The 60,948-nt window shown below is 36.6% G+C and overlaps 6 protein-coding genes and 1 non-coding gene across 10 annotated transcripts; 4 read left to right on the top strand and 3 right to left on the bottom strand.

The window, feature by feature from the left end:
- The first annotated feature begins 3,149 nt into the window (after positions 1–3,149).
- Positions 3,150–4,934, top strand: LOC140989345 (inositol-tetrakisphosphate 1-kinase 1). Of its 2 annotated transcripts, none has more exons than XM_073458545.1 (2): positions 3,150–3,307; positions 3,526–4,934. In XM_073458545.1, the coding sequence occupies exon 2, from the start codon at positions 3,580–3,582 to the stop codon at positions 4,549–4,551; it is 972 nt and encodes a 323-aa protein (XP_073314646.1). In that variant the 5' UTR covers positions 3,150–3,307; positions 3,526–3,579; the 3' UTR covers positions 4,552–4,934. The 2 variants fall into 2 exon arrangements, with proteins under 2 accessions (XP_073314646.1, XP_073314647.1); XM_073458546.1 differs by having other exon boundaries at positions 3,565–4,934.
- A 423-nt stretch (positions 4,935–5,357) lies between these two features.
- On the bottom strand, positions 5,358–11,628 carry LOC140989916 (protein TORMOZ EMBRYO DEFECTIVE). The gene is made up of 14 exons (XM_073459452.1): positions 11,253–11,628; positions 10,823–11,005; positions 10,570–10,719; positions 10,116–10,330; positions 9,533–9,818; positions 9,203–9,337; positions 8,939–9,057; positions 7,996–8,152; positions 7,610–7,856; positions 7,439–7,515; positions 6,750–6,869; positions 6,230–6,360; positions 5,967–6,141; positions 5,358–5,899 (listed from the first exon to the last, which is right to left on the bottom strand). The coding sequence occupies exons 1-14, from the start codon at positions 11,550–11,552 to the stop codon at positions 5,591–5,593; spliced, it is 2,604 nt and encodes an 867-aa protein (XP_073315553.1). The 5' UTR covers positions 11,553–11,628; the 3' UTR covers positions 5,358–5,590.
- Positions 11,629–33,771: 22,143 nt separating this feature from the next.
- Positions 33,772–37,550, bottom strand: LOC140990468 (uncharacterized). Its single transcript, XM_073460172.1, has 12 exons — positions 37,278–37,550; positions 37,049–37,150; positions 36,890–36,947; positions 36,616–36,696; positions 36,438–36,512; positions 36,101–36,348; positions 35,925–35,996; positions 34,994–35,107; positions 34,827–34,908; positions 34,685–34,731; positions 34,162–34,243; positions 33,772–34,050 (listed from the first exon to the last, which is right to left on the bottom strand). Exons 1-12 carry the CDS (start codon positions 37,466–37,468, stop codon positions 33,955–33,957), a joined length of 1,248 nt encoding a protein of 415 aa, XP_073316273.1. The 5' UTR covers positions 37,469–37,550; the 3' UTR covers positions 33,772–33,954.
- Positions 37,551–37,606: 56 nt separating this feature from the next.
- Positions 37,607–37,694, top strand: TRNAY-GUA (transfer RNA tyrosine (anticodon GUA)). Its single transcript is given in 2 exon segments — positions 37,607–37,643; positions 37,659–37,694. It is a non-coding gene; the product is annotated as a tRNA-Tyr (tRNA).
- Positions 37,695–45,792: 8,098 nt separating this feature from the next.
- On the bottom strand, positions 45,793–49,668 carry LOC140990362 (uncharacterized). 3 transcript variants are annotated; one of them, XM_073460033.1, is made up of 8 exons: positions 49,535–49,668; positions 49,110–49,361; positions 48,973–49,031; positions 48,060–48,119; positions 47,894–47,963; positions 47,032–47,101; positions 46,158–46,184; positions 45,793–45,980 (listed from the first exon to the last, which is right to left on the bottom strand). In XM_073460033.1, exons 2-8 carry the CDS (start codon positions 49,350–49,352, stop codon positions 45,931–45,933), a joined length of 579 nt encoding a protein of 192 aa, XP_073316134.1. In that variant the 5' UTR covers positions 49,353–49,361; positions 49,535–49,668; the 3' UTR covers positions 45,793–45,930. The 3 variants fall into 3 exon arrangements, 2 of the variants coding, with proteins under 2 accessions (XP_073316134.1, XP_073316133.1); XM_073460032.1 differs by lacking the exon at positions 49,535–49,668 and having other exon boundaries at positions 49,110–49,408; XR_012177638.1 differs by lacking the exons at positions 45,793–45,980; positions 49,535–49,668 and adding an exon at positions 47,211–47,346 and having other exon boundaries at positions 46,152–46,184; positions 49,110–49,417.
- A 5,169-nt stretch (positions 49,669–54,837) lies between these two features.
- On the top strand, positions 54,838–55,871 carry LOC140989391 (uncharacterized). The gene is made up of 3 exons (XM_073458596.1): positions 54,838–54,991; positions 55,171–55,340; positions 55,569–55,871. The coding sequence occupies exons 1-3, from the start codon at positions 54,838–54,840 to the stop codon at positions 55,869–55,871; spliced, it is 627 nt and encodes a 208-aa protein (XP_073314697.1).
- Positions 55,872–56,379: 508 nt separating this feature from the next.
- Positions 56,380–59,340, top strand: LOC140989374 (TOM1-like protein 1). Its single transcript, XM_073458583.1, has 4 exons — positions 56,380–56,600; positions 57,034–57,605; positions 58,208–58,453; positions 58,709–59,340. Exons 2-4 carry the CDS (start codon positions 57,087–57,089, stop codon positions 59,132–59,134), a joined length of 1,191 nt encoding a protein of 396 aa, XP_073314684.1. The 5' UTR covers positions 56,380–56,600; positions 57,034–57,086; the 3' UTR covers positions 59,135–59,340.
- The last annotated feature ends 1,608 nt before the right edge of the window (positions 59,341–60,948 follow it).

Below are 60,948 nucleotides of genomic sequence, written 5' to 3' on the forward strand. Positions count from 1 at the left end.
CAGAGGGTGAGGAGGTTGAAGTTTGATTTTCCCTCCTAAAGCCCGTCTTAGCAGAGGAGTTACGAGATGATGAGGTGAGAGTTTTATTTTTCTGGTAAGGCATCGTCTAGCAGAAGAGTCAGAGGGTGAGGAGGTTAAAGTTTGATTTTCCCTGCTAAAGCCCGGCTTAGCAGAGGAGTTACGAGATGATGAGGTGAGAGTTTTATTTTCCTGCTAAAACATCGCCTAGCAGATGAGTTAGATGGTAAGGAGGTTGAAATTTTATTTTTCCTGCTAAGAACTATTTTAGCAAAGAAGTCAAGGGCACGGGGAAGTGGAAATTATTTTCCTTCAAAAGCTTAGTAGATGACATTGAAGATGGGGGCGACGAGTGCATACCGTGTTAGAAAAATTTATTTGGTTTGTCGTTAACGAACGATGTTTGCCGCTGCGAGGCTTTGCAGGGAGAGGGCGCTGGTGCATGGGCGAGACGCTGTGGGCTAGAAAGTGACGAGTGTGCTGGGGCGAGGTGCTGCGGATGAAGTCGAGGCGAGGGCGCTGGTGCGAAGGTGGAGGCGTGTTGGGGGAGGGTGAAAAACTACGGGTGATTGCTTGGGCGAAGGCACGGTGAAGGCGAGGGTGGAGGCGTGCTGGGCGATGGTGATGGCTTGGGCGAGGGTGCTGGTGCGTGGGCGAGGCGTTGTGGGATATAATGTGGCGAGTGTGCTAGGGCGAGGTGCTGCGGATGAAGTCGATGGGAGGGCGCTGGTGCGTGGGCGAGAATGTGGCGAGTGTGCTGGGGCGAGGCGCTGTGGATGAAGTCGAGGCGAGGGGACTGGCAATTGCAAGGCATGCAGGCGAGAGACAAACAAGGCGAGGGGCTTGGGCGTGGCGTGTGGTTGGGCCAGAGGCGAGCAGAGTGGTGCGGGCGAGGGGCGAGGGGGGCAAGGGACGAGCGTGGATGGACAAGGCGCTGGACAGGTGCTGCGGCGAGCAATCACCCGTAGGCTTGCGTGCGAAGGTGATGATTTGCGAGGTAGGTGGCGTGGATGGAAGGGCGGAGGTGCGGCTGGCCAGAAGAGTGCAGCGGCGTGGCGAGCGCTGGACGGCTGGGCGTGGCTAGAATGCAAAGGGCGAGGCTGTCGAGGTGGCTAGGGCTGCAGGCGTGGCACGGGCGGCGGTTGGTGAAGGTGATGATTGGCGCGGGCGGTGATTAGCGGGGTGAAATTGTCCTGAGCCTGAAATCACAAATAAGACCGTTAGAAGGGGGCCAGAGGGTGTCCTGGCGTAGCTCCTCCGACGCTCAAGTCAGAGATTGAGGATATATGGGGGAAGCAGCTAAGGGCGGTGCTAAAAACAATATAGTGAATATCTTATCATATACTCAAATCTGGTATTTATCCATCCACGCTCAAACCAGCGCCTTGTCCATCCACGCTCAAACCAGCGCGCGCGCCTGACATGCCTCGCCCATGCGCGCTCTCGTCTGCTCGCACGCAAGCCTCCGCCCCGCATCTCAAGCTCGCTCCACCGTAGTTCTTCGCTCTCACTCGCCTGCACAGCATCGCGCGTCCACCATCGCCTGACATGCCTCGCCCACGCGCTCGCTCTCGCTCTCTCTCATCTGCTCGCCGCAGCACCTGTCCAGCGCCTTGTCCATCCACGCTCATCCCTTGCTCCCCTCGCCCCTCGCCCGCACCACTCTGCTCGCCTCTCGCCCAACCACACGCCACGCCCTAGCCCCTCGCCTTGTTCGCCTCTCGTCTGCACGCCTTGCACTTGCCAGTCCCCTCGCCTCGACTTCATCCACAGCGCCTTGCCCCAGCACACTCGCCACATTCTCGCCCACAGTGTCTCGCCCACGCACCAGCGCCCTCGCCTCAACTTCATCCGCAGCACCTCGCCCCAGCACACTCGCCACATTCTAGCCCACAACGTCTCGACCACGCACCAGCGCCCTCGCCCAAGCCATCACCCTCGCCCAGCACGCCTCCACCCTCGCCCTCACCGTGCCTTCGCCCAAGCAATCACCCGTAGTTTTTCACCCTCGCCCAGCACGCCTCCACCTTCGCACCAGCGCCCTCGCCTCGACTTCATCCGCAACACCTCGCCCCAGCACACTCGCCACTTTCTAGCCCACAGCGTCTCGCCCATGCACCAGCGCCCTCGCCCTGCAAAGCCTTGCCCTCCGTCCCTTGTGAATGATTGTGTGATTTCTGAAGAGCTTTTGGGGGCAACCTCCCGACCTGACCGGGCAGGTCGATCCTTGCGACCTGACCGGGCAGGTCGATCCCTGCGACCTGACCGATCAGGTTAATTCTCGTAATTTTCGCAGCGGCAAACATCGTTCGTTAACGACAAACGAAATAAATTTTTCTAATACGGTACGTCCTCATCGCCAATAAACAAGGACAACACAATTAATCGAACTTTGAACCTACGATTCAGTTCGACTCGGGAGGGGGAGACTGGTGATACCCCATAGATGTGTCCATCAAGATCCGGCCCATATCTAAGGCCCACAGGTGAAGGGCCCATGACAAGCCCAGACATCCCCTATAAATACCAGGTTTGAGCGTTCAGTTGAATTATTCACTATATTGTTTTTAGCAGCGCCCTTAGCTGCTCCCTCCATATATCCTCAGTCTCTGACTTGAGCGTCGGAGGGGCTACGCCAGGACACCCTCCTGGCCCCCTTCTAACGGTCTTATTTGTGATTTCAGGCTCATGATAATTTCAAAACCTGCGTCTGGATTAGTGACACTCGCCGGAATCAGACCCTAAATTTCTCGTGAGTATCACCTACTCTAATAATTTATACCGAAATGTGTTCTTTATCAAATAAATTTTGTATCGAGTTATTTTTCAAATACTTTATCCGTTATATATACTAGTCGAATGAAACATACATTGTGTATTATATACACAAATATTATGTATGATTTGAACGTAATCAATATATTTATATTTTTAAAATATTTTGATATAAATGATATTTGTAAAATGTATTTTCGTCTTGATCCGGTTTATAAAAAAATATTACTCAGATCTCGCTGTACTTGGTCAAATTTTTTTATAGAAATAATAATAATTTTTTAAATATAAAATGTAAAAAAAAAAACAAATAAAAAATCTGCACTAATATTTTAATATATAATAATTAAACCGCTTCATTCCCAGTGCATTCTTCTTCGGGCCTCTTGCCGCGAGCTTACGTCTGATGCTGCATGTTCATTGTTATCTCCGCCGTCTCCTCCTCCTGAATCGCATCACTTTTGTATCACCGTTACCGTGTTCCGTTGATCTCTGCGACGGAGATTGATCAGAGGTGCGGGATTCTGTGTCCTTTTTTTATTTTGATTTTTCATTCTTTTGATTTTTCTTGATAAAATTCTACTGGGTATCTGTATTCGATTGAAAAATGTGCTCTTTTATGACTCAAGATCTTTACGGAATGATTAGATTGTGGGATTTCTCAATTTGGTTTTTTATTTTCTTGTTCGTCGAAACTTCTGATATTGTTTACATGGATTGATCCTTATTCAGGATTCCGTTTGTGTTCGTTTTGTTATTCTTCTGCTTCAGATAGTTTGAGTTACCATGTCTTCCGAGAAAGATGTTAAAAGATACCGCGTAGGATATGCCCTCGCACCCAAGAAAGTGCAGAGCTTCATTCAACCCTCCCTTGTTCACACTGCTGAGCAAGTAGGAATTGACCTAGTTCACATCCACCTCGACAAATCTTTGATTGAACAGGGCCCATTTGATTGCCTCATCCACAAGTTATATGGCCCCGAATGGACCCATCAACTCCTAGAATTCCATTCGCAAAACCCCCAAGTCATCATCATTGATTCTCCTGATGCGATCGAGCGGGTTCACAGTCGGATTTCCATGCTTCAAGTCGTACAAGAGCTGAGTATAAGTCATAAAATCTCACTGGGGATTCCGAAGCAGGTGTTTGTGGAAAGTCATGAATCGGTATTTGATTGTGTTAAATCAGAAGGCATGAACTTCCCAGTGATAGCAAAGCCTTTTGTGGCAGATGGAAGCGCTGCCTCGCATCAAATGTGGCTAGTTTTTCGAGAAACGGGTTTGAAGGAGTTGAAGCTAAACACCTCATTTGTGTTACAGGAGTTTGTGAACCATGGAGGGGTGATTTTCAAAGTCTATGTGGCTGGCAAGCATGTGACTTGTGTGAAACGAGGTTCCTTGCCGGATATTGAGATAAATAAAGTGTGTAAGTCGGAAAATTTATTGCCATTTTCACAAATATCGAATTTGACAGCTCATGCTCCAAGTGATGAGAGTGTGACAAGGCTAATTGAAGCCACTGAAATGCCTCCATCTAGTTTTCTGAATGAAGTGGCTACTGGTTTGAGGCAAGCTCTGAGATTGAATCTTTTTAACTTTGATATGATAAGGGACAGTAGGACTGATGACCGTTATCTCGTAATCGATGTAAATTACTTTCCTGGATACGCAAAGATGCCAGATTATGAGAAAATTTTGACTGATTTTTTTCTTGACCTTGTGGAACCAAAGGTAAGTGATAGCTGCGAATCGTCCTAGTTTTGTCAAGTCATCTTGGAAGTTTTGTGACGCTGCGGGCCAAAAGTAGTGATGATTAAAAATACTGACATTTATTTTTGAACTTCCTGAGTTGACGTCTAACAAATTCATGTAGAAACAGGTATTTGGATGGTACGATGGATGCATTGAATCTTCAAACTTTTGTTTTGTTTTTATTTCAATGCATATGATTGTTTTCGTAGTCTTTGGAGTTGCTAATAAAAACGTCTCAACTTGTCATTACATTCTGGATGTCAAAGCTTGCACAGGGTTTTAAGTATTAGAATGGTGGGCATGCATGCGATACTTCCGCCACATTGTCATGTTTTCTTCCCTTGTCCACCATTTTCGATTTTATTGTTGCGACTTTTAAGGCTAATTGATTTACTGGCCGATATCCGTTTTCTGGGAAAGCAATGTGTCGGATATTGTTATTATGGGAAAACAATGTATTATTGCTTCTGATGATGCTCTTAACAAGTTTAGGTTAAAAACAACTGGCTGAACATAGCCTTAGCATTATATGAGAGCTATCGTCCCTCCCAGCGAGAGTGGCTTGGCTTATCGTCCTCTTATTCCTCTCATACCTTCTATTTATGTTGACTCTTAATACAAGCCCTTAAATGTCTTTATTGTCACGTTGTGTCCCCGGTCTTGGGGATGGCATGCCTTTGTTCTGAAATTAGTAATAAAAGATTTTAAAGAAGTTTGTTAGCTGGGCACGAAAATGTGGAATGTGGATACCACAATCATCCCATTATACACAATATTGAGAGAAATAAGATGATTTAATAACAAATTCAAAAATTAAATTTCACAGTTGGTCATCCCTCTAATACAACGTCAGACAAAATCGTCCTCCTAAGATGTGTGCACTGTGCCTCCCACATCCTCACTTGACAAAATTGCCAGGACTCTTTGATATACATAAAGCAGATGGTGGAATGGCTATATGAAGTTTTTCTTTAATAAGCACCATCTGTCCTTTAGATGGGTTCCTAAAATACATGAGTGAAGCACTTGCGTCCACGTGCAATCACTATATGGCAGTGGCAGCAACGCTTTTGTAAGCCACCTTCGATTTTTTCTGTTGCTCGTCTTGAGATTTCTGCGATTTCCGCTTCTTTCTTGATGAAACTGCAGCTGGTATAGGCTCTTCTTCCGTAATGTCAGAGTGATTCGTATCTTCATCTCTTGACTCTGTATCCATTCCTTCAGGTTCGAGAACTGACATTTCAGCTAGTGTATAGTCAAAGAGGAAAGTGTTGCTTTCCAACTTGTCTACTCTACTGAAATGCCTCTGAGAATAAGGAATAAGACCTTCAAGCAGTTCCCCGATGCCCTTTATCTGAAACCACATTAGTAGTTAAAGATCTGACAGCGAGGCTTTCATAAAAGTACCAGAAAATAACTACCTCAATAATTTCCGTAGGCGGGATGGCGCTAAATAAACGAGACAACACACAGTGCGCTACGTGACATAGTTTTGGCTTCGTGTTCCAATCTCTTATATACTCCAGAAGTTTGTGCAACTCTTCCTTGCTAAGAGGACCCAGAGCTTTTTCAATCTGAGATTTGCCATCCGTCTTCCTGTTAAGAAAAGGCAAGTTCTTGTAGACAATCTAGATACATGCATTGCCGAGCAGGAATATTGTAGCAATAAAAATCAACATTTCACCTGCAGAGCTCACTAAATAACTCGAACAGTTTGTGAGGTCTCCGAAGTTCAAATGCAAGCTGGATGGCTTTGATGTAGTCGGCATCAAAAACAGCATTCTCTAGTTCTTGCCCCCTCAAAACACCTTCCTCCTGCAACCGCAATATGATAATCCTCCACTCAGATCCCCGTGATTATAAATCCAACCCACTCACATGGAAGATTTATTTAACACGAGAAGTATATTTAAGAATCGCTGCGTTTCATAAATAGGATGCATTACACCAACTTGTTTAAAAATTTAAAATGGTTTTACGAGATTCAGCTCAGTCCAGCTCTAGCCAGAGGAAACCTTCGCAAGGCACAGCCACATTTTGTGCAAGTTCTTTTTTATGCGATATGTAACATTGAACACTCAAAAACTCCACCGAAAAGGCAGTAAAATATGAGATAATTTATTCCCACAAATAGCCATTCGCATTAAGCATAAATTATAGTCTCATGAATCAAGAAACTTTAATTTGAGAATGAACCGGCTCACTTCTTTGCGAAAGGCTTCCTCTTTATCTGCAGCCGTAGAGTCATGCCACAAATTAATAACTGCGTCACCACCACCTGTTGCAATTATTTCTGTCTTCTTACCTACAGCCAATGCCCAAATCTGCACACAAGAGTGATGAGAAGCGAAAGAGAAAAACACAACGAGACTAGGCAAAAAATGACACTGGGAAAACAATGATACATACACTTCACCTCCAATGCTAAAAAAATTGGATCGAAATAAAAAGACACGTACAGTTGAGAAACATAACATGAAATATCACATATTCTTCATTATCCAACAAGTTGAGATCAATCCGCAAAAATAATCCCTTTCTTTACCAGACATCTAATTCACCCTTTGTTTCTGTTTTGGCAGATGTTTCTGACAATTATCATTCGAACTTCAATGATACACAATTTTTCAGACAGGTTGGTTGCTGTTTAAAAAAGACTCGTTGACGATCAATAGAAGAAAGGACTTTGTCATAGCATTGGTGTCTTTTAAGAGGACCAGACTTTGAAATTGTGCTGCTTGAAATAGCAGCCAAACCAAGACAGGAGTGTGATACGATTTAACATGATCCACACATCTAGATACCATCACTCCAAATCTAGTGTTATTTGATAAAATCAAGAAATGGAAACGACAAAGAGGTCATTTGAGATTTAAAGAGTTCAACTCAGTACCTTGTCCTCATGTTGATCATAAGTAGCCACACATTCGTTTGTTTTAACAGTCCATAGCTTCACCAAGCCGTCCGCACCTTATAGGAGAAAAATTTGTTCACAGATCAAAATCAAAACAAAGTATTGGATTATGCGCAGAAAATTAAGAACAGAATCGACAGGTTAGATTACCGCAAGAAACAAATTGGGTTCCACATGTGACAAATGATGCCCTAATCACACTTGATGTGTGTCCTTCAAATGTTTTTAAACACGAACCATCAGAGATTGACCATATTCTTATCGTCTTATCACCAGAAGCTGTTATGACACATTGGTCAACTGGAGAAAACTCCACAGACCAAATTCCCCTTTTATGTCCTTTAAGGACAACCACAGAAACCAGTTCTGGGAGCCTCCATACGCAAGCTGTACGGTCCTGAATATGATGGGTTGGGGGGGGGGGGGGGGGGTGTTGAAAACAATAAGATTCCTTCTGTTGTTTCTTGATCCATTGAGAAATGTCCTTGTAGTAATTTCAGAACCAAGGTAGTTTAAATGAAATTTCTCTTATTAACCTGGGAGCCACTACAAATGAGACTGTCATTGGGTGCAACTGCTAACGAGTTGATATCTTTGTCATGGGCCGCTACAACTGCTTTCACTTTCAAGTTGGAAACATCTTTTACATCATCAGAAACTCCATCTAAGCTCCACACTTTAAGTGTACGATCACTAAACCAAAGGTAATGCCAGAAAAAAACATACACAGTTAAGAGAACAGGGGCCAGGAATGCCAGAAATAATTATAGCATACAAATTAGATTAATGGATTTAAAAATAAACAACACAACTAAACTCATTTAACAGGCTTCTCTACAGTATTTAGATCTCAGGACAGTGAATCAAATCAAAGGGAACTGCAAATTGTCATGTCACATCAGAAGAATTAAAAATATTGAACTAATCCCAGAAATTGCTGAATTCTAGAAAGAAAACAAAAATGTAGCATATTTGAAACAAAAAAGTTAAATGCTCTATTAAAAATAAGCAAACTACGCAATCCCATTACAAAAACAACTGCGAAAAGTATTGTAACAAAAAGGTAGAACTACAGGCATTCCATTATATGGCCAAAACATGATAAGTTAAATTTTTTCCCAAAACTAGGTTTAATAATACATCCCACGTCGAGTTAATAAACTAACCCCACAGGCATACTTTCAGTTCAACACTGAGTCAAAATGCTACCAAATTCTGCTTTCAAGCAAAGGCACTCGTTGGAGCTGTGTGTGCATAGCAATCTGGAAATACTGTTGCTCTTATTACCCAATTCCAGGAGGTATTAAATAGGTATTATCATTAAAAAGTAGCCAGGAAATACTAGATGTCAACAATGGGCCTCCTATTTTACATACAATATAATAGACAGAAACTCTTTATAAATCAAATCCATACACACATCATGTAAGACCAGTCATAAAACAAGGCACCTTCGATCAGAAAATCTGAACTATTTACCTACTGCCGCTAACAAAAAAGTTCCGGTTTTTCTTTGAAAAAGCAACAGCACCAACAGCTCCCATATGACCCATGCCAACTCCAATGCAGCATCTGCTTTGGGAATCCCACAGCCTAACCTATGAAGATAGCAGAATCAGCATCTAAACATGTATTCTCAAATAAAAAAGGAGTTGTAAGTCTGGACTGGCATAAAAGTATAAAAGCAGGACGTCTACTCAGGTGACAGAAATGATTTTAATAATGCTTCAACCTAAAACTCACATTGTTATCCTTGCTTCCAGTAACTATAAGTGTTCTTCCAGGACTTTGGACACAGGTATCAAGGCATAGAACTACATCAGTATGGCCAGACAATACATAGGAACATGACATCGATGCCAGATCATATACTCGTACCTGCACATTGATAATTTAATGCAAAGACCAAGAAAGAGTAATGAAACCACAATATCACATCCATCTGTTCAGTAATCCTTTAAAATGGAAGCCTGGGACAAGGATTTCATCCTTATGGCAAAAGCACTCATCACAGAATCAAGCATTAATATTGATAGAATGATGCCACCAAGAGAGAATTTGGAAAAAATTTACCTGCTCTACACTGGTAGCAACTGCAAGGAATTGTTCTTCTTCACCCAAAAACTTCATATCAGAAATCTCTTCATTGTATCCAATAAACCTTTTGCTCAGGGTTAAATTCAGACCAACTTCAGAATGTTCTTCCAAAACATAGATGAGAAACTGCTGGTCAGCTGTAACACAGAGCAATCCCTGACCTAATGGTAGAATCAAAGCTGATGTAAAACCCCTCTTAACATCCTCTTTGTCCATAATAATAGTAACGTCAGAAGATTTCTGCTCAAAAAGGAGTACTGCCCTGTACAGAATTATAGAAGTTCAATATTCATTTACAAGAATGATAGGATGAACTCTTTAATCAAGATAGAATTACAGTGACCAGGAAATATCTTTTGAGCAGTCACGTGGAATTTTAAATGAACAATCGATGACCAAAGTATCAAAAGAGTTTAATCGAGGACCATGCAACAGCAAATGAAATTATACATGAACAACAGGTATCCTACAGGAGATCCAATGAAACACGCTCTCTACTCTATGTAAATATCTCATAGAATGTCAATATCTGAAATATTCTTGGTATTAGATGTCCTACCCATCTGAATTCCATATCTTCACAATCCCACGCTCACCAACAGTTATAAATGGAATAGGTGATAAGCCTTTCTTCTTCCCATGTTTCTTTATTGATGACGACAAACATGAGGCAAAAGGGGATGCAGAATCTATTGTGCACACTGCTTCTATTGCCTCGTATGTCGGTACAGTAGTTGCACAAGTATAATTGTGTAGGTTCCACACATTCACAACCTGAAATCATTAGAGTGTGTAACATATGAGCCAGAAAAGAAGTGGCAAACATAGGTCAAGCTAAACTGTTCAATGCAGAGCACAAGTAAAGTGTGTTCATATAGTATTCAAGAATCTTAGCTAGATTATTCAAGTACAATATTTCCAATTCTGGCTAATCATTTTCAGCTAGCAGTAGTTTTTTCTTTCCATTCAGAACCGACTGCACTAATTAAGCACGCATAAAAACACTAACATGCCTTGTCTCTTCCAGCAGTAAGCAAGGCCCATCCATCTTCAGCTATTGCAATCGAAGTAACCACTGACTGATGTTTTTCTAGAGTTGCTACGCACTTTTTGCTAGTAAGATCCCACACTCTTACAGTAGCATCATCACCACCTGAGAAAAGCTGTCCATAAAACCAAGCATAATGCATAGTTTTCCCCAAATACCCATGAGCGGTCATTAGACACCAACAAGAGTAGGACAAATTTTAATCAAAAGGAACTCACAAGTAAGCGGCTCGGGTCAGGGTGGAACTTAATACTGGTTACCACGCCTTTATGCCCCTTGAAATAATGGGTGCAGAATCCTCCATCCACGTCCCACACCTGCACTTTCTTATCAGCCCCTGCTGTAGCCAGCAATCCCCCAGAGGCATGGCAAGCCATTCCCATCACAGGCCCTTCGTGCCCCTATTTCCAACACAACAAAGTAAAGAATTTGATAGGTTGAAAACCATGTGGATCGCATGTTCAGCTCTAAAGAATCAAACTTGTAGCCGTAGGATCATAATTTTTTTAAAAAAACTCAACCTAAAATCAAGTGAAAGAATTAGGTCACGCGTTAGCACACAACCTAAAGGCAAAGCTGATTTCAAATTTGATGCTTCAATTTCACAACACCATGTGACAAAAAACAATTTTGTTTAATAAAAAGTACCTTCCAGGAGCGGATGCATTTGAGAGAAACAAGGTCCCAGACTCGAATTTGACGGCTGTGGCTGGTGGAGAAAAGAAAATTATCATTAGGGCTCAATACGAGAGCCGTAACAGGCTCTGCATCACCATCAATGGTTGATTTGATGGAAGCATTGGAAGAATCAATAATCTTCAAAGCATCGTCACAGGCGCAGACGAAGAACGAGCCGTCGGATGATACAACGTAAGGTCCTCCGGTATAGAATTGCTGAAGCGAGTTAACGCAACGGTAGTTCTTCTTCAGAGTCACCGCCGACGCCATGATTGGATTATTACTGGCGAACTAGGGTTTGAGCATAACATCCTATATCTTTAAACCCTAAACCAATACTCCTTATTCTACAGTTTTTCATAGTTATTTTTTTAAATTATTTATTCAATAATTTTTAAAAATTAATTTATGAGATTATTTTATTCTATTCATCATAACCATCAAAATTGACAAATATTTTATAAACGTTTTTAGTATTTTATAAATAAAAAATTAAAATATATTGTGTTTGGACAATATTTTTTAAAAAATTTATAATTTTTGTTTAAAAAATTAATTATTCTCTAAGAATAATTTTAAAAGAATAACTGAAAAATATTTTTTGATATTTTTAGAATAAAAAACACAAGTCAAACGAAAAATAAATCGAGTCATATTGTAAACGGATCCTTGCTTTTCCGAACTGTCTCTCTAATTTTCATACTCTAGACCATCGAGGCCCTCACTTTTTTCTCTCAATCCTTTCCATCGGCAGTCCGCTGCCACCACTCCCAATACTGAATTGGGATTTTGATTTTGACTAACAATTAGAACTCTCGCTTTTGGAATGATTTACGTGAAATTGAGATTCTATAACTTCAAATGGCTTTTCGAATTTCATTTTTGAGTTACATCTTTGAAAGATTCATTGTCAAATGAGGATAGTTGAATATTTACTTTATGTTTCTTAATCGTTGTATGTTTTGTATATAAATGAAAAAAACACCGAAAATTTCGATATACTGCATTTATCATTTCGAAAAATACCGAAGTTTTCAGGTTGTCGAAAATTTATCGGTATGAGATTTATAAAATTTATGTATTTCAGTCCCAAAAAAATTCTTATGATATATATATATATAGGCTTTAGCTATATTTCTCTATTTTACTGTACCAAAATTTTTCGAAACACGATATCAACGAAAATTTTCGATATACTCTGTATCAAACCACACTTACTCTTACATGCTCTTATTTTTTGTTGTTACATTCTTTTGTAAAGTCTTGAGTTTGTGTGTTTCTTTTGATGATAAGTAACATATTTGAATGATAACTTAAACGTGTTCTTCTACGTACAATGCTTGATAACCATTTCTGCATTAGTTTACCATGGAACTTTACAAAGAATTGACTAGATTTTCTCGAAGGACTACTTACATGTGATTTTTTTATGATTCTTGAAATGGGTTTTGCGATTCTTCGAATGAAATCGTTGCAGCAGTTGGTTTGAAAGAAAGATCAAATCTTCTGGTAATATCGAGTTTCGATTAATTTTTAACTGCATATTGTTTTGTGGCCGGATGTTATAGCGTTTTGCTGCTAAATATTCAGTTTTTGTTGTAGAGATGCAAATATGCTTAGTTACATAGTTGACCTTTCAATTTCTGGGCATTCAACCGTGCTAGAGCTAGAGTGATTGTAGAGAATTTAATACTTCTCCTCTACACTCTATAGTAACGAGAACAAGTGGCAAGAATGGTTCCTTCTGACTATATTGGATTAAAAAGGGCATTGAGTTGTGTATTGATACATAGTTAGAATATAAAAAGAGACGTGAGATGAGAAATAACAATTTTGGCAGTTATGTTTTGAGATTAGATGTTTTAAAATTTTTATGCATGTTACGACATGAAGTGAGAAATTATATGATTTTCATGCATGCTGGCTTTGTGGTGGAATTGAACATGATTAAGAATTTGGCTATTGGGCGTTAGGAAAAGTTGAAAATGATTTGACTATATTGATTTTGGGTTAGTAGTACTGATGTTCTACTTGTGGGTCATAAGTCAAACTTGACAATTATGAATGCTTTTGGGATTTGTAGATTTTCTAAGAAATTACTGATGGTTCGTGGTTGCTAATTGAGTTAATTTTTTATGATTTCATATAAGCAATAATGACTCGAAGACTACCACGATCTTTGGAAGTATAAAAACGTAGAATTTATTTAGGATGCATGCTCTACTTAGTTGGACTTAAGGATTGAATTACATGAATTGAGAATTTTAAGAACCTAATTGTAATAACCCATAATTTGATAACCTAAGTGCAAAAATAAAATTCTAAGGGAGCATTTTCTAATTTGCCGAATTTTGAGGTTTAATTCTGAGTTTCGAGAATTTTAAGGTTTAATGAGGCTAAGTCGAATATTTTATGGGGATAAAAATGCAAATTTCGAAGAGTTATAAGGCCAAAATTGTAATATTCGAGAATTTTAAGGACCAAATTCAAATTTCGAAATTTTTGAGGATTAAATTCGAACTTTTGAGGAACACTTGGGTAAAATCAGTAATTTTTGAAGGTTATGTGAATTTATTTTGGGTTTAATAAGCTTAAAATTATTGAAATTATGTTACGGGAAACCTATAAAATGGACTTGGGAACGCCAAGAACTTATGAGCAATTGTGGAATTTTTATAATTTAGGACCAATTAGATAATTTTTGAGCAAATTAGCAATTAATTTTGCAATTGATAAGAATTTGATGGACTAGTTTAGCAGTAAGTGAGAATTGAATGGTTTAAATGATAGAAATTTTTGGTGATTTAGGCTTGAAGGATATTTAGAACCTTTTGATAATTGAGTTATAATGTTATAAGGAATGGTAATCAAGGACATTGTTGAATGAATCAATCTTGGGCTTGAAAATTTAAGCGTTAGTGAAATAATGTTGTGGCAAATTAAGAATTTAAAGTGATGACAATTTAAGGTAAAGTTGATCGGTTAGCTAAGTTATAAGAGTAAACATTGAGTTAGCAAATTTTTGGGAATTTAAGTTTGATGTGTCATAAGTTTTAGTCATGGTCTTAATAGTTAGGACTATACCTTTGTTGGAATATAATTTTCTAGAAAGTTGGGTATGATTGATGGTTAGGTTACTTGATAGACGCATGTAAGAAATGAGCTATACACCATGTTTTGAGGAATTTTTAGAGGTCATTAAGAAACTTAGGATTAAGTGGATATGTGTGTTGGAATTATGTTATCTAAGACTATTTGGGTTGCATAAGCTTGAATTTTAAGTTTAGGAGATAGGTGTTCATTCAAAAAAATTGGGTGAAATAAAAACCAAAAGAAACTAGTTGGGTTCAACATAAGTTACCAATGAATGAATATTATGATTTTTAGTCGGGTAAGTAATCAAAAATCTTGATATGTGGATTCTAGAATGCTATGGATCATATGTGAAGTTGAATTACTTGAGTTAGTCTAACGCTAACATGGGATAATTTATTAAGTTTTGTACGCTAGTATGTATTAAGCATTGAGGATACATAAGAATGTGATATTCGTTCCAATGAGAAAGGTCCAAGGGTCTTAGGCCTCAACTATATTGTAATTGAGAAGGAAATAATTTAAAAGCATGTAATTGGTGCTAAAATGATTTCATTATTTAGGTAGAAGATCGGTATCGGTCATTTTGGGTTTTATGGATTAACGCTACTCGAATTTAAGATTTGCAACAATGTGATATTTGGGATGTACTTGTAAATAGTTAAGTTACATAAGTTTGGCGTCGTAAGATAAAGATTCGATTCAAGGATCTTAGACTAATATTATTATGGGGTTGAGATAAGATTTAACTTTTAAGTGTATTACCGATGATAGAAGTCGATCAGTAAATATTGGTGCTAAGTTCTCTTAAGTTGAACTGCATAAACGCTAATGTAATAGGTCGATGAACATTACGGGTATAGTATAAGGAAAATAAGGGGCGATAAGTTTGGACATCCATCTCTAGTATGAGAAATTGCTAGATAGGTCAAAACTCGAGGCAATAATAGAAATAGAACTAAGTCACCATAAATCATTTTAAGTTGCGATTCGCAAATGAGGATTTTGGTAGGAAATTTAATTAGGATTGAGTAGACATAAGGACAACCTAACATTTATTTTATAAGAGTAGCGCAGCGAAAGCGTGGATTATTGGGACACTAGAATTAAGAGTCTAAAATTTTTGATTATTGAGGATAGGATAATTTCGGGGACGAAATTCAATTTAAGGGGGATAGATTGTAACGTCCCGAAAATTTGAATGTTTACGTGAACCACATGCATGTAAGTTATTAAATTTCTTTTGTATTTTTATTAAATTGTTTCAATGTGTTAAATGCATGTTTATTTCATTAATTTGTGTCTGAATTCATGATTTATTTAAAGTTCATGCATTAAGATTTTTAAGTTTGCATTTCGTGCTCGAACGAAGATCGGAGACCGGTGAATTATCAGGAAAAATATTTTAAGTACATGATTAATTTTTATTAATCAAAATAAGGTGTTTTAAATGTATTTTTCAAGAAATGAGCTTTGTTGGGTATTTTTACCCGTCAGAGCATATTTTTATTCGGCATACAAATTTTAACGATTCGGAGGACTTTTGGAGGGCTCGGGCAATATTTTCAAAAACTTACCTAAATAAAATATTTTTTGAGAGTGTGTTTGAACTTAATGGGCCTACTTTTAAGCTTAATGGGCTTCAAACCCTTTTAATCTTGTTTGACTTAAAATTAGGGCCCATTAACATTTTATTTCTATTTAATGACTACCCTAAACACTCCCCAACCTAAATCCAACTATAATCAGCCGACCACCCCCTTCATCAGCAACTCTTCTCATGTGGGTTTCAGCAGCAAGGGCAGCAACCTTCGGCCATAGCCATTTCTTTCAAGAAAATTTCCTCCGGCAATTCCCCGACGCTCGTTTCTTCGACCTTCTTGCATAAAATACATCAAGACACGCTTGTATCTCGTTTTCTCTTCACTCATGCTATATATATTCTGAAATACACGATTATGCATGTTCATCTTTCGATCTTGCTTGATAATTACTTATGATTATTTTTAAATGATATTTTTAGTAGGACTGAATGCATGCAATTTATTTAAATGATTAATTTCAAAATGTGAGCTAAAAAAAATAAATAAATATTTCCGCACTTCTAAAACGATAGACGTCACAAATCTAATCAAATGGTCATGATGACGACGCCAATATAATCCATCCAACGGTCATAATCTAGATAGGAAATATAATCCAACGGTACTCATCTAACAATCATTTTTTAGATAACAAATCTAATCTAGTGATCAATTTTTAGATAAGAAATATACTTCAACGATCATGATCTTGATAGAAATATGATTCATCCAACGGTCATATTTTTAAAAATCATTATATAATGTGTTCGAATTATCCTGTTTTCCCACACCACGCATTTTACGTTCTCATTATCTTGAAAATGATTTCTCATTTCCAATTCATGCGTAATCTTTTAGCTCATATTCATTGTCGTTCAATGAAATTAAAACACAGAAAGATTGGGTGAATGTTGAGAATTTTTAAAATAGAATGAAAGTAATGTTGAATGTTATGGTTCAAGATCAAGAGTTACCATCCACCAAGAGCAATAAGCCACACATAGAGGTTCAGTTCTAGGTCACGTAATAATCCGTCGTGAACAAGAAATCTACGATCGTAATCTTTTCGATGATTAATTTGTTGAGAATCCAACATATAATGAAGAAATGTTCTTAAGATGATTTTTAATGTCTTGAAATCTAACGAAGTGATGGTTTGGGGTGGCTCGGTCTTTCGAATGTTAAAAAAACAACATTTTCATTGCGAATTGTAGCATATTCTTTATCCGAGATTCTATTGATGAATATATCAAAATTTTAAAACCTATTGCAATTGAGTGTAAGCAACGCTTTTGTCGGGGTTTAGTAGAAGTTTTTGCAGAGCGATACTTGAGATTGCTTGCTTCCAATTATGTTTCCAGACTACTTTATATTGGTAAACAACGAGGATTCCTTGGAATGTTGATAAGTCTCGATTGTATGCATTGAAAGTGGAAAAATTGTCCCACGGCTTGGGCGAATCAATATGCAAGTAGTAGTGATTTTCCAACAATTACTGTAACACCCTTCTTTTATACTTGACAAGATTAATGATACTTATACTCATAATCAAAATAGGGTTTGAATGATATACCTTTATTATGAAGCAATTCAAACAAGGGTATCAATTTGACGGTTTCTATAAATTTTGGCATCATGTCCCTATATTTTGTAATAGCCAAAAACTCAAGCAACAACTTCTATACATACGTATAAACATATTTTCATATACAAACATACATCGTATCGTTATATATATAGTCATAAACGTCGTGAAACTTGTTTCAAACCCTGACATAAAATCAATTATAATACATATGCAGAAGCTATACAATAAGACGTCCAAGTTCTTGTCGAAGTAAGGCACGTCACAAGCATCCATTGGTGAACCGACATCCTATGTATCTTCATTACCTGATACTGTAATACATGAGCTATGTTAGTTTATAAACTCAATAAGTTGGCACTTATACATATCAATATGCCTCGAAGAATTATACATATCAAGTCGTAATCAACAATGAATCTTTAAACCATGTCGTACGATAGCATATATTCATGTTCATTTATGTACTTGAGCCTCATTAGTTGACATGTACTACTGTGCTTGCTTTATTATATAGCTACTACTGTGTTGGACGTCAGGGTGCCTTGTGACAACCATACGCCCCATGAACATATATTGGCCAATAGGTTTGGTGGACTTAAAACCACCCATGATGTCAACAAGCTCATATATCATATAAAAAATCAGTCATTTTCCTTTTCTTTCATGTTCATGTTCATGACATAGCCCCTATCTTCAATATTCATGAATGTCTTTCATATTTAATACATAACAATGGAATATGGTGCTATGTTTTCATCAATAAACATACTAACAATGTACATATAGCAATAATCAATGAGAAGCATTTGAAATACATAATATTACTCATGTATTACTTCAAGAACATGCCAACTTTAGTCCAAGCGTAAGAATACTGGTCTGAGACGATGTTTCTCACTCTTATACTGTCAAATACATTAATAAGCCAATCACTATGTCTATACTAGGTGAAATAACCATGAAAGAGCTGAATACTTACCACCCTAGGATATTCTTGTGATGGAGAATGAAATTCTAGCTTCAAGATGAAGAAGAAAAGACCACTTGAAGGAAAATTTCTTATTTCTCTCTCGTGTTTGCTGTGAGGAGAATTGGTGAAATGTAGCAGATGCTTAGAAAATTCGAAACTTATCTTTTCATATACAAAGCGGCGCTCGGGCGGTAACATCCTACCGCCCGGACACGGAACTTTTTATCAAAATAGTGGAAATGCGATACAGGGGCGCTCGGGTGGTAACATTCTACAGCTCGGACGGCGGTAACATCCTACCGCTCGGGCGCCACACATTCTGTACCTGCACACAGCTTCATCAAAGATCTCTCCAGAAACGTCTCTTTCTTTCATAATTTTAAAAAATGGTAAACATAAAAGTTGTAGCCCTATGTCTTGGCTTGCATCTCCCATTAGTTTCATGTCATTTGAAGGTTTGAGTAAAACGTTATGCTCATTCTCCCAACATGTGTCAGTGCAGGAACAACAATACACACTACACACTCCGAGAGGATTTATGCCTTGGTTCCCAATGGATTTGGACAAAACTCAAAACATAAAAGTTGTAGCTCTACTTGTTGGATTTCTAATGAAATTACTTATGCTAAAAATCGTAAAAAGCGTCATAGTTTCCATTCTCGTTTCGTGCATTTAAATATCAATGTTCATGACACCATTTCATTCACACATCTTACTGTCACTATTCAATCTAGTCACCATATTCAATCTCACTATCAATACCTCAATCAACACGTGAAACATAATGAGCCAAATAACCACATAATAAATGACATAAACGCATTATTAATAATTTGTACGAGTAACCAGGCATTACAAATCTCCCCTCTTTCAAAGAATTTCGTCCTCGAAATTTGACGTACCATATAGTTCAGGATATCTCTGTTGAATTTTGTCTTCTCGCACCCAAGTTGCTTCTTCGATTGCATGATTGTGCCATAATAGTTTCACTAAGGGTATTTCTTTTGTTTCGTAGCACTTTTAATTTCCTATTGAGGATTTGGACCGACCATTCTTCATACGAGAGATTCGATGCAAGATCCAATGGTTCGTAATGAAGAACGTGAGATGGATTGGCCAAACACTTCCGTAGCAAGGAAACGTGAAAGATGTTATGAAAATTTGACAATTTCGGTGGTAATGCAACTCGGTATGCTCTGTCTCCTATTCTGTCCAAGATTTCAAATGGACCGATATATCTTGGACTTAATTTTCCCTTCTTACCGAAACGCAAAATGCCCTTAAATGGTGATATTTTTTCAAATACATGGTCACCAACATGAATTCCAATTGACGACGTCGCACATCAGCATAACTTTTCTGTCGACTCTGGGCAGTGTGCATTCTTTCTCTAATCTTGGTTACCAATTCTGCTGTCTGTTGCATCAATTCAGGGCCTAATAACTTGCTTTCTCCTATTTCATCCTAATGTGATAGGGATCGACACTTTCTACCATATAATGCAGTATATGGTGCCATTTCAATGGTTAACTGATAACTATTTTTATATGTAAACTCAGCCAGCAGTAGTTTATTGTCCCAACTGCCTAGAAAGTCAATAGTACATGCCCTCAACATATCTTCTAATATTTGATTCACTCGTTCTGATTGTCCATCAGTTTGAGGGTGTAATGTTGTACTAAATGCTAATCGAGTTCCCATAGCTCGATGTAAACTTTTCCAAAATGCAGACGTAAATTTGGGATCTCTATCAGATATAATGGACACTAGGATGCCATGAAGCCTCACTATCTCTTTGATGTATTCTTCAGCATATTGATTCATCGCGTAGGTGGTCTTTACAGGAAGAAAGTGAGCTGATTTTGTAAGCCGATCGACAACAACTTATACACCATTGAATCTTCTTTGTGTTCTTGGCAAACCAAGGATGAAATCCATCGTAATATGTTCTCATTTCCACTCAGGAATGGGTAATGGTTTCAGGAGTCCTGCTGGTCTTTGATGTTCAGTTTTGACCTGTTGACAAGTTAGACATTGTGCAACAAATTGAGCAATTTCCTTTTTCATACATGGCAACCAAAATAATGGTTTTAAATCTTTGTACATTTTCGTGCCTCTTGGATGAATCGAATAGGGTGTTGCATGAGCATCTATAAGAATGTTAGTTCTTATCGTTCCTTGTTTTGGCACACACAATCTACCTCGATATGTCCACATTCCTCCCCCATTCAATTTAAAATTAAAATTTCCTTTTTCCTCATCTCGCTGTCTCAGTTGTTGTAATTCATTATCTGCACTTTGTTCGGCCTTGATTCTATCTGCAAGTGTTGGTCGAACCATGAGGGATGATAACCGAATTGCAGCTCCCTTTGGAATAACCTCAATCTCCAAGTTCTGTAAATCCCATAAAATTTGTTCTTGTACTTGCATTGCGGCAATAGAACTGGATTTTTGACTTAACGCATCTGCAACAACATTGGCTTTACCTGGATGATAATTAATAACACAATCATAATCCTTCACTAATTCCAACCAACGTCGTTGTCGCATATTCAGTTTTTTTTTGCGTGAAAAAATATTTCAAACTTTTGTGGTCAATGTATATTTCACACCGTTCACCATACAAATAATGACGCCATATTTTCAACGCAAATACCACTGCTGCCAGTTCTAAATCATGTGTGGGATTGTTCTTTTCATATTCCTTCAATTGTCTTGATGCATAAGCAATCACCTTCCCATGCTGCAATAAGACTGCTCCCAAACCTTGTTTTGAAGCTTCACTATACACCACAAAATTTCCTGATCCTTCTGGAATAGCAAGGATCGGTGCTGATGTCAATTTTGTTTTTAACTCTTGGAAACTGCGATCACATGCTTCGTCCATACAAATTTCACATTCTTTCGTGGTAAAGCAGTCGAAGGCAATGATATTTTTGAGAATCCTGCTATAAAACGGCGATAATAACCAGCTAACCCAAGAAAACTACGTGCTACGGCAACAGTAGTTGGTCGTAGCCAGTTATTAACAGCTTCAATCTTGCTTGTATCCACTGATATGCCTTATTTTGAGATGATATTACCCAAGGATGTTACTTGTTCAAGCCAAAATTCGCATTTCTTCCATTTGACATATAAATTTTTATCCTTCAAAGTTTGCAGAGCTAGTTTCAGACGTTCTCGATGCTCCTCTACAATTCGTGAGTAGATGAGAATATCATCTATAAATACAATAACGAACTTTTCCAAAAATGACTTGAAAATTCTGTTTATTAAATCCATAAAAGCAGCTGGGGCATTCGTTAGCCCAAATGGCATTACAAGAAATTCATAATGTCCATACCTGGTTCGGAGGCAGTCTTTGAGATAACATTTGACTTTACTTTTAGTTGATGATAGCCTGATCGTAAATCAATATTCGAAAAGATAGCAGCTCCTTGTAATTGATCAAACAAATCATCAATTCTGGGGAGTGGATATCTATTTTTTATTGTCACTTTGTTCAACTCCCTATAATCAATACATAGACGAAGGGTACCATCTTTCTTCTTAACAAATAAAACAGGTGCACCCCACGGTGAAAAGCTCGGTCTAATAAACCCTTTATCAAGTAACTCATGTAACTGTTCTTTCAATTCCTTCATTTCTGTTGGAGTTATTCGATAAGGAGCTTTTGAGATCGGATGAGTTCCTGTCACAATATCAATCACAATTCGATCTCTCTTTTCTGGGGGTAAGCCTGTTATATCATCGGAAAATACCTCTGGGGAATTCACAAACATCTGTATCTTTTAACTCACGAATAGGTGGGTCAATAGTTAAAACAGATGTTAAATATCCTTGACATCCTTATGTAGTAACTTACATGCCTTCATACAATAGATTATCGGAAGAGGTAAGAATATACCTACACTTGCTACTGTGAATGGTTCAGCTCCTATTGGCGCAAACTTGATCATTTTCGTGCCACATTCAATAGTAGCTCTATACTTCGAGAGTCAATCCGTTCCCAGTATCACATCAAAATCGATCATTTTCAGAACGATCAAATTGGCATACATCTCACTGCCTTGGACATATATTGGACACCCTTGCACAATCTGATCTGTCTGTAATTCTTGCTTGGAAGGTAAAGCTATGGAGAGTTGTGTCTCTAATGTACTTGCTGTAATGCCCAGTCTTCGTACAAACGATTCCGAAATGAAGGAATGCGTGGCTCCTGAATCTAGTAAAACAATAGCAGTGATACCAGAAATCAAGAACATACTAGTGATCATCGATGTATCCGCATCCACTTCCTCTTTGGTAATCGAGAAAAGGCGTCCCTGTACTTTCTCGGAACTTCTTGGACAATTTCTAGCGAGATGCCTCGGCTTTTTGCAACGATAACAAACATTGGTACCTTGCATATATTCACCGCCATGGGTTTGGCCACATGTAGGACAAGGTGGTCTGTCATGTTCCTTACGTGGAGGGGGACACTTGTCACGGGGTTTCTCTGGTCGAGTACTTTTGCTATCAATTCTTTTGCCTTGTCCTGTTCCTTGACTCTTCTAAAAGTACTGTTGCCTTCGCTATTGCTTGTCTCTATCAATGTCTTGTTCATCCTGTTCTGCCGTAGGTGCTCTTTCCACTATCTCCCCGTATGTAACAACTTTCGACATTCGTACATCTCTTTTAATTTCAGAGCGAAGCCCCCGCATGAATTGTTCGCCCTTACTTGTGTCATCATGTGCAATATATGGTACATATTAGACTCCAGGCTTTAATTGTTGTATATATTCAGTCATTGACATGGTTCCGTGCTTCAGATTGAGGAAATCGCTGGCTTTCTTGGCTCGTACATCTTTACTGAAATAGTTATTGTAGAACATGGTTTTAAAAGTTTCCCATGCCAATGGTCCGACAATTAATGTCACCTTTTCACTCTTCCATCATATCCTTGCATGTTTTGTTTACATAAAGATGACATAAGTTACTTTGTCAGTATCTTCCATATGGAGGTAGGAGAAGATGGACTCCGATGACTTAATCAATTCTTCTGCTACTGTCGGATCGGTGCTTTCCATGAATTCAGGATGATTCAAACGTCGAAAGCGATCATACGCAATTGTTTGAACAAGCCCTTGTCTTGGTCCTTGGGTTCGTGCATGCTTATGTGTTGTCCGATGCATTTCAAGTAATTATTGTATCTGCTCCCTATGAACTTTCGCTTGTTGTTGGAGCAGCTGAGCAAAATCGTCTATAGGTCGAGGCGCACTGCCTTCACCTTCAGCTGCTGGGGCCTTGCCCTTAGATGACTCTCCTTCATGTACCTTGCATTTAAATGGCATCATCTTTTATCCTACATGTAGGTCACGTAGAAGCACATAACTTAGTATAAATGATGGGATGCAAACATACTTACTTGCCGAGTTCCCCATGTGTGGATGAAGTGCAGTGTCTTCCCTCTCGAAGAACCGTGGGCTCTGATACCATATAACGTGTAACACCCTTCTTTTATACTTGCCAAGAATAATGTTACTTATACTCATAATCAAAATAGGGTTTCAATAATAGACCTTTATGAAGCAATTCAAACAAGGGTATCAATTTGACGATTTATAAAAATTTTGGCATGATGTCCCTCTATTTTGTAATAGCCAAAAACTCAAGAAACAACTTCTATACATACGTATAAGCATATTTTCATATACAAACATACACCATATCGTTATACATATAGTCATAAACGTCGTGAAACTTGTACATAAAATCCATTATATTACATATGCGGAAGCTATAAAATAAGGCGTCCAGGTTCTTGTCGAGGTAAGGTACGTCACAAGCATCCATTGGCGAACTGGCATCCTATGTATCTTCATCAGTTGATCCTGTAATACATGAGCTACGTGAGTTTATAAAACTCAATAAGATGGCACTTGTACGTATCAATATGCATCGATGAATTATACATATCAAGTCGTAATCAACAATGAATCTTTAAACTATATCGTATCATATCATATATTCATGTTCATTTTTGTACTTGACCCTCATTAGTTGACATGTGCTACTGTGCTTACTTTATTATATAGCTACTACTGTGTTGAACGTCAGGGTGCCTGTGACAACCCCACACGCCATGAACATATGTTGGCCAATAGGTTTGGTGGATTTAAAACCACCCACGATGTCAACAAGCTCATATATCATATAAAAAATCAGTCATTTTTCTTTTCTTTCAAGTTCATGTTCATGACATAGCACCTATCTTCAATACTCATGAATTTCTTTCATATTTAATACATAACAATGGAATATGGTGCTATGTTTTCATCAATAAACATACTAACAATGTACATATAGCAATAATCAATGAGAAACATTTAAAATACATAATATTACTCATGTATTACTTCAAGAACATGACAAATTATAGTCCAAGAGTAAAAATACTGGTTTGTGACGATGTTTCTCGCTCCTATACTATCAAATACATCAATAAGCCAATCACTATGTCTATACTAGGTGAAATAACCATGAAAGAGCTGAATACTTACCACCCTAGGATATTCTTGTGATGGAGAATGAAATTCTAGCTTCAAGATGACGAAGAGAAGAAGAAAAGACCACTTGAAAGAAGATTTCTTGTTTTTCTCTCGTGTTTGCTATGAGGAGAATTGGTGAAATGTAGCAGATGCCTAGAAAATTCGAAACTTATCTTTTCATATACAAAGCGGCGCTCGGGCGGTAACATCCTACCGCTCGGATGGGAACTTTCTGTCAAAATAGTGGAAATGTGCGCTCGGGCGGTAACATCCTACCGCTCGGGCACACACATTCTGTCCCTACACACAGCTTGATCAAATATCGCTCCAAAAACGTCTTTTTTTTTTCATAATTTGAAAAAATGTTAAACATGAAAGTTGTAGCCCTATGTCTTGGCTTGCAGCTCCCATTAATTTCATGCCATTTGAAGGTCTGAGTAAAACGTTATGCTCATTCTCACAACATGCGTCAATGCAGGAACAACGATACACACTACACACTTTGAGACGATTTTGGCCTTGTTTCCCAATGGATTTGGACAAAACTCAAAACATAAAAGTTGTAGCCCTACTCATTGGATTTCTAATGAAATTACTTATGCTAAAAACCGTAAAAAGCGTCATAGTTTCCATTCTTGTTTTGTGCATTTCAATATCAATGTTCAAGACACCATTACATTCACACATCTTACTGTCACTATTCAATCTAGTCACCATATTCCATCTCACTATCAATACCTCAATCAACATGTGAAACATAATGGGCGAAATAACCACATAATAAATGACATAAACGCATTATTAATCGTTTGTACGCGTAACCAGGCATTACAATTACGATATTTGAATATGACATGCATAATTTGGTATGCTCGGATCCAATAATGATATAAATGTTTTGGACACATCCGAACTATTTTCCAACCTTGCACAAGGTATTACTCCTTCAGCTCATTATACAATTGGAGGAAATAATATGATACGAGATATTACTTAGCTGATTATATTTATAAAATGGTCAACTATTATGCAAAATATTCACGATCTACACGTTCCAAAAAAGAAATATCTTGCAATGAAAGAAGAGTCCTACAGAAAAGATGTGAAGCTGGCATTTGGCGTTCTTAAATCATGATTTGCGATTATGTCATCCCCAACACGTGCTTAGAAAAAACATCGTTTAAACTATCAAAAATCTTTTCATTTTGACTCTCGGATACAAATAACCACCGCCTCAAATATCTATCCTTCATATTGATAGTTAATTTTTATGTTTCAACCATTAGTGGCCATTATGTTATTTGCAAATGCGAAACCTGGGTCTAAAATAATGAAATTGCTTCATTAGACTTCAAAATTGTCGATTTTAAAAAATCAGTCATTCTTAATCGTTTTAAAAATAATTATCTAACCTCGCCACCGAATACTGAACATTGGTAATGTTTGCACGTGCTCACTAAAAATTTGTAAAAGGAATTTAAACATTTGCAAACACTACCATAGTATTGTAAAACCGAAAGCTAAATTACAGAACAAGTCGAGTCTAACTTTTGGTTATCTCAATCATATTGTCGGCAAAGGTCATTAAATGTGGGTTGTAATTATTGGTGATAGATAAAGAATTGAATTGGTAGGCAGGCTTTGTTGAATATTACATATTGAAAAAACTGCTAATACGCGATTTCATACTTGACGGGGAGCTCCCTCCCCTCATTCTGAAATCATCTTTTTATCGAGTTTCTCTCATCTTATAGCATTTGAATTGTTAGTTCTATAATATTTGTGAGGTGTTTGTCCTCCTGTATTAAGAGAGTGTATGTTCTATTTGGAAACACAGCGAGTGGTTGTACACCATAAAATATTATAGTGTAATTCTTTTCATCTTGCTCGTGGTTTTTACCCTAATAAATTTTGGAAGTTTTCCACGTAAATCTCGGCGTCCAATTTATTCTTTATTTTCATATTATTATCTCAAGTTGCCGCACGTGTAATCAACAAGTGGTATCAGAGTCTTGATTTAAAATTTCTTAAAATTTTGTGAATGCTATGTGGTTGCAGCCTATACTGAACTTCCACATCTGAAAAGTTTCTTAAAGATTTTTTTTATTAAGGCAGGATTATTTTGTCCAGCATACTAAATTGTTGTAGACATAATGACGAGCATGTGCGAGATAACAAAGTTCAATGTAAGCAATTTTATGATGTGGAAAACAAAGATACAAGCAGTTTTAAGAAAATAAAATTGCTTTACGGCTACTGGAGATAGACCGATGGAAATGACGGACGATGGAAAGTGGAATGAGATGAATGATAACGTGGTTGCCAATTTACACTTGGCTATAGCAGAAGAAGTACTGTTAAGTATCTCTGAGATATAAACTACAAAAGTTATCTGTGATACTCTGACAAAGATGTACGAGGTCAAGTCATTACATGACAAGATTTTCCTAAAGAGAATGTTTTATACTCTTCGGATGGCAGAATCTTCATCGATGACCGATCATATCAATACACTAAATACTCTATTTGCTCAACACACTTCAGTGGAGTATAAAATAGAGAAAAATGAACGTGCGCAGCTTCTACTTCAAAGTCTACCAGATTCATATGATCATCTTATCATCAACTTAACCAACAATATTCTTATGAGCTCTCTACAATTCAACAATGTCTTAACTGCGGTTCTCGGAGAAGAAAGTCGGTGCAAGAATAAGGAAGATGTGTTGGTAACATTGAAGCAAAACCCATAAATCTCGGTGTGTAATTTATTATTTATTTTCATATTATTATCTCAAGTTTCCGCACGTGTGATCTATAAGTGGTATCAGAGTCTTGGTTTAAAATTTCTTAAAATTTTGTGTATGCTCTCTGGTTGCAGCCTATACTGATTTTCCACATCTGAAATGTTTCTTAAAGATTTTTTTTTATTACGGCAGGATTATTTTGTCCAGCATGCTTAATTGTTGTAGACATAATAACGGGCATGTGCGAGATAACAAAGTTCTATGTAATCAATTTTATGATGTGGAAAACAAAGATACAAGCAGTTTTAAGAAAAGAAAATATTTTTACGGTTATTGTAGATAGACCGATAGAAATGACGGACGATGGAAAGTGGAATGAGATGAATGATAACGTTGTTACCAATTTACACATGGCTATAGCAGAAGAAGTACTATCAAGTATCCCTGAGATAAAAACAACAAAAGTTATCTGGAATAATCTTACAAAGATGTACGAGGTCAAGTCATTACATAACCAGATTTTCCTAAAGAGAATGTTTTATACTCTTCGGATGGCAGAATATTCATCGATGACCGATCATATCAATACACTAAATACTCTATTTGCCCAACACACTTCAATGGAGTATAAAATAGAGAAAAATGAACGTGCGAAGCTTCTACTTCAAAGTCTACCAGATTCATATGATCATCTTATCATCAACTTAACCAACAATATTCTTATGAGCTCTCTACAATTCGACGATGTCTTAACTGCGGTTCTTGGAGAAGAAAGTCGGCGCAAGAATAAGGAAGATAGGTTGGTAACATTGATGCAAAACCCGTAAATCTCGGTGTCCAATTTATTCTTTATTTTCATATTATTATCTCAAGTTGCCGCACGTTTGATCAAAAAGTGATATCAGAGTCTTGGTTTAAAATTTCTTAAAATTTTGTGTATGCTCTCTGGTTGCAGCCTATACTGATTTTCCACATCTGAAAAGTTTCTTAAATATTTTTTTATTAAGGCAGGATTATTTTGTCCAGCATACTTAATTGTTGTAGACATAATGACGAGCATGTGCGAGATAACAAAGTTCAATGTAAGCAATTTTATGATGTGGAAAACAAAGATACAAGCAGTTTTAAGAAAAGAAAATTGCTTTACGGTTATTGGAGATAGACCGATAGAAATGACGGACGATGGAAAGTGGAATGAGATGAATGATAACGTTGTTACCAATTTACACATGGCTATAGCAGAAGAAGTACTATCATGTATCCCTGAGATAAAAACAACAAAAGTTATCTGGGATACTCTTACAAAGATGTACGAGGTCAAGTCGTTACATGACAAGATTTTCCTAAAGAGAATGTTTTATACTCTTCGGATTGCAGAAGCTTCATCGATGACCGATCATATCAATACACTAAATACTTTATTTTTCCAACACACTTCAATGGAGTATAAAATAGAGAAAAATGAACGTGTGGAGCTTCTACTTCAAAGTCTACCAGATTCATATGATCATCTTATCATCAACTTAACCAACAATATTCTTATTAGCTCTCTACAATTCGACGATGTATTAACTGCGGTTCTCGTAGAAGAAAATCTGCGCAAGAATAAGGAAGATAGGTTGGTAACATTGAAGTAAAACCCGTAAATCTCGGTGTCCAATTTATTCTTTATTTTCATATTATTATCTCAAGTTGCCGCACGTGTGATCATCAAGTGGTATCAGAGTCTTGGTTTAAAATTTCTTAAAATTTTGTGTATGCTCTGTGGTTGCAGCCTATACTGATCTTCCACATCTGAACAGTTTTTTAAAGATTTTTTTTATTATGGCAGGATTATTTTGTCCAGCATACTAAATTGTTGTAGACATAATGACGGGCATGTGTGAGATAAAAAAGTTCAATGTAAGCAATTTTATGATGTGGAAAACAAAGATACGAGCAGTTTTAAGAAGAGAAAATTGCTTTACGGCTATTGGAGATAGACCGATGGAAATGACGGACGATGGAAAGTGGAATGAGATGAATCATAATGTTGTTGCCAATTTACACTTGGCTATAGCAGAAGAAGTACTGTCAAGTATCTCTGAGATAAAAACAACAAAAGTTATCTGAGATACTCTGACAAAGATGTACGAGGTCAAGTCATTACATGACAAGATTTTCCTAAAGAGAATGTTTTATACTCTTTGGATGGCAGAAGCTTAATCGATGACCGATCTTATCAATACACTAAATACTCTATTTGCCCAACACACTTCAATGGAGTATAAAATAGAGAAAAATGAACGTGCGGAGCTTCTACTTCAAAGTCTACCAGATTCATATGATTATCTTATCATCAACTTAACCAACAATATTCTTATGAGCTCTCTACAATTCGACGATGTCTTAACTGTGGTTCTCGGAGAAGAAATTCGGCGCAAGAATAAGGAATTTAGGTAGGTAACGTGGAAGCAAAACCCGTATCGAGAACGGACAAAAAATCTTTTGTCCTTTGGACAATTGGATGATATCGTGTACAAAACCCGTATCGAGAACGAGATCATGAAAATTGTGAATGGTGTGGTGCGCTTGTGGTTATGAAAGCAAAAAAAGTTGTTGCAAATATGTATGTACTTTTGGGAGAAACACACAAAGAGACGGAACTAGCTATTGCATCAATTGATTCAGGAGAAGAATCAACAGTGTTATGGCACAGAAAGCTCGGGCATATGTCAGAACGAGGATTGAAAATTCTCTCAGAACAGAAGTTGTTGTCGGGATTTACAAAAGTGTCATTACCCTTTTGTGAGCATTAAGTTACCAGTAAACAACACAGATTAAAGTTTGACACTTCTACTACCAGAAGCAAAAGCATACCAGAATTGATTCATTTGGATTTTTGGCAAGCGCCAGTTGTATACCTAAGAGGAGCGAGATACTTTATCTCGTTCATTGATGATTTCTCTAGGAGATATTGGTTGTATCCAATCAAGAAGAAATCAGATGTTTTCCAGATCTTCAAAGATTTCAAAGCGCGAGTTTAACTTGATTCTGAAAATAAAATCAAGTGTTTGAAAACTGACAATGGAGGAGAATATACCAGTAACGAGTTTAATGCATTTTGTCAACATGAGGGCATCAAAAGACAATTCAGAACGGCTTACACATCTCAACAGAATGGAGTGGCAGATCGGATGAACATGACCTTGTTGGACAGAACAAGAGCCATGTTGAGGAATGCAAGACTAGACAAGTCATTTTGGGCGGAAACAATCAAAACCGCTTGTCATATTATCAATCGTTCTCTTTCACTGGCGATTGATCTGAAGACTCGGATGGATATGTGGACCGAGATGTCGGCAGATTATTCTCATTTGCATACATTTGAAAGTCATGTGTATGTTCTGTATAATGAGCAAGAAAGATCGAATTTGGATTCAAAATTCAGAAAATGTATCTTCTTGGGTTATGCTGATGGAGTAAAGGGGTTTCGCTTCTGGGATCCTACTGTCCACAAGCTTGTCATCAGCAAGGATGTTATCTTCGAGGAAGATAAAGTAAAGGGAGATAAAGGCACACTGAATTCAGAAACTACTATATTTAATGTTGAAAATAAGACAGACGAAGGTCAAATTTCTTGTGATGCAATACCAGAGCACGAAGAACAATAACATATTGAGTCTGAGGTTTCCAATGTGAGGCAGTCAACTCGAGACAGAAGACCAGCCGGTTGGTTTTCAGATTATGTCACTAAAAGCAATATTTTATATTGTTTATTATCAGAGGATGGTGAGCCATCGATTTTTCATGAGGCTACTCAAAGCTCGGATGTATCCTTGTGGATGATAGCAATACAAGAAGAGTTGGAGGCATTAGAGAAGAATAAAATTTGGGATCTTGTTACACTATCACGAGGGAAAATAGCAATTGGTAACAGATGTGTATATAAGATCAAGCGTAATAGCAATAACCAAGTGGAGCGGTATCATGCTAGATTGGTGGTAAAAGGTTATGCTCAGAAAGAAGGCATTGACTTCAATGAGATATTTTTTCATGTGGTTTGGCTTACAACAGTCAGAGTATTGTTGGCATTGTGTGCGATGTTTGACCTACATCCAGAACAACTAGATGTGAAAACGGTATTTCTTCATGGAGATCTTGAAAAAGAAATCTATATGCTCTAGCCAGAAGGTTTTGCTGAAAAAGGCAAAGAGAACTTGGTTTGCAGGTTGAACAAATCTCTATACAGTCTCAAACAGGCGCCGAGGTGTTGGTACAAGATATTTGATTCCTATATCATGAGCCTTGGATACAATAGACTGAGTGCAAACCCTTGTACATATTTCAAGAGGTCTGGTGATGATTATATCGTTTTACTATTGTATGTGGTTGACATATTGGTAGCATGCCCTAACAAAGATCAGGTCCAAGGATTGAAGGCACAATTGTCTAGGGAATTTTATATGAAGGACTTAGGACTAGCAAACAAGATTCTAGGGATGCAAGTTCACCGAGACAAAAGTAACAGAAAGATTTGGCTTTCCTAGAAAAATTATTTGAATAAAGTCTTGCAACGCTTCAACATACAAGATAGTAAGCCAATTTCGACCTCTTTTCCTGTTAACTTCAAGTTATCCTTTGAAATGTATCATAACAGTAAAGCATAGAGGATGGAGATGTCTCTAGTATCATATGCATCAGCAGTGAGAAGTTTGATGTTCGCCATGATATGTACAAGACCGGACATTGCTCAAACAATGGGATCGGTTACTTGGTATATGGCGAATCCTAGAAGAGAGCATTGGAGTACTGTTAAGAGGATCCTTAGATACATTAAGAGTACCTCAAATGCTGCATTATTTTATGGAGGATCAGATTTCACTCAGGGATTATGTCGATTCAGATTATGCAGGTGATCCTGATAAGAAAAAATATACTACTAGTTATGTGTTTTCACTTGTAGGGGAGCTGTAAAATGGGTTTCAAAACTGCAAACAGTTGTAACATTATCTACAATGAAGGCATAATACATGACAGCTACTCAAGCTTGCAAAGAGAAAATATGTATTAAAAGGTTATTGGAGAAATTGGACACAAACAAGAGAATGTTTATTTGTTTTGTGACTCGCAAGGAATCCATCCTTTCATTCCATGACGAAACACATTGGAGTCCAATTTTAGTTTGTATGGGAAGTAGTAGTAAAAGAAGGAAATGTTGATATGCAAAAGATCCATATAAAGCATAACATAGCTGATGTTCTAACCAAACCAGTGAGCATTGAAAAGTTTGAGTGGTGTAGATCCTCAAATGACCTAGCGAAAACTTAAACATTAGAGAATGAAAAGATTGAAATGATGTGTGGAGATGTGTTTGATTTTCAACAAACCTCCAAGTGGGAGAAATGTCGGTAAAGGTCATTAAATGTGGGTTGGAATTATTGGTGACAGATAAAGAATTGAATTGGTAGGCAGGCTTTGTTGAATAGGTAGGCAGACTTTGTTGAATATTACGTATCGAAGGAAACTGCTGATACGCGGTTTCACACTGACGAAGAACTCTATAAATAGAACTCACTCCCCTCATTCTGAAATCATCTCTTCATCGAGTTTCTTTCATCTTATAGCATTTGAGTGATTAGTTCTATAATATTTGTGAGGTGTTTGTTCTCCTGTATTAAGAGTGTATGTTCTATTTGGAAATACAGTTAGTGATTATATACCATAAAATATTATAATGAAATTATTTTCATCTTGCCCGTTGTTTTTACCCTAATAATTTTTTGTGGCTTTTCCATGTAAATCTCGGTGTCCAATTTATTCTTTATTTTCATATTATTATCTCAAGTTATCGCATGATACCGACACATATTAATTATCAGATAATAATCTCTCATCTGAAGTTGATACTTTTTGTTTTTAAAAATAATAAAACTGAAAAATTTTATAAAAATGGAGGAAAACATTAGAATTTTTTTTTATCATTGCTTAAAACATTAGAATTTTTTTTTAATGTAAACCATTAGAAGTTTGTTACACAGAAAGGCCGGAAGCTGTATTTCATCTCTCAATTAATAGGATTTTCCATGATTGTAGACAATTTTTTAAAGAGTTGCCTACATTGTAGATAAAATATACTCTATTTTTCCAAAAACGAAAACACAATGAGAAGTAATGACTAATGATCAAACAATCTCCTGAACAAGAGCACCAGTGATCAATCTGTGGTTCAACACAGCCTCTGCAATCGGCCTCTGTCGAAAGTCTTGATTTAGCATGTCCTGCACCAATTTATAGACTGAAAAACATGAGCAACCGCTAGGATTTCAAAATCAACGTCTAATGATTCTAGCAATAGTAATATCTTCCATGTGTTCAGAAGTAAAATGAACCTGAAGCAACTGCCAACCAGCGCGGTCATCGAGATCTAGAAATTTAACAGCTTCAACCAAGCGGTCATCGGCTAGACAATATCTGTGAAAGAGCGAGCAAACAAGCCTTGATGCAACCAAGGAGAAGTGTCCAGAACTTGAATATGTGGACAGAAAAACGATAATGCGGTGGATTTTGAAAGCAAGAAGAATCAGCAGGCTTTTGATTCTATTTCATTCCGGGGTTGGTCCTAGTTTCATTTTCCAGTGAAAAAAGCTATTACGAAGATTGAGTTGGACTGAAGGTGCACTTGTAAGTTCAAAAGGCCACATTACTCGAGACAGGTATATGAAAGAAATCATCCTAGTCCTCACAAATATAAAATTTCAGGTTCTACGTCCGCGTGTTCTTCGTGAACTCAAAACACCATGACAAAGTGGAAGATGGTCCACATTCAGAAAGATTGAACATTGTATTCATAGATATTTGTGATTTCATGTGTCATTTCCAAATGTCAAGGCAAACAACGTGTGCACAACTTACTCTCTCATAGCTTCAATATCAAGTCGGAATGTGTTCTCTAAAAGCCTCTGCAAATTTGTTGCATGAATTATGAAAACAGGAACAAAAAATCCAGTTGTTGAATTTAGAAAGAACATGAACTTAAAATGCATGCATGACTTACTCGCAAGGAAAGGCTGTCCATGACTCCTGTTTCACAAAATGGAACAAAAGCTAAGTACGCAAAAAGAAGCCCAGCTTCGTATCTGTAAAGAGCCAAAGATGTATCAGCATCTAGATAAATCTTTCAGAAAAAAATAGCTTGCCCCCTGTATTTGGAGAACAAGGTACATGTCATCTGCTATTCCAAAGGCTCGTTTCTCCAAAGGTGTGAAAGCAGCAGCAGCGGTCGCCCTTCTCCATAGTCCTTCAGATAGCATCGAACGTTCAGCAAGCTCAGAATACCTAGAAAGTAACAATTTTTCCCTCTTAGAACTAGGTTAAGCCAAATTATAAGCCATCTGAATGACTATTAATTATTAGAATAGGGATCCTCCTATCTCTGTACAATTTCTGGGCTCAAGATCCTTAAAGAGAGAAATGATCTCCAATCCTTTGATCTGGAACTTCCTCATTAATGCTAAGGTGTTTATTGTGCCAGGTCAAGAATGTAACATTCTGGCCTTGGCAGGTGAGGCTGACCTAATCTTATGGTTTTGGGACTAGATGGCAGTGACTAAAATGTAGTAAATCCACCATGGTCACATGTTGTAACATTCTCCATCCAAAACATTTATTTTCCAAGCTTTTCTGTTGGCACCCTCTCCGAGTCTTACAACACATTAGGCAAACAAGCATATGATTTAATTCATGCATTCATATTCACAAGTGCCGTATCGGTCCTCACTCGAGTTTCATGTTGCAGAACCGTATTAGGTGGCTATCACTTCTATAGGTGGAATTGAATTCCGAAAATGATAATAGAGTTAGATTTGCCTCAAGTGCAGGTGCTGAATACTAAAAAGAGACTAAATTCCAAGGCTTGTGAGAAGGTACAATTTCAAGCCAGCACCAGTTATGCATAAATCCGCATCATATGTTAGGCTATTGCGATCGCTAATTAGGTAAAAATATTGGGGGAAAACTATTTCTCTCCTCCGACAAATCCCACAGAAACAAGGTGACTAATCATGTTGGTTCTAAGTAAAAAGGCCTGAAATTCTGGCTAAAATCCACAGGCATACAATGTGTGCTTAACTTAATAATCTATATTAATGCATACCTTATATCAACTGAAAAGGCAAGATCTCGAAGCTGTGGAACTAGATAAGTAGCTTCTTTATCAACCATTGTGCTACCATTTGCAAAACAGACAGCTACATAATGTTCAGATGAGAAGAAAGATAAATTCTGGAAAGAACAAAAAATAGCAGTTCAACTGAAATATTGGATCTATACTTGACAACAACAGAAACAGGTCCAAGACTTTGGTGCAATCTGTCACGGTCGTGCATGTAGGCCAGGCCTCTCATAGCACCCTGAAGAAGTTTAGCAACATACTTCCTTCTACGCTTGAATATTTCATCTTTCGCGTAAGGATTCCAAGAATTTTGATCTCCATGTTCGCGAGCTTTGGACAACTTCTCACTCGTGACTTTTGCATAGTCAGCAGCAGTGTACTTTCCATCATTCCGGAAAGCAAGCCACTGTCGAAAATATGGGATATATAAGGTTTCTACAAACATAAGCACGAAAAAAACAGTTCATCAGGCAGCTGAATATCAGGGATAGAGACCTGTTCACCAGTTTTTGTCTCAAACCCTCCCAGAAGCATCTGGATATTCTGGCAGACTACGGCGTTAGAACTGCCCTGCATGCAAGTATACGTAAAGTAGTTAAAGAAAGGTCCATAGAGTTTAAATTCATCAGAGAGCGGGATTCAGATCAATGTTTAAACAAGAAACAAAAATTACTTGTAGGGAGGCATGTGCACTCAGCTCATTGGCAGCCATCAAGTCAGACTCGATTCCGCCAACTTGTTTTCCAGGATATACCTACATGACATCATGGTGTCAGCTTGGTCCGAGAAATTAGAGGATACAGTACCTAGAATCTATAGCGTGACAGTGCAATTTTGCACGAATTTTTCGTTGAGCTCACACTCCCATATGGCATCATATTCCAAAATATTAAAAGGGAAGCATGGCCTAAATACCGATGTCAATATTTTGTGAATAAACAAATCACCTTAAAAATAACAGGAGTTCGTCTAAGCGGACCTTGAACTATTCTTCCTTCATAAAGCCTGCAAATAGCGGTCACATGCTCTATAAGCGGCAAACATTTTGTAAAATCACATTCATGTTCATGCAGAAGAAACACAAAATAAAAAACTATCGTCAGCACCTGATCTTCACATCCCCTTCTCCAATATCTTGAACTCTCAATTTTCCCGAATCAGGGGCAGAAAATTCCAGGTCCATCGCGGATTGCAAACCACCCGAGTAACTGATTTTGAGGAAAACTCTTGAGTAAATGCTTCAAAAAGTACATATATTCATTTCTACATCAATCCGATCCCTTTGCAACAATACCAAATAATGATTAGGAAAACAGGATGAATCAGTTGAAAAACCTGGTTACATTAAGGAATCCATAGCTTCCAATCAACCTTCCAACCTCGAAAGAATCAGGATTCGTGATCAGGCTGGCATTACAGCATCTCGAAACCATCGGGCGATGGTTCTTCGGGGCTGAATTGGGGCTCAGTCCTCCTCCTCTAAAGAAGCAAACACTAGAAGAAACACCGGACGCTGATACAACCATTTCTCTATTCAGGGAGACCGAGTATGGCGCCACAGAAGTAAAGGATATGGTGGTAACGTGGTTGGACTTGGCTCCAAAAGGAAGGCCAATTACGAGATATTGATTTAAGTAAATAGAACTCTGAAAAGTTTGCATATACCGACCTTAGCTCAGTTGGTAGAGCGGAGGACTGTAGTAGTCTCGCAGTTAAATCCTTAGGTCGCTGGTTCGAATCCGGCAGGTCGGATTGTTTTATTTTTTTAAAAAAAGTGTTTTCTCAATTTATATTTAAATTAATTTTTTTTTAAAAAAAAATGATTCCATTGACTAAAAAGGTGTATTGATTCTACACATTTAATGTTTTTTGAGTTTAAAAATGACTTTTTTTATATACTCTACGAAATTTTTGAGATATTGAATATACATTTTTGTAGAGTTATAAAATAAGTCGAGATATCGATTCACNTGAGTGAATTTCTTGATTACCATTTGTAGAGCGAAAACGAAACGAAGCATCCTTCACGAGTGAGAGCAAATTAAAGACAATTGGAGCCTCCATTGTAAAAGTTGAATGATTGGAAATGGCTTGGGTAAATGTTTGAGCATCTCTTTCTACAAACCATTTCTGTCACCATTGCAGCTTCCTGAACTTCAAACACTTCCGACATGTGAGGGGAGAAAGACAAGAAACCACCCTGAAAACACTGTATTTTGGCATAGAACACATGGCCTAAACGATCCCGAGCCACTACACCCTATACTGAAATAATCCAGATAAGCGTCACGTGTTGCATCCACATTTAAACCTCGACGAACCAGATTGGCTCGTAGGGATGGCATTCATCAAGGCTCGAGAGGTAAAATGCCAAACAGGAGTATCTGGATTCTATGCCATTTGAAAAGTCAACAAGAATACGTCGTAATTCCTCTTGATCTACTTCCCAGAGATTATGGGCAATCATATTCACCCCGAAATCATCATGAAGTCACTAACCTTCATATTAACCTAGTCATGTCTGGGGGTTGTAATAGGCTTGAAAAGATTAGCGCGTAGAAGCCAAGGATCGTGGAAAACAGATATATCTTTGCCCGACTCCACTAGCCAGCGCAACCCCTTAGACAGCAAATCTCTTTTGATTGCTAACTTAGTGATCTATTGAGTTGTTTTGAGTCGTCAATGGAGCGAGTGACATAAGATTAGCACACTCCTTATTAACGACGAGTAACTCCCGTACCCATGATCCTATGTACATGGATGAGGGGTGACTTGATGTTGTGTTCTTATTATGGGCGGCCTCTGTTACTTCTGTTGATACGATTTGTTTGGACTCTGTTTGATAAATATTATTTTGTTATTATCATTCACGCATTGCATAATATTACATTTTATTTTACTTGGCATTGCTACATTTAATTTGTATTTGTCGTAATTTTAACACTTTATCGTCCTTTTTTTTTATATTATGGTTGTTTGTGTTGCCATAGCACCAAGTTATAGAAGATGAATTGACGTTTTTAGTAGAGTTGTTGTCATTGAGAGTTCTCGTACATTTGCATATTTACATAAACATGTATTCTCACAAATATTTTCCTCAAAAGAACGCCACTTACCTATAACCTCATCCATGAACAAGAGCTTGGATGTAAACAACAACTCCAAAACGCATCTGAGTCTCTGACACCACCCACAAAGAAAACGAGAGAGAAACCTTGAAGAAAGAAATAGATAAGACGATGAGTAAACCCTCTCATAGAACCCTCTAGAGAAACTTTTTTTTTTTCTAAATTAAATAAATTTTAAGAGTGTATAAAAATTTTAAAATATATTTGAAGGGCTTCGAGAAAAAAAAAATTGGTTACTTATTTTTTAAGAACTTATTTTAACAAGCCTGTGAATAATTGCTTTAATAAAATTTAAAAATAATATTCAATATGTTGAAAATTAATATTTAAAATGTGTATGTTGAATATTTGAATGTTGAAAATAAGAGTTGTAAATATTGAAAATTAGTGTGTGATGATGTAGGTAATGATGATTTTATTTTTGGATTATTTGTAAAGATTTTCTATAAATAGATCTCTCATTTGTGAAGAAAATCACAATTGAGTTGAGAGAAAAATATTATAAAATGTGTAGTGTGATAATTTTGAGAGTTTGAGATTTTTACTTTTTACCGTAAATTTTTACTTTTTCACAACACGTTATCAGCACGAAGATCTAAAAGTCCTCCATATTTTTCCAAGCTCCGAAACAGAAGAAAAAAGTAACAAAAGTAATAATATTTATTTTACTGTTTATTTATTTATTGTTTATATATTTAATATATAATGTTATTATAAATAATAAAAATAAATTTTTCAAAAAACTTGTTATAAATCTTGGGAGGATGTTAAGACAACATCTCACACTCCCGGTAAGGGATACGACAAGTATAAAAGCCTATAAGATTTTTAAACAAAATATCTTATGACATTTCATTATAATATTGTGATATGATATACATAATTATGTAAAATATTACTAATATTATGTACACCATATTATTATCATAAAATTATACCAATACATACATTTATTTTCTTGTACACCAACGGTCATAAACGGTAACAAAACGGCTAGTTTTCCCTATAAATATGATATCACAAACACATTCAACCACTCCAACTTTCTCTTCTTCTCTAAAATTATTCTTCATCAAATTTTTGAAGAAAAAAGAAGATGGCTTTCACAAAGTTATTTTTAATTATTTTGGTTATAATACTCACAAATCTTGTACTTATCGGAGAATATCCTCCTAGTGTGTTTTCTTTATTTTTACGAATGCTTGTATTTGTTGTTTATCCATTACTTTGTATTGCAATATTCATTAACTAATAAAATGCATGATAATTTTTTTAATACCACCATGTCAAACTTGACAAAGCTCGAATTTGTTGCACTCGACATTACGGGGAAAAATTATATGCCATGGACTCTCGATGTAGAAATGCATCTTGAGTCATTAGGTCTAAAGGAGACCATAAAAGAAAATGGCATATGCACATCACAAGAAAAGGCAAAAGCCATGATATTTTTGCGTCGACATCTCGACGATGGATTAAAATGTGAATATCTGATTGAAAAAGATCACATGACTTTGTGGAAGGGATTAAAAGAAAGATTCGAACATATAAGGGAAGTTATACTTCCGACCGCCCGGGATGAATGGAATACGTTGAGATTCCAAGATTTTAAGAAAGTCAGTGATTACAACTCTGCGATGTATCGAATAATCTCGCAACTGAAATTTTGTGGGCATGAGATTACTGAATTGGAAATGCTTGAAAAAATATTTTCCACTTTTCACGCATCGAATATAACTCTACAAGAATAATATAGAGTGCGTGGATTTTCGAGATATTCTGAACTAATCGCATGTCTCCTTGTGGCGGAAAAGAATAATGAGCTTTTAATGAGAAATCATCAGGCACGACCCACTGGTTCAACGGCATTTCCTGAAGTAAATGTCGTAAGCAAAAATGAATTTAAACCTGGAAACCAAAATCGAAGTTATAGACAAGATTTTGGTCGAGGACAAAATCGAAGTCGTGGTCGTCGACGTGGACGTGGAAGTGGTCGTGGTCGTGGTCGTGGACGCGGCCGTGGTTTTGATAATAATCGAGATAGTTATTTCTATAACTCATCTCAAAAGAGCGTCCCAAACCATCCACTGAAAAGGCATCAAGAGAATATGAGTGTTAATGAAATCACTCAAAAAGATTTGAAAGTTCTTGTTTCAGATGTGGTACTCCAGGACATTGGTCCCGTATTTGTCGAGCCCCTGAGCACCTTTGTAAACTTTATAAAGAATCAATAAAGGGAAAAGAAAAAGAGACCAACTTTATTGAACACAGTGAACCTTTGAGTGGTTCAACTCATTTTGATGCTGGAGATTTTCTGATTGATTTCTCAGATAATGATAAATTTGCTGGTAGAATAAATATGTAAAATATTTTATTTTTTCATGTACTCGTATGATAATATTTTATAGTGTGTTATATTGTATTGTATTTTATTGTCAGTAATTTTATTTCATTACATATTTTTTTGAAGTTCAAATATGGAAAATGCTATGAACCAAGCTGAAGCTTGCATACCTGATAGTGGTACAACGCACACTATCCTCCGAGATAAAAGATATTTCTTGGAACTAAAACCAACAAAAATAATGGTGAATACAATACAGGTCCTGTAGACTTGATTAAAGGATGTGATAAAGCACAATTTTTGTTACCTAATGGTACAAAATTTTTTATCAATGATGCTTTGTATTCACCACAATAGAAAAGAAATTTGTTGAGTTTTAATGTTATATATTCCCATGGGTATGATACTCAAACAATGAATGAAGGGAATGAGAAATATATGTGTCTTACCACATATAAATCAGGAAAGAAATATGTGATTGAAAAACTACCAATGCTTCCTACTGGATTGCATTATACACATATAAGTCTCATTGAATCAAACATGATAGTTGATAATTCTTCAATATTAACCAATTAACATGATCGATTAGGACATCCTGGTTCAACAATGATGCGAAGAATTATAGAAAATACACATGGTCATCCGCTGAAAGACTAGAAGATCTTTTAGAATAATAAGTTTCAATATAAAGCATGTTCTCTTGGAAAACTTATTATAAGACCATCACCAGCCAAAATCCAAACTGAATCACCAATGTTTTTGAACGTATTCATGGTGATATTTGTGGACCAATTCATCCACCATGTGGACCATTCAGATACTTTATGGTATTGATTGATGCCTCCAGCAGATGGTCACATGTATGTCTATTGTCAACTCGAAATGTTGCATTTGCAAGATTACTTGCTCAAATAATAAAATTAAGGAATCAATTTCTCGATTATACAATCAAGAAAATTAGACTTGATAATGCTGGTGAATTTACTTCCCAGACTTTCAATGATTATTGTTTGTCTATGAGAATCATTGTTGAGCATCATGTTGCTCATGTACATACACAGAATGGATTGGCTGAATCATTGATTAAACGTCTGCAAATGATTGCTAGACCAATGATTATGAAAACAAAGCTCCCTATTTCTATATGGGGACATGCAATTTTACATGCCGCTGCATTAATTCGCATCAGACCAAGTGCATATCATAAATACTCCCCATTGCAGCTTGCATTTGGTAAAGAACCAGACATTTCTCATCTGAGAATTTTTGGATGTATGGTGTATGTGCCTATTGCACCACCTCAACGAAAGAAAATGGGACCTCAAAGAAAGATTGGTATTTATATCGGTTATGATAGTCCATCAATCATTCGATATCTTGAACCTCAGACAGGCGACGTGTTCACAGCACGTTTTGCTGATTGTCATTTTAATGAGGAAATCTTCCCAATGTTAGGGGGAGACAAGAAACATACCGAAAAAGAAATTACATGGTATGTATCATCATTGTTACATCTGGATCCAAGAACAAAACAATGTGAAAAAGATGTACAGCAAATTGTGCACTTGCAAAGAATAGCAAATCAAATACCAGATGCATTTGCAGACACAAAAGGGGTAACTAAATCATATATACATGCTGCAAATGCCCCTGCTCGAATTGAAATTCCGAAGAAACAAATTGAAGATAGTCATGATGTCATTAAACGCCTGAAGCGTGGAAGGCCAGTTGGTTCCAAGGATAAAAATCCTCGAAAAAGAAAATTCATAGAGAAACACAATGATCACAAAATAGAGAATGATGTTCCTGAAGAAACACATAATGATCACAAAATAGAGAATGATGTTCCTGAAGAAACACATGATGATGAAAATGTTTTGTCAGAACCACAAACTGACGAGAATCATGAAATCTCTATCAATTATATTAATACTGGAAAAATATGGAACCGAAAAGATATAGAAGAAATTGATGATATATTTTCTTATAATGTGGCAATCGACATCATAAATGATAATGAAGATCATGAACCAAAATCTTTTGGTGAATGTAAAAATCGGCAGGATTGGATAAAATGGAAAGATGCCATCCAGGTTGAATTGGATTCGCTAAATAAACGTAATGTTTTTGGACCTATAGTCCTTACACCTGAAGGTGTAAAACCTGTTGGATACAAATGGGTTTTTATTCGAAAGCGAAATGAGAAAAATGAAATAGTAAGATATAAAGCTCGACTTGTTGCACAAGGTTTTTCTCAAAGGCCTGGAATTGATTATGAAGAAACGTATTCTCCTGTGATGGATGCAATTACGTTTCGGTATTTGATTAGCTTGGCAGTATCTGAAAATTTAGAAATGCGTCTTATGGATGTTGTTACAGCCTACTTATATGGATCACTTGATAGTAATATATATATGAAAATCCCTGAAGGATTTAAGATGCCTGAAGCACAAAGTTCAAAACCCAGAGAATGTTATTCTGTGAAATTACTAAGATCATTATATGGGTTGAAGCAATCCGGCAGAATGTGGTATAATAGGCTAAGTGATCACTTGATGAAAAAGGGATATGTAAATAATTCAATATGCCCTTGTGTTTTCATTAAGAAAACAACATCCGGATGCGTAATTATTGCTGTATATGTTGATGATTTAAACATCATTGGAACAAATAAGGAAATTCAAGAAGTTGTGTCATACTTGAAAGAAGAATTTGAAATGAAGGATCTTGGAAAAACCAAGTATTGTCTGGGTTTACAAATTGAACAAAAAGAATGTGGAATATTTGTTCACCAGACAAATTATACAGAAAAGATCCTTAAACGTTTTAATATGGACAAATCAAATCCTTTAAGTACTCCAATGGTTGTTAGATCATTAAACATAGAAAAGGATCCATTCCGTCCATGTGAAGATGATGAAGATATTCTTGGTCCAGAAGTACCATATTTAAGTGCTATCGGTGCCCTTATGTATCTTACAAATTGTACAAGGCCTGATATATCTTTTGTCGTAAATTTATTGGCAAGATTTAGCACATATCCAACAAAGAGACACTGGAACAGAATTAAACATATATTCCATTATCTACGAAGAACGACGGACTTGGGACTTTTGTATTCAAAAGATGCTAATCCAAGTATAATTGGTTATGCCGATGATGGATACTTATCTGATCCACACAAGACACGTTCCCAAACTGGATATGTATTTACTCGTGGAGGCACTGCAATTTTTTGGCGTTCACAGAAACAAACGCTCGTAACAACTTCATCAAATCATGCCGAGATTATTGCACTACATGAAGCAAGCCGTGAATGTGTGTGGTTAAAATCAATGACCCAACATATCCAAATCTCATGCGGATTATCATTCGACGAGAAGCATGTGATACTATATGAAGATAATGCTGCATGTGTTGCTCAAATGAAAGAAGGATACATAAAAAGCGAGAGAACTAAACATATTCCTCCTAAATTCTTCGCATTCACCAAGGAGCTTGAGAAGAATAAATGTATTGATGTTCGTCACATTCAATCAAGTGAAAACTCATCAGATCTCTTCACAAAGGCACTTCCTACGACAATATTCAGAAAGCATATATATAATATTGAGATGCGCAATCTACGAAATTTGTGAAGAATTGTTCGTATCAACATGAGGGGGAGTTTACGTGACTGCACTCTTTTTCCCTTACTATGGTTTTTATCCCATTTCCTAGTAAGGTTTTTAATGAGTCAGTACAAAAAACACGTAATGAAGACATCATCGTATCATGATCATCATCACAAGGGGAAGTGTTGAAAATTAATATTTAAAATGTGTATGTTGAATATTTGAATGTTGAATATTTGAATGTTGAAAATAAGAGTTGTGAATATTGAAAATTAGTGTGTGATGATGTAGGTAATGATGATTTTATTTTTGGATTATTTATAAAGATTTTCTATAAATAGATCTCTCATTTATGAAGAAAATCACAATTGAGTTGAGAGAAAAATATTATAAAGTGTGTAATGTGATAATTTTGAGAGTTTGAGATTTTTACTTTTTACCGTAAATTTTTACTTTTTCACAACACAATAAAGACTTACTATTTTTTCTTATTTATTCAAAAAAAATCATGCATGATGATTTTTAATATCTTGTCTTTTTTATAATAAAATGTCAAATGAGGTATACATAGCACTTGTTTAATCCCTCTGTCATATTATAGTCCACAAGTAATGGAAATCGTAGAAGTTCACTTCGATACAAGGCTTTGCAAGCACAAGGCATAACAAGTTCAACACTTATAATCATAAATAACATGATTTCAATTATGAGTCAAAGGAACAATAAAGATCCCTCCCCAAAACAATGATTCATGTCTCTAAACTTTGTTGTCATCATAACAAGCTGCAACAGCAACACTATGTTAGAAAGTTGATATCCCCGTTTTTTCTCGTCAAGCGGAGATCTTGCCAACTTCTTTGTGTAGTCTTGAGATCAATGATGATATGATCAAATTCGAGCTATAAAAGCTTCAATCCACCAGTCACATCGTCGACTAGGTCAGCTGGCCCTGCATACAAATAAAAGAAGAGTTGATACTTATTAGTATGACTCGACAAAGTGAATTTACACAACTCTGTGTGCTGACAGGAGACGCAATTTCTCATAAACTGAGCGTAGACCCAGATAACCTTGCTCCAGCTTTGAGAACTGAAAGTTACATGGAAATAGAAAATGTGAACCTTACCTAGCACCGCCATCACCGTCCTTGAATCTGGAAAATTTGGATGGAGAATTGAGTGGTAAGCAATAAACGTAATCCAGAATAAAAAAATGCAATTTAGTTCATAAATATGTTCTGATAAAAATATGAACACAGACCTAAAATATGATCTGTTGAAATGCGGATATTTTCCTCAAACTCTCAGCTAAAACAGAATCTTCTCTCTATCTCAAAAAATGTGATAACTTTGCATGTTCATTTGGAGGTTGGATTGCTATAGAATTCAAGTTTAAAAGCGATAGAATCTGTTCATATTGATGTAAAAAAGTAGGCAGACATCCTATTTATCAGTTTACAAGCATTTATTGCTTCTGTTCGTTTTTTTTTTCCCCAACTAAAAACCGAATCCATCCATAGTTCAACTGCAATTAAAAGAGCAGATGTAAGCAGCCCTAATTAATAAACTAGGCTTATTTTAACCAACTAGCAGTTTAGGCTTCAGTCCAATGAAATTATCTCAGAAATATATATAGCCACCATAGTTAATTGTGAAAAGCTCACAATTATTAATTATAAAAACCTGAAAATTCGAATAGGGCAACGTTTTGATCATCAATTGAAGCCATTAAAATGTTCAGCCAGTACGAGGTAAGTGTTACATGGGTGAATATTTCTTTTCATTGGTTGGAGGGCGGGGGTGGGAGTCGTGCTTTCCCTCTTTAAATTAGGTTTCACTACCTTGAAGTTCATCAAAATAAAGTAGCATGGATACATACACGAAGGCAGTTCAAGTAGGATTATTCAAATTAGTTTCATCGTATTTCTAAAATGGAAAAATTGTCACCTAGTGCATCAACATGAAACGATTCACGCGAAAATAAATAGCTATATAACTCACTAGGGGCGATCTGTGTTCTCCCGGCATCAATAGTGATATGTGTTGGTATATTCAGCGACTTTGCCCTTTCCTGCAAAAGTTAAAAAACATTAGCAGACTAGAGATGATAAAGAATATTACATCATCGTGATAGAACTTATATCATGTGATGAAGTATATGATTTATGGATATTCCATACGGATCAAGTTTCTATACAAAATGAGGGATGATTATCTTGAGATGTGCACATTAAACTCTCAAAATGAAGTTAGTGCATCCTCAAGAAGGTAAGCGGAAGCATCCAGTTTGATCATGAACATAGTTTTGTAGTTTTCCTGCACAAGAAGAATTTAGATCATGTATATACCAACACCGAATTCTATCCTTTTTATTTGAGATGGTGTTCAATACATAATCTGCCAGAAGCAAATCACCAGCATCATAGCTTTTTCCACCAAAAAGGGTTCATGAACGGAGCAGGTCGAATTTTAAATTGTGAGTTATCTTGTAAGGAATTGTGTTTATATTTGAGACAGTAAATTGATATTTGATACTCAAGAACTAAGAATTTGACATTTTATCCATCTTATTTTTCTTTCTACAACAAATGAATCGCCGCCTATTCAGAATACTTCCAGTTACCATGTGATTGAAAGAATAATTCACTTACTCTATCCTTCAATAAAAATTCAACACACAATAATACAACACTTACAGTTGCTTTCTTCAGTGTTTATTTATTCCTTGGGCTGTACTAAGCACTGTAGTTGAACAAAATAACATAGCACTATTTGCATATTGTATGATGCCGTGCATGAGACTAAACCAAACACCTATGTTTAGTAACATATAATTGAAATTCTTCTTAGTCGCCATTCTGACCTGTAAAACAAGCATATCATCTTCACTTTCAATTTTTACAACCACCTTTACCTGCCCGCACATCTCCCACCTGCACAAAGATCAACCTTAAACAGTAAAAAATTTGAAAGCAACCATTTTAATTCAAATTGCATGAAAATTATTTGGAATCACGTCTTAGAAGTACCTGTTCAACGACTTGGGTGCCCTGTTTAAAAGTTTCTTATACAGACCCAAGGTTGCATGACTGTACACAATAAAACAAAAAGTGTACTTTTAAAAGTAAATCATCTTTTAAGAAATCATTCTGAATAAGAAAATAAACACTTTTGAAAAGTTATTACTGACTACAGGAATAAGTTTAAACACTTGTCAATATTGATAACCATGAGTTCAAGTCCGATTATTTCACATCCCCACAGATAAAGCACAAGAACCAAAGAATATAAGATCAAACATTTTGTTAAGATTGAGACTTGAACCTAACTCAACCCCAAAAGCTAGCTCAAGGGGGAGGATTGTCCAAGTCTATATATACAACTCTAAGGTATTTTATTCAACCAATGTGGGACACTAACACACCTGCTCACGCCCAGGAATGAACATCTGGAGCGTGAAGTTTATAAATGACCCAACTATGGACAGAACGGGTGGCCCAACTATGGGCAGTCCAACACATAACGGTAGAACTTGGCTCGATACCATGTTAAGATTGAGACTTGATCCTAACTCAACCTCAAAAGCTAGCTCAAGAGGGAGGATTGTCCAAGTTCATATAAACAACTCTCAAATATTTTATCCCACCGATGAGGGACAACTAACATGTTTCCCTTCCATCATAAACTACAGAATCTAGTGTGTCATTCTTCCTTACAATTCTTCCGTACATTTACACGTTTGAAGTCCATTCCTCTTATTTATATTTACAATACTATTTTGTTGAGGTTCCCACAACGAAATATATAGATTTAATTGGACAAAAGAAGATATTATTTAAAACTATGAATATAATATTTATTTTCTCCTTCAATATAATTGATATCTACAAAATACATTCAGTTAGTTTACTCATATAACAAACCAACTATACCATAAATTACCTGCATTGGGCAGCAATCTTCCCTTTCCCCATTTTCAAGTCATTTCTCACAACTAAAACCTTCACACAAATAATAAACTATTAGACCTTATGACGCATATGACACCACACTAATCAAATAAAAGCAAACACAATCACCATTTTAAAATCTTCCAGAATTTCCGCCAGTTTTTCGACCTCAAGTGGTTGTTTACCCCCATTCTTCTTCTTATTCTTCTTATCATCATTCACGGTAATCTCAGATTCTTTGGATGATAAGAGTAAACGAAAAGCTCGAGCCGAACGGCGCGCCCCCAGCAGGCACCCCAGAGCAAAACAACCCGCCCCGATTAGGAACGCGCTAAGCCAACTCATCCCTATCATATCAACCCCCCAAAGCATAAATCCACACTGCATTCAGATCACCATTATCTAAACAACTTCACAACAACAGTACGCATTGAAAATAAAAAAAATGTATACATAAACCGGAGTGAGAAAGAAAATTTGATCAGATATTGAGATGATCGTAATTTTTCCACGATTTTCAGCGAAGTAAACGCGCGAGGAGGGGAATAAAGTACCTGTACTGGGGAGCTTCAGGAACAGAGCACCGGAGTACACGATTCGATGGCAGGGTTCTAGCGAATCAAATACGACGGCGTTTGATGTCAGTGTGGGGAGAGAGTCTTTCAGCTCTTTCACACGGTAATTATGGGTTTAGTATAAATTATTATTTGATGTGATACTAATAAAAACTTATAATTATTCGTGTAATACTAATAAAAACTATAATTAATATAGTTTAGATTAATATATAATTTTTTTAATTTATTTTTTAAGATTATTTGAAATATTTTGTCATTTATTTGTATTAGATGAATATGTCATAGATTTTGAGTTTGAATATGATACAAAAAAATTTTTGAAGATATGTGGAGATGAATAAGAAGAATTAGATATTTAAGTTAAAAAAGTCTATGAGCTAGACGGCCATAGACGGTGGGTGGTCGTCCGCCTATAATTTTTTAAAACACTTATTATAATTAAAAAATATTTATATTATAACAATTTTTCTTAAATGTATTCCTATTAGACATTCTCACGAATATATACAGGTCGACTCGATTCATATATAGAGTAAAAAGTAATATTTTTGGCATAAAAAAAAATATTTTTATAAGTCATATCGATTTTCATAAAACGGTCTAATGAGAATTTTTGTAAAATTTATATAATTACCAAGAGAATTTTAAACACCCTACCCAATATTCAAATTTAAAACTTATCAAAAGATTCTTGTCAGGTTGAAAATATCATATGTTTTTGTGATTATTGTAAAGCTCTCATATCGTATTATCGTAAATCATATTTTGATTTTCGATAATTCATGATATTTCTCATATTATCGAGTATATAAAGTATACAATTGACAATGAAAGTGAGAAAATATATTGTCATAATGAAGTATTATATTTGTAATTGATTTATGTTTGAAAAGTATGTTGAACCGTAAAAGAGAAGTGACATCTGTTATGGTTTCTAGCATAATAATATGAATATTAGTTTAAATGAGATGAAACTAATTTCATTATAGAGATAATACATAGCATTAAAACTTTTATGTTTTAAGTTTTGTCCAAATCTATTTGAAAATATGAGCAAAATCATCCTGAAGTGTGTCGTGTATATAAAAGTTTCTGCACTAATATATTTTAGGACAATTGGCATAACTTTTGTGTAATGAGTTCAAATTGAGTGAGATTAACGACAAATGAAAGCTAAAACATAGAGCTACAATTTTTATGTTGACAACTGTTGCTAACTCGAAGTGGAAAATAGAGTTTTAAACATAACAAAACATACACTCGCGCAGTGAAGACGCGTGCCCGCCCTCAAGCCGAACACCTTCGAAATCGTGCACCCATGCCCACAGCCTTACTTTCATGAGATTTAAGGTTGATAAATATGGTTTTTGGCCATTGTTTCATTCATTTTTCCTCTCAACCTGCAAAGAAAGGTGAGAAGTCAAGCTCTATGAATCAAACCCACATCGAAACGTCATTGAAACTCAAAAAGAACATATTCGAAATCCTCATGTTGATAGCATTCTTTTGATGCAATTTTTTCTTTGATTTAATACCTTTATTTATTGAATTGATGAAATAACATGTATTGAATTTGAAATCAATATATGCGATACAATAGATGACCAGAAACTAACTTTCAGAGTCAAAATTAAATTATATTATGATTTCAATTTTATATGAATTTTCAAAGTTTCAAAATATGGCACCCCAACTCAGGTCTTAGTGTAGAGCCCAAAATCAGTACACGTAAAACCTATGTATTTATTAAATTGTTAAATTATTTATTTAATCTTTAAAATGATTTTTAACGATGCATGATTTACGATTTTGCATTATTTTAAATTATTACATGTTTATTTGATATACGTTAAAAATGTTTTTTTGAGTTTTAAGTTTCAGGCGAATATTCAATGCGAGATCAGGAAAAGAGACCGGTGACAATTTAGGTGATTCTTGAAATTGTGGTATTTTATGTCAAGTCAAGAAAATTTTTATTTTCTGCAAATTTTACGTATGTTTAAAAGTATGGTACGTGACAGTTGATATCAGAGCCAGGTTCTTGAAAAGTGTTATGTCTACTGCCAGTTGCGAGAAGCTCATGAAGTCACGCCTCAAGTCTTTAAGTTTTAAAATTCTTTCATGTAGTAAGCATCAAAGTCATGATTTCAGCATGTTCATGTTTAAATTCGATTTATGTGCATCTTATGATATAGATATTATGTTCATTCATGTTGGTTTACGTGTTGGGTGAATTTTGGAACATTATGCCTCCTAGATGTAGGATTGCTCGAGGAGCAGGTGAAGAGAACAGAGAGGCTCGGGATGAGGAGAGGGCCACTCCTCCTCGGCCACCGCCAGATATACAGGCACAGATGCTTGCAGGTATGACTTAGTTCTTCGCACATTTTTTGGGGAACAATACTGGAGTTGATACATGGGCGAGGCCCAGGCCATAAGCAGTATATGAGAGGTTCAGGAGGATGGACCCAAAAGAGTTCTCGGAGACTACTGACCCGATGATAGCTGAAGGATGTATTAAGTCCATCGAGGTGATTTTCGCTTTCATGGAGCTGCAGAATGTAGACAAAGTTAGATGTGCAACTTTTTTGTTGATAGGGGACGCCAAGCTCTGGTGGGAGAGCGCGTCTGTGTCGGTGAATTTGCAGACCCTGTCTTTGGATGGTTTTAAGGAAGTCTTCTTGAAACGACCTCGATTTTTTTTCCCTAATATTAAAACATAAATTCTAAATTCCTAAATAAAATAATTCAACTATAATCATGAATCATAATAATTTAACAATTTAAATTTCAAGTGCATAAAATAAAATCCTAGTCATCGACTAATCAAAATTCCTAAATCGACCTTTAAAAATATCAACTAACAATAAAGCATAAAAATATCTCTAATAAAATCATTAACATAAATCCTTAAATCATAAATGTATCAAACTAGTGCGGAAACATAAAGGCCCTCGGGTGTGTACTGCTGCACTCGATCCACTCAAGCGTCAGCGCCTCCCATAAATCATCAAATCCTGCATCATACAAACCTAGTGAGTCTAATGACTCAGCACGTTCTAAACATAGATAGCAAATAATACATATACACTCACATGTAATTAAAAATCATATTTTTATTTGAAATAGCTTTTGAAAATAAATAAACAATTTTAAAATCTTTTAAAAATAATTTAAGCATAATTAAATCATAAATAAAAAATCATTTTAAAATAAGTTTAAGCATAAATAAAACTTTTAAAAATAGCTTTAATCCTCATCATAAATCATATACATAAAAATCATTTTTATCATAAGCTTTCAATCATATATCATTTTGGGTGAAGTTTGATTCTTGAAAGTGACTAGCTTTTATCCTTTGGTCGACTGCAGTCTTAGCTCCACATGGTCCATGGGGGTGTGCACTAGGCTCCACCGTGGAAATACGATCGTCGAGATTCCCTCGAAGGCCTTTTCCTATAGACAGGTTCCCTTTGGGGCCTTTTCCCATAAATGGGTTCCCTCGGGGGCCTTTTCCCGTAAATGGGTTCCCTCTGGGGCCTTTTCCCCTCACGTTATCCCCACAAAATCATATATCATAAATCGTATCATTTGTCACAGTCAATTCACATCCTTCAAAATATTTTTTCTTTTCTTTTAAAATCATAAAATAACACAGCTTTCCAAAAATAACATTTTAAATAGTAAAAATTGCACAGTTTGACCATAAATCGTAAAAATGCATAATATCATCAAAATCATCATTTTAAATCATAAAATATCATTTTACAAGCATTATGATCCTTCGGGACGCTGCCAAGCGTTTTCGTATTTTCCTTAGTGTAAAAAAACCGTTTTGCCACTGGACGAAAAAAATTTCGAATTTATCTTTTCTGAATTTTTAATGACATGGACTTATTCTAAATAATTATTTAAGCTTACATGAATTTTCTCATATTTTTATTTGGCATAAATCGATGACTTTTAAATTAATCTTTAAATAAGACATATTAAAGCGTTTTAATCTTGAATTAAACCAAACATTAATATAAAATTCTCAAATTAAAAACTTAGACTTTTAATAATTATTTAAGCTTAAACCTAATTTTTCATAATTTTATAAAGCATAAAACTAGGCTTTTCAATTAATTCTTTAATTATCGTTTCGTGCGGCGATGAAATCCTGGAAAAATTCCAAAACTCATTATTTTGATTCCAAATTTTAAACATAACATTTTTAGTATTTATTGTACCCTTGTGAGCCATGACGCGCACCCGCGGACCCCTGGTTCTAATTTTTGTTCAATTAATTCGAAATTTGACACATATACGAACCACTTGAGCCATCTCCCAATTTACTCGAGCTATGGTCAAGCCACCTCGAGCACAATAACACTTAATTAATTAAATAATAAAAGTTCATAAAATTAGTTTTCATAAAATAATATTTTTGATATTTTAAAACTCTTTGTTTGCCCAAAACCAGTTTCCCAGGAAAAATCGAACTCGATTCGTAAAATAATTTGAACTCCAACATTTTTAGAAAAATTAAATCATTTTTAAATCATATTAGGATGTCTTGCCATTATAAAAGTATATATTCTTGTCGTGGTCGTCCCCGGTCTCCTTTTCCCTGCCTATTATCGAATATTCGGGTAAAATCTTTAATTTCATGCAATCATGTCATATTATCATTTAATCATGAAATCATGCACTTAATCATGTAATAAACATCATGTTAACATTTAAAAGTAATTAAATAAAACAATTAAGAAATTAAAAATAATTTTGCATGCATGCGGTTTACGTGAACTGATTTTTCGGACGTTACACTTCTACTCCAAGTACTTCACTGAGGAAGTACGCTCCAGACTGACAATAGAGTTTATGACCTTGCGGCAGGGAGACAGCATTGTAGCTGAATTTGTGAGGAAATTTGAGAGGAGGTGTCACTTCGTGCCCCTAATTGCTAATAATGTCCGAGAAAAGTTGATGCATTTCCTTGATGGGTTACGGCCGATTTTGAGCCGTTATGTGAGAGTTGCTGGTCTTACTACCTATGTTGTTACCGTGTTGAGGCCTTGGCGGCAGAACAGGACCAGGAAGACATCGAGAATGATAGACAAGGCAAGAGGCCCTATCAGGCACCCCAGCAGCAGCAGCAGTTCAAGAGACTTTTCTAGGGTCAGCCGAGGAACAGGCCATTTTCAGGACCGCCGAAAGGCAAAGGTCCTATGCCACAAAAGAAGGCTCCTCAGAATCCTGAGTACCTAGTGTGCCCGAAGTGCAACTGTCAGCACATGGGCCAGTGTTTATGGGGTTCTGGCAAATGCTTCAAGTGTGGAGCCAGTGACCATATGCTGAGGGACTGCCCGCAGTGGAGGCAGCCAGCCCAGGGGAGGGTGTTTGTCATGCATGCCGAAGAGGCGAATCCAGACACGACACTTCTGACTGGTAACCTATTTAATTCAGCACAATATTTATTTTTGGTCTTGCATGCTTCAAATTTTTGCTTGGGATATTAGTATGCTGCTTTCGTATTTTGAGAATTTGGTTAAGGATTTCCAACTATGCTTGAGGTTAATATTAGTATTTTGGAGTATAAGTTTATGTGTTATGCTAACGTCTTTCAGAAAATATCTTCCTAAAGATAGTAGCCACGAAGGCGTTGTTAAATTCCGGGGTTACTCACTCTTTTATCTCAGAGACGTTCGCCAATTATTTGGACGTCAAGTCCATTGAACTCGACGTGAGCTACTCCGTGACAGTCCCATCAGTGGAGGAGTTATCAGCTACTAGCGTGGTGAGAGATACCGATCTTGAACTATAGAGCCACCTAGTTTACGCCGATCTGATTGTGCTGCCAATGCCAGAGTTTGATATCATCTTGGGGATGGACTGGCTGATGAAGAACAGAGTTCTGATTGACTTTCAAAAGAGATCAGTGTTAGTAAGACCGTTGGGCATGGAGTAATTTCTTTTTGAGCCGAACAGGTGGAAAAGTTTCTCTCGCATGATATTTTGTTTGCAGGCACGAAAACTTATGCATAAGGGGTGTCAGGCATTTTTAGCCAGTGTTATTTCAATACCTGATGCACCCACCCCAGCGATATCTGATGTACCGCTTGTCAGAGATTTTTCTGACGTTTTTCCAGATGACGTCACAAGCCTTCCACCAGAGAGAAAGGTGGAATTCGCCATTGACCTTGTGCCAAACACTATGCCAATCTCTAATGCGCCGTACCATTTGACCCCAGCAGAGATGTTAGAGCTCAAGCAGCAAATTCAAAAGCTCCTAGACAAAGAATACATCCGCCCTAGTTTCTCATTATAGGGCGCACCAGTGCTCTTCGTAAAGAAGAAAAATGGGAGCATGATGTTGTGTACCGATTACCGAGAATTGAACAGGGTAACGATCAAGAACAAATACTCATTACATAGGATCGAGGACTTATTCGATCAGCTGCAGGGAGCTACAATGTTCTCTAAGATAGATCTACGTTCTGGGTATCATCAACTGAAGGTAAAAGATGCAGATGTCATTCAGACTGACGAATACTCCAGCAATTTTTATGGATCTAGTGATTTTTATTGCGAGTTCTTAGTGATGTCATTCTACTCAATTGTTTTTCTTCACAAATTGAGACCTATTTATAAAAATTTTTTTAGAAATAATTTAAAAATAAATACATCGTTACACCCTAATTTTCAATATTTACAACTCTTATTTTCACCGATCACTAATTTCAATCTTATTTCCCACAAAATTAACGGTAATTCTTCTTACCAACTCTTGTTCTTTTTTTTTTTTTTTTTTTTTTTTTTTTTTTTTTTTTTTTNGACTCTTGGAAGTTCTCTAATGGAAGAACTACGGGCTTTGCTTTTGTTTTGCTGCTATGGAAAAAGATTAAAACTTTGCCGGGTCTGGTCAGCACTTGCAGACATTGGAATTCCCTCCCGAATATTTATATCATATACGTCGAGACAAAAGTCTCCCCGCATTTGGAATTATAGTCTTCTTCTCCAACAATTGTCATTATCACTTCAATTCTAAGGCACAGAGGTAGCTGATCTTGATTCAAGCTTTTTAATCTTTTATTTTTGTCGATTATTATGATTTTTAGGATATCATGGTTGGTGGTGTGATATTAATTTCGTTCTAAATTGCTTTTTTCCTAAGTTATAATGATCCATTACTCGTTTAGGTAGGATTGACCTTTGCAGTGCGTTTGTTTACGTTTATATTGTTGATGTTTTTTTATTTATTTGAAATGCGTGTTGTGTGAATTGAATTCGTTCTCTTTTGCGAATTATGTTGCAGTGTTTTACGATTTTTTTTTGGGTATTTGAATTGAACTGGCTCCACGAGTCACGCGCTTTTTCTCATGGGTCATTATGAGTGTAGAATTCCAATTTGATCTGTAGATTCCATCAATGGAACAGTTCATATTCCTAGTAGGGTTTTTGGGCTTTGACTTTATTGTTTTTATCGTTAGGACTCGAGGAACGCAGAATTGGTGGGGGGTTTTGTTGAGCGTGTGTTGAAAACATGAGTGACAATTTGATGGATAAGGTCAGTGCCTTGGGTGAGCGCTTGAAGATTGGAGGGACCGAGATGGGACAGAAGATTAGTGCCGGTATGAGCTCGATGAGTTTCAAGATGAAGGAATTATTCCAAGGACCAAACCAAGCAGACAAAGTAGTTGAGGAAGCCACTGATGAAACCTTGGACGGGCCTGATTGGGCCATCAATCTTGAACTCTGTGACATGATAAACCACGAGAGGATCAGTAGCACTGAATTGATCAGGGGAATAAAGAAAAGAATTTTGTTTAAAAACACTAGGGTTCAGTTTTTAGCTCTGGTGTTGCTCGAAACCGTGGTGAAGAATTGTGAAAAGGCATTTTCAGAGGTTGCTGCCGAGAGGGTGTTGGATGAGATGGTGAAGCTGATTGATGAACCCCAAACTGTGGTCAACAACAGGAATAAGGCTCTGTTGCTGATAGAATCCTGGGGTGAATCTTCAAACGAGCTGCGTTATTTGCCTGTTTATGAAGAGACTTACAAGGTACATTTGCAGGTTTAAGTCTAATTTTCCTCTGTTCGGTAATTTCTTTTGGTTGTTTTATTCATTTCTACCTAAAACTTATTGAAATAGAACAATATTTCAAGCATGATATTTCATTTCCATGAATTGAGCTGTTCTTATGGGATGGATGTTTGTAGTCTGTGATGGTATTTAGATATTAAGTTTCTCAATGAATTTTTTCTTACTGTCCATTACTATCCAGAATGTTATATGAATTATTTTATCTGTTCATTTTGCTAAATAGAAGTTTTTTGAGTTGTTATTCGCGTACCAATGGATGTTCATTGTGATAATATTCTTTTGAATTGTAATTGACGGAGTAGTAATAAATAATCAGTACGCTGATCTCTTATAGAACTATAGGCAACTGGAAAAATCTAGGATGGTCGACGAACTTGTTTTTTGAACAGAATATGGTTGTTGAACACTTTCTTTAGCCATTTGTGTAGTGAATTTACAAATTCATGTGAAAGCAAGACATAACATGCTTTGTCTCGGCATCACTTATGCACGAGAAGAGACTGTGGTCTGTGTGGTGTGTACTTCTATTTAGTCTAAGACCAATCTTCCCCCCAATTCAGAGTTTGAAATCAAGAGGAATGCAATTTCCTTGTCGAGATGATGAGAGTCTGGCTCCTATATTTACTCCTCCAAGATCTGTGACAACCTCGGAGTCAAATGTTAGTCTTGCACAACATCTCCATCATAATATTCCTGCTCAAAGCTTTTCAGCAGAACACACCAAGGAGGCATTTGATGTAGCTCGAAACAGCTTAGAGCTTCTCGGCACTGTCTTGTCTTCTTCTCCACAGCAAGATGCTCTGCAGGTACTGTTACTGAGTCATGATTTACATCAAACTTTTACATTTTATACTTCAGGATTGGTTTATTTTGTATACACATTGTTCATATGTGGCGACAGGGTAAGAAATTGTTTGTTTGTTCTTAATTTAAAGATACATATTAGTTTGTGTATTACTGGTTATTTAGCAGCAATTTTATGGTCGATAGAAGAAGTTCTGAATCAGCTATTATTGCCTTTTTTTTTCTTGGTCTGATTTTACATTCAACTTGGATTGCAGGATGACCTGACCATCATGCTATTACAACAATGTCATGAATCCCAGTACACTGTTCGAAGGATCATCGAGACAGCTGGAGAGAATGAGGCCTTGCTGTTTGAAGCACTGAACGTGAATGATGAGATTCAAAAGGTTCTATCCAAGTACGAAGACATGCAAAAACCATTAGCGGTAGCACGGGAACCTGAGCCTGCTATGATTCCAGTCGCTGTAGAGCCTGATGACTCTCCTCTTGGAGTGAAAGAAGAAGCTTTTATCAGGAAATCATCTGGTACTCCACATGGAAACCATCAAGGACGGAACAATGACGAGATGCTGGACGATCTTGATGAGATGATATTTGGTAAGAAAAATGGTGGTACATCGGAACAGACACAGGACACCAAGAAACAGCATCCAGCCAAAGATGATCTCATTACCTTTTGATCGCAATGAGTACATGGTTGATATTTAGAAGCGTTTGCTTTTATGATTCTTGGAACGTAGAGAAGGAGAAAGAATCTGATTCTTGATTTCATGAAATTTGGATTCAATTTTTCACATTTGTGTATGATATTGATAGGAGGACTGGAACTGCACTTGCTATGCATGTATATCACAAATTTGTTGAGCAAGCATTTGAATTAATCAAATTTGGAATTGGGTTTTTACAAATTTATCTCACTTGATTTAAAAATAAAAACAATTAATTGAGTTTTTGATGAAGGGTTTGTTTAATCAAGGCACAGCCATATTTTTAAATTTTAGAATATAAAATAATTGAAACAATTACAATATCAAAGATCGGTACCTTAATTTTTTTTTCTAACAAATTAGATGAAATTTTAATGGAAAAACTTGATAAAATGTATTAGCAACATGTATTTATTATCCAAGTGAAAGTTAAGTGCACCAATACCACGTAAAATCAATGTTTTCATAACCGAACATGTATATCTTAAAATAAATGTTCAATCAATAGGATTGAAACATTGTCATATCAAATAAAATAATAATATAATAAATAAATAATATATTTCAAATTCTAAAAATCTTAAATGTGTATATAAATACTAAAATTTTCAAAATTGATGCAGCTAAAATTAATGAGTCACGTAGACTGCAGACGCGAGATCCGATTGGTTAGTAAAATGGTCCACTTGGCTGGTGAACGGATCCATGTAGGCCATATACAGTTAATTTGTGGGGCGTCACATGCGTCACGAACACTCGTTAAGTGGGCGTCGAAAGAGTTTCCGGCGTAGAAATTCCGACGCTCAAGTCAGTAAGCAGTTCAAAGAAAACTCAGATAACTACAAAACTTTTATAAAAATGATAGCATATCTTGAATTGTCCGGAAATTCCTCTATTTATAGAATTTTAAGAGCGTCTGATGGGCTTGGGCTTCTGCAAGCATAATCAATATTTTGGACCTCAATAGTGCTAAACCCAATTGATTTTATTAACCCAACAAATAATTGGTCTTATACCGATGGGTTCTCTTTCCTCTCCCACAAGCAGTCCCCAATCTCGTCAAAGCTCTAGGGTCGTCATTGATGTCTTTCTTGTTCTTCCCCTTAAATGCATGAACAAAGTGATTCACCATTCTGTTGTCAAAGCCTTCACTTCCAAGGTGAGTATTAATAGCAGTAGCCTTCACATCAAAGTGACCTCCCCAACGGTCAGGACAGAAATATCAAACGTACCACTCCAAGGTCAAAAATCAAGGCATTTTTCACCAACACTGATCGCCTTCTTGTCAAGACCGTAAGCAATAGCAGCAGCTGTAAGCTCATTGATGATACACAACTTTTCCATGGTTTTACACACATCCATGTTTAAATGCACTGCGTGCGGAGGCCACCGGAATTTCCACCGATGTGTTCCAGGTAAGCCGCCTAATGCTGTCCCGGTGCTTGCATTCCGCCACCACCACCCGCTCCCTAATAGCGGTGAGAGCCCATATTATTTGCCTTCGTGAGTAAAGACAATGATTATCGCTAGTACAATAAAACAAATACGAATAGAAAAATAAAACACATAGTAATAACGAGACATAAAAGAGAGTGCAAGCGTGAAAGTCATGAAACGATCCAAAAGTAATGAAAAGAGGAAAAAGATAACGCATACTCATTTCTTCAATTACGTTGACTCACATCCTTTTGGTCATTGTTTTGTCCTCCTTTATTTTATTTCATACCTACTCCTATTTATGAGTACACAGATCAGTTCTGCTTCCATCTCAATTAAAAAGATAAACA

The sequence above is a fragment of the Primulina huaijiensis genome, chromosome 12 (assembly GCF_012295235.1).
Source record: "Primulina huaijiensis isolate GDHJ02 chromosome 12, ASM1229523v2, whole genome shotgun sequence".
Lineage (NCBI taxonomy): Eukaryota > Viridiplantae > Streptophyta > Magnoliopsida > Lamiales > Gesneriaceae > Primulina > Primulina huaijiensis.

What these genes read in the sequence shown, in the direction of transcription:
- LOC140989345 (XM_073458545.1), top strand. Translation starts at nt 3,580, where the DNA reads ATGTCTTCCGAGAAAGATGTTAAAAGATACCGCGTAGGATATGCCCTC.
- LOC140989916 (XM_073459452.1), bottom strand. Translation starts at nt 11,552, where the DNA reads ATGGCGTCGGCGGTGACTCTGAAGAAGAACTACCGTTGCGTTAACTCG. An exon ending in AATGCATCCGCTCCTGGAAG is followed by an intron (nt 11,006 to 11,252) that starts GTACTTTTTATT and finishes TGTTGGAAATAG; the next exon opens with GGGCACGAAGGGCCTGTGAT. An exon ending in AAGATATGGAATTCAGATGG is followed by an intron (nt 9,819 to 10,115) that starts GTAGGACATCTA and finishes AATTCTGTACAG; the next exon opens with GGCAGTACTCCTTTTTGAGC.
- LOC140990468 (XM_073460172.1), bottom strand. Translation starts at nt 37,468, where the DNA reads ATGGTTGTATCAGCGTCCGGTGTTTCTTCTAGTGTTTGCTTCTTTAGA. An exon ending in AGACAAAAACTGGTGAACAG is followed by an intron (nt 36,349 to 36,437) that starts GTCTCTATCCCT and finishes TATTTTCGACAG; the next exon opens with TGGCTTGCTTTCCGGAATGA. An exon ending in CCTGTTTCTGTTGTTGTCAA is followed by an intron (nt 35,997 to 36,100) that starts GTATAGATCCAA and finishes TGCAAATGGTAG; the next exon opens with CACAATGGTTGATAAAGAAG.
- LOC140990362 (XM_073460032.1), bottom strand. Translation starts at nt 49,367, where the DNA reads ATGCAGTGTGGATTTATGCTTTGGGGGGTTGATATGATAGGGATGAGT. An exon ending in TTCTGGAAGATTTTAAAATG is followed by an intron (nt 49,032 to 49,109) that starts GTGATTGTGTTT and finishes ATTTGTGTGAAG; the next exon opens with GTTTTAGTTGTGAGAAATGA. An exon ending in AAGATTGCTGCCCAATGCAG is followed by an intron (nt 48,120 to 48,972) that starts GTAATTTATGGT and finishes TATTGTGTACAG; the next exon opens with TCATGCAACCTTGGGTCTGT.
- LOC140989391 (XM_073458596.1), top strand. Translation starts at nt 54,838, where the DNA reads ATGGGCCAGTGTTTATGGGGTTCTGGCAAATGCTTCAAGTGTGGAGCC. An exon ending in AGACACGACACTTCTGACTG is followed by an intron (nt 54,992 to 55,170) that starts GTAACCTATTTA and finishes AACGTCTTTCAG; the next exon opens with AAAATATCTTCCTAAAGATA. An exon ending in AGTTATCAGCTACTAGCGTG is followed by an intron (nt 55,341 to 55,568) that starts GTGAGAGATACC and finishes TTTTGTTTGCAG; the next exon opens with GCACGAAAACTTATGCATAA.
- LOC140989374 (XM_073458583.1), top strand. Translation starts at nt 57,087, where the DNA reads ATGAGTGACAATTTGATGGATAAGGTCAGTGCCTTGGGTGAGCGCTTG. An exon ending in TTTATGAAGAGACTTACAAG is followed by an intron (nt 57,606 to 58,207) that starts GTACATTTGCAG and finishes CCCCCAATTCAG; the next exon opens with AGTTTGAAATCAAGAGGAAT. An exon ending in CACAGCAAGATGCTCTGCAG is followed by an intron (nt 58,454 to 58,708) that starts GTACTGTTACTG and finishes CTTGGATTGCAG; the next exon opens with GATGACCTGACCATCATGCT.